Raw genomic sequence first — 72089 nt, forward strand, 5'->3', positions numbered from 1 at the left:
TTTAGCTTAGTTGTTATTCCGTGAGATATGTTATGTCGAGCATATTGAACTAAATTAATCATCTTGTTTGGTTATTTAGTTATTGCTCCGTAAGTTTTCTTATGTTGAGTAAAACAAATGACAAATAAATTGATTACTTTTGTGATTAGTTTGGTTTTGTATTCCATTTAGATTAATTATGGGTTCTCTTGTAATTAATCTAGTTGAGTATTTTTGTGTCTCCATAAGTTCTCTTATGTTGAGCATAATCAATTGAATGGATGACTTTTTGTGTTTAATTTGATTGTGTATTCCGATTAAATTAATCATGGGTTTACTTTTGATTAATTTGATTGAGTTTTTGGATATAGAAAATCATTCTCATGGTTTTTGGTGTCCAATAAAATCCTTCTTTTTTTCGAAATTAAGGTTGCTCTTGTTGTTCTTTCGGGAATGACATCAAATGGGGGAGAGTTCTTTTGAACTTGTGCTTAATGGTCATATCTTGAGGGGTGTGCAGTTGTGGAATTTTAGAGGGGTTATCTTGTATCTTTAAACTCCTTGATGAATGCATTTAGCTTCGGCTTTATGATTGCATCTAAATTAGTTGGTATGTATTTTTTCCTTTTGTCATGAAATGTCTCTCTCAGAAATTTCATTATGATCCCGTTCTTGTACCTTTACCAATTTTATTGACAAAAAGGGGGAGAATTAATATGTAGTTCACACTACAAATACATATGGTTTTCGGATCATTGTGTAAGGGGGAGTGGTTTCTATGTGAGATGGAGTATTGACTAAGGAGGAGTGATACATATCATAGTATTATTGTTGAAGTTATGATACAATTGAACTTTGACGCTGTGTAATAATACTATAACACTGTATAACAATGATCGAGAACTATGTTTTCTCATTGTTATATCTACGGATCTTCAACAGCGGTGATGCTAAACTTACAACCTTTGGGATCATTGGAGTACTTGGAAGTGACGAAGATTTCGAGAAAGCTACAGATTAGACGTGTGGAATAGGAGCTACTAAAGTTTATTTATATTTTTTGTATTCCATATGTATTGATAGTTTTGTCACTAAAATTGACAAAAAGGGGAGATTGTTAGAGCATTGCTCGGTCGAACTCGCATGCGTTGTTATCTCAAGCATGTTTGTCAATGTTAGTGATCAAAACTATAAGTTTTGATTTATAGTCTATTATAGCTAAGTCTCGGACTAGGATAGAAAGTGTAGTTGAGCTTAAGGACTTCATGGCGATTCATCATACAAGTAGAAGAACTACTCAAGGAACTGGTGGAACTTCTGACAAAAAGGTATGTGAAGACTTGAACTTATCTATCACTCAAAATATATCTACTCTATCTCCTACTCTTTAATACAAGAAGTCGTATGCTATATATATGACTTTGATTATACACATTTGGTATTTCGAGCCGAGTATACCTCGCCTATCTATATCTCGAAATATGAGTTGGTAATATTTTCGCTTTAAACAAGTTTATCTTTACCATGTGACGAAAGTCATGATATGTTTCAATCATCTTGAAAATTGCTTTGAAGAGAAATGGTGTAACAACTATATAACTCTAAGAATGTTTCAAAGTTTTCGAACTTTGTTGATCAAGAGAAACCGGAAGAATAGCTTGTTACCAACTCCGCGAACTGCCGAACTTCTCATCCCGAGAAATTCTGCTGGAGTTGACAAACTTGTTGCGTGAATACCAGTCCGCGAACCGGCGGAAAGTCTTTGCCGAGATTTTCTGTTGGAGTTTGTAAACTCTGGTCGGTTTCTTAAGTCCGCGAACCTAGTGTGCAAACTTAAGAAGGTTATATATTTGAAGATGATTTTTGAACTTAAACTTATAAAAACTAAGGAATGCAATTTTCAAACAGTGGCTATAAAGTTCATGTACCGATTCAAGTGAATCAAATCATCTTTGCTTCAATTGTGTCTTGTGTAGTACATAAGATTTCCTTGCAATTGAACAACTCTCTAACTAGTTCATTTGAAGTCATCGGAACTAGTTATGGTGAAGAAGAATATAGTTGGTATGAAATACTCATATGGCTAACCTTTTGGTTAACTATTGTTGAACCAACAACATGTACGTTTGGGTACGGTGAACAAACTTAGAAGCGTGCATTTCATTTGTGTATAACAAGCTAAGTTTTCGATCTAACGGTTGAGAAATATTATTTTGAATCTAACGGTGTATATTGTTTGCTTTGTGACCAAGGCGAAACCCTGATTTGAAAGACTATATAAAGGAGACATCTAGTATTGTGCAAAACTAATCGCCAAACTTCACGTGTGATACTAGTTTGCGTGCTAGAGTCGATTCTCCTTTAACCTTTGGTTTTCTTCTTCTAAAACCAGGTTAACGACTTAAAGACTTCATTGGGATTGTGAAGCCAGACCGATACTACTTTTATCGTAGTTGTGTGATCTGATCTTGCATCTTCTATCGTACGAGTACAATCAGATTGATTGGCTTGATATTAATATCTCCGATAGGAAAGATATAAAAAGTAGTCACAAACATCTTCGTCTCATTGTTTGTGATTCCGCAACATCTCTTTTCGCTACCATACGATTAAGATTGTTGTAAGGTGATTGATAACTCTAGGCTGTTCTTCGGGAATATAAGACCGGATTATCAATTGGTTCCTGTTCACCTTGATTATTATCAAAAGACAGAACAAAACCTTTTAGAGTTTATTTGTGGGAGACAGATTGATCCTTTGATAGACTTGTCTGTGTGAGACAGATTTGTTTATTGTTAAGTCTTCGACTTTGGGTCGTAGAAACTCTTATTTGTGGGTGAGATCAGCTAAGGGAATCAAGTGCGCAGTATCCTGCTGGGATCAGAGGTGTATGAAGTACAATTGTACCTTGGATCAGTGGGAGACTGATTGGGGTTCAACTACAGTCCAGTCCGAAGTTAGATTGGAGTAGGCTAGTGTTTGTAGTGGCTTAATATAGTGTGTGTTCAATACGGATTAGGTCCCGGGGTTTTTCTGCATTTGCGGTTTCCTTGTTAACAAAATTTCTGGTGTATGTGTTATTTCTATTTCCGCATTATATTGTTTTATCTTTATTATTGAAATAATACAGGTTGTGCGTTTAGATCATCAATTAGAATAATCCAACCTTTGGTTGTTGATTGTCATTGATTGATCCTTGGATATTGGTCTTTGGTTCCATCCAAGTTATTCCTTGTATTTGATTAGTACTCGCAGTTTCTGTTTGAGGAAATCAAATCAAGAGAGAGAGATATAAAATCGTTGATGTACTTTTAATTGATTGAGTCTTGTTGATTCTCTTAAAAGTATATTCGAGTTTTTGCGTACAGATTTCTAAGAGAAATATTGGGTGGTGGTGTTAGACCCCCGTTTTTTCAATTGGTATCAGAGCAGGAAAACACGTTCGAGACCTTAAAAGTCTGTGTTTATAGCGATCTGACTCTATGGACAAGAGTACTATCTCTGATAAACGCTTTACCAGAAATAAAATTTATATCTCGTCTAACTCTACTAAAGAGAAGGGTTCTACAATATCGAATATAGATGAACCTTATGTACTAACGAGACAGACTAACACTGACATGTGTACTTCCGATTACCCTTCAAATGTAAGCCTCTCCATTAATGAACGGGATTCGGCTGAAGAGAGTGAATTTATTCTAAATCTTGTTAGAATCCAAGCTGATAGATTTAATCGGTTGAAGCACCATGTCAATGTTCTACTTGGTGTAATAAGAGATTGCAAATCCAAAGGTAATAAGTGCACGCACTGGAACAATTTCTTTGGATCGTATTTCAAACAGTAAAGGAATAACAAATTTGTTTGGTAACAACTCTCTTGATTCTTTCAGATGAAGATATCTCAAGTCATATGCAAAGGCTCTTTCATTTAACCAATAAACTCCTTTGCCTGGTTAGATCAATATATCCAACAACTACCGAATTAGAAGAGTTTATATTTTCAATCAATCAATATAGATTCCAACGAGAAACTATAAGGTGATGCCGATCTTACGCAACTAATCAATCGAATAAATCTGATTCTAGTTGGATCCCAGCCGATCAAGGTTTGTGCACACCCAAAGATATATAAACCAAATAAGAAATCTTTTTTGTCTTCAAATCTTCTTTAATATTCAATAAACACCTGCACAACACCACTTGAATCTCTTGTGATCAATCACGCACAGAACGAAGTCTGTTAACAATGGATTATCACAAGATGTATTTAGATCTAGAAACAGTTCTAAAGATCCCGTCGGCACTTCGATCTAGTTTGAGTGAATCTTATATCATAAGAGAAGATTCTCAAGAATAAAAAAACTAGGTGCAATCAAAGTTCAACAACCGTTAGTCAATCAAATCAATCGAAAACTAAAATAAACTGCAATTATTTAGTTTCCCACCAACGGTACTCGTAGAGCTTCTTGATCCCGCAAAAGTATTTAAACAAGCGGTCATAAAAGATTTCGCCTAGTTAGGGTACTTTCCTCTCCGGGTAGACGACTCCACCAGAAACAACAAAAAGATGAAATTTGCCTGGCTATTAGGATAGTTGGATAGAAATGCAAATTTGGGTATTTATAGACCAAGGATGTTTGGAAACCAAGGAATTTCCAAAACTGAATATTCTCAAGATATGCAATAAATGTCCAAAATCGGTTTTCGTAACTCCTGGAAATGCTTTGTCCAATATTTTCCGAAATCTCTCAATAGAAAATCTCCAATTAGTAAATGCACATTACGAATTTTTATTTTCTAGAGATATGCATTTAATTGCTGGTAACTAAAGCATATAAAACTAACAACCTTAATTAAAAAATTCTTAATTTATTTCAGACCGGGATATCCTTGAGTTATTAAGGAATATCTTTGAACAATAAAAGATAAGAGTTATTGTTCGTGTTCAAAGTATGTTGACATCTTTTCTTTGTAAATCCTCTTTCATATTTACAATATTGAAATCGATTATACCACACTTCCAAACAAGTTTAGAATTGGTTCATCTGTATTCCAATACAACTATGTGATTGATCAAATATCAATTCACTAATCATGGGTTCACGGTTTTACCAAACACAAGGATCAGTTTTACCTCAATATGGTTTGCTTGTGATCGAAGACACAAGTTACCAGAACCGGTTACATCAGTTACCAGGATCGGTTACATCAATTACCAGGACCGGTTACCATATACTCATGGTATTACTTGTGGTCGGTTACACAAGTCACTAGGATCGGTTACACCGATTACCAGGACCGGTTACGCCAATTACAAGGATCGATTACACATTAGTTTTGTGATAGGTCACACCTATTACTAGGATCGGTCACACCAATTAAAAATATCGATCATACCATATCAGGTGATTACTTAGGATCAGTTTCACTAATAAAAATCATCAAACCATAAGTTAGGCATTTTGATTAGTTATACCAAGATACATAAAAAGATATGATCGGTTCTACTAACTCACACATATTGGTAATCCAAAGATATGCAATGAATAACAATACCAATAAGCCTAGCGATTTCCCTTTCGATTCATAGAACATGTTCATGAATGTACTTCCTTTAAACAAATGTAAACATTGTTTCCTAGGACGAAATCTTCACCTTTACCCATACACATAATCACAATAGCATTCATATGATTATGTGGATTTCATACATACGAAGTTCAAAAGATAAACGTTATACTTTCGTATCCTAATTCCTTAAAATTATGATCATATGATCATGTCTTACTACTAGAGTATAATCATTCACAGCTTCGCAGTTATGTTTTCAATATAACACGACTTGAAAGATACATTAGGAATGAAATAGTTCAAGTTAATATTACTAACCTCAAGAGGAATGATGATGTCGTCGTTGTAGCTTGTTACTTCTTCACATTCTTCAGGTATTCGAGTAATACTTGTATGTCTCATAATCTTAGACCTTCTAGTCTAACCTATACAAAGTTGTCTCTAGTACATAGTCAAGCGACTCTTAGATGAGTTTTGATTCACTATAATAAGACAACCAAACTTGACATACCAACGCTTGGTGGGTTCAACCAAGCTATGCTCTAACAGAGTTTCTGGATACAAATTCATGTTTCATGTGATTTGTTAATGTCCTTTGGAATCCTTCTTTTCTTGTAAAAGTAAGGTCGCTCTTGTTGTTCTTTCTGGAATGACATTTTATGGGGGATAGTTCTTAATTCAACTTGTGCTTAATTTCCAAATATTTGTGGGGAGTGCGGCTGTGGAATATTGTATGATTTATCTTGTATCTTTATGAACTCCTTGATGAATACACTAAGTTTCGACTATGTGAAATCATAGAAACAAAGTTGATATGTTCTCATTTAGTCGTGAAGTATCTCTTTGAGAATTTCATTGATCCCTCTAGGTTTAGTACCTTTGCTAATTTATATTGACAAAAAGGGGGAGAATTATTTTGTAGTTCACACTACATATACATATAGTTTACGGATCATTATGTAAGGGGGGGTGGTTTTCATTGTGAGATGAACTATTGACTAAGGGGGAGTGATACATATCACCTTAGTATTATTGTCAAAGTTGTGATACGATTGAACTTTGGTGTTGTGTAATAATACTATGACACTGTATAATAATAAGAAAACAGATCTTGTATGATTATTGTTATGGCTACAGATCTTCAACAACTACGGTGCTGAGTTAAACACGTTCAGCATCACTGGAGTACTTGGAGTGACGAATAATTCAAGGAATGTTGAAGAACCAAGGAAATCAAGCATTTGGATGAGAAGATGCAAAGTTTATTTATTTTGTAATCCATATGTACTGATAGTTTTGTCGCTAAAATTGACAAAGGGGGAGATCGTTAGAGCACTGCTCGGTCGAACTCGCAAGCGTTGTTATCTCAAGCTGGTTTGTCAAGTTTAGTTGTCAAAACTATAAGTCTTGATTTCTAGTCTACTTATATCTATGTCTCAGATTAGGATAGAATGTGTAGCTGAGCTTTAGCCTTCACGACGTTCATCGATTGAAGACGAAGAACTACTAAGGGGAGCTTGTGGAAATTCATCAACAAAAGGTATGTGGAGACTTGAAATCATCTATCACTCAAAAGTATATTCTATTATATCTCCTATTGATCGTAAAGCTATATAGACTTTACATTATACACACATTTGATATTTCGAGCTGAATTTAACTCGCTTATATCTTTCTCGAAATATGTGTTGGAAAGCTTTTTGCTTTAACTATGTTCATCATTATTCTTGACAGAAGTCAAAAGATGATCATGTGAAAATCACCTGGTAACATCTTATATGAATTGTGTGCGACGGTTTTTATTTTTTTCTTAAAACCAAAGAAATTTTATTAACCAGATAGCAAAGATTACAAATGTTACAGCATTGCTCGGTCTAACTCGCATGCGTTTCCATCTAAAGCATGTTTGTCAATGTTAGTTATCAAAACTATAAGTCTTGATTTCTAGTCTATAGCTAAGTATCGGACTAGGATATAAAGTGTAGTTGAGCTCAAGGACTTCATGGAGATTCATCATACAAGTAGAAGAACTACTCAAGGAACCGGTGGAACTTATCGACAAAAAGGTATGTAAATACTTGAACTTATCTATCACTCAAAATTATATCTACTTTATCTCCTACTCTTTGAGACAAGAAGTCGTATACTATATATATAGACTTTGATTATACACATTTGGTATTTCGAGCCGAGTATACCTCGCCTATCTATATCTCGAAATATGAGTTGGTAAGCTTTTCGCTTTAACCAAGTTTATCTTTACCATGTGACGAAAGTCATGATATGTTTCAATCATCTTGAAAATTACTTTAACAAGAAATGGTGTAACAACTATATAACGTCCTTTAAGAATATTTCAATGATTGAAATGTGAGTTTAGATTACATAACCAATGGTGGACATAAGCATTGTTATGGAAACACATTTATGTATAAGTCATATTCCTTGAACCAAAGTTTGTGAACTTTTTTTTTCAAGAGAACCGTAAGAATGGCGTGAGCCAAGTCCGAGAACTCAGTCTGCGAACTCCCGAAGTTCTCAAACCCGAGAATTTCTGCTGGAATTGACAAACTACTTGCATGAAGATAAGTCCGCGAACTCAAGCTGCGAACCCAGTCCGCGAACCGGAAAAGTTCTCATACCCGAGAATTTCTGCTAGAGTTTGTAAACTCTGCCCGGTAACTTAAGTCCGCGAACCTAGTCTGCGAACTTGAGAAGGTTATATCTCTGAAGATGATTTCTGAACTTAAACTTAAAAATACTAAGGAATGCAGTTTGCAAACCGTGGTAATAAAAGTTCATGAACCGATTCAAGTGAATCAAATCATCTTTGCTTCAATTGTGTCTTGTGTAGTACATGAGATTTCCTTGCAATTGAACAACTCTCTAACTAGTTCATTTGAAGTCATTTGAACTAGTTATGGTGAAGAAGAACGTGGTTGATATGAAATGCTCATATGGCTAACCTTTTGGTTAACTATTGTTAAACCAACAAGTGCATACGTTTGGGTACGGTTAACAAACCTAGAAGCGTGCATTGTCAAGTGTGTGTAACAAGCTGAGTTTTCGATCTAACGGCTGAGAAATATTATCTTGAATCTAAATCAGGTTTTCATCTAACAGTGGATATTGATTGCTTTGTTACTAAGGTAACTTAATTGCAAACCCTGATTTGAAAGACTATATAAGGGGAACTCTGGTATCTGTGAAAAACTAATCCCCACACTTCAAGTGTGATACTAGTTTGCATACTAGAGTCGGTTCTCTTTTAACCTTTGGTTTTCTTCTTCTAAAACCAGGTTAACGACTTAAAGACTTCATTGGGATTGTGAAGCCATACCGGTACTACTTTTATCGTAGTTGTGTGATCTGATCTTGCATCTTCTATCGTACGATTATAATCAGATTGATTGTCTTTAGATTGATATCTCCGATAGGCAAGATATAAAAAGTAATCACAAACATCTTCGTCTCATTGTTTGTGATTCCGCAACATCTTGTTTCGCTACCAAATGATTAAGATTGTTGTGAAGTGATTGATAACTCTAGGTTGTTCTTCGGGAATATAAGACCGGATTATCAATTGGTTCCTGTTCACCTTGATTATTATCAAAAGACTGAACAACACCTTTTAGGGTTTATCTGTGGGAGACAGATTGATCCTTTGATAGACTTGTCTGTGTGAGACAGATTTTTTTATTGTTAAGTCTTCGACTTTGGGTCGTAGCAACTCTTAGTTGTGGGTGAGATCATCTAAGGGAATCAAGTGCGCAGTATCCTGCTGGGATCAGAGGCGTAGGGAGTACAACTGTACCTTGGATCATTGGGAGGCTGATTAGGGTTCAACTACAGTCCAGTCCGAAGTTAGCTTGGAGTAGGCTAGTGTCTGTAGCGGATTAATACAGTGTGTGTTCAATCTGGACTAGGTCCCGTTTTTTTTTCGCAGTTTGCGGTTTTCCTTGTTAACAAAATTTCGGGTGTCTGTGTTATTTTTTTTTCCGCAATATATTGTTTTATCTTTATAATTGAAATAATACAGGTTGTGCGTTTAGATCATCAATTAGAATAATCCAACCTTTGCTTATTGATTGTCATTGATTGATACTTGGAAATTGGTCTTTGGTACCATCCAAGTTATTCCTTGTGTTCGATTAAAAACTCGTTGATTTCTATTAGCTCGAGTAAATCAAGAGAGAGATATTAACTCCTTGAGATACTTTTACCTAGATTGAGCTGACTGTCTAGTTGATTCTCTAGAAATTGTTTCGGAGTTAGTCCATACAGATTGCTAAGCAAAATATTGGGTGGTGTTGTTAGACCCCCGCTTTTTCAATTGGTATCAGAGAAGGTAAACACGTTTTAGACCTTACAAGTCTGTGTTTGTAGCGATCTGACTCTATGGACAGAGGTGCTATTTCTATTAATGTACCACCAGTCTTCGATGGCTCTAATTACTTATGGTGGAAAATTGTTATGCGAGCTTCATTGAAGTTTGTTGGCGTGCCTCACTTGATGTTTGTACTTGTAACATCTTGATAGTTCATGACCCTTCTGAGAACAAAACGAGCATGTCAATCTTGGATAATATTCAGGCATCTGTGGTGTGACTGCAGCTAGACACAAGGTAGATCCTGAAACATTACAAACATAATTTCCAAAGGATGGGTCAATTGATTCTTCCAGCTTGATGGGATTCTCTTCTTCACCGAAACCATCAAGGTTGATATATGTATTGCTACAATTATCAAAATCAATGTTTTCACATAGAAGACCGACACTTGATTTCCTATCTTCATCAGAATCATAGATCTCAGACATCTCATCAAGTGTTACAGCAAGACATTTGTTCCCAGTGTATTTTATACGATTTGGGCACTCGTTTGCAAAATGACCAAAACCCTTACACTTAAAACACTGTGGCATATCTTTATCCTCAGCCTCGTCAGCATCCCTGTTTTTAGGAGGAATGCGATTGTGAGGTTTATCTAACGACCTAGGTTTTTCTCTTGAAAACCGTTTACTTCTCTTCAATAAAAGATCCCTAAATTGTCTTGTGATCAAGGAGACTGATTTGTCAAGATCTTCATACGAAAAATCACCCTCAGACTGATCATCCTCATAGACATAAACACTTTTACTTTTGTCAAGTAATTTAGTGTTCTTTTGTGCCTTGAAGGCAACATCCTTTCCGATTTTGGATGTATGCTCATGATCAAAGATCTTTAACTTTCGAACCAAGGTATTTCTGGAAAGATTATCAAGGTTATTTCCCTCAACGATGGCATGCTTCTTAGACTCGTATCTAGATGGCAGCGATCTGAGAATTTTCATCACAATGTCCTTTTCAGGAATAGTCTTACCCAATGCAAAAGATGCATTAACAATTTCAGACACTCTATGATTAAACTCAACAAATGTATCTTCATCTACCATACGAAGGTTCTCCAAATCGGAATTAAGGTTTTGAAGCCTAGCTTCCTTTTCACTAGAGTTACCTTCAAATACGGTTTCTAAGATATCCCAAGCATCTTTAGACCTAGTGCAATTAGACACATGGTGCTGAAGATTTGGGGTAATGGCATGTATGATGGCATTCAAACCGTCGTAGTTTTTCTTTGCAGCAAGTATCTCGGCAGGACTATATTCACCAATATTCTTGGGAACGTTTACATCTCCAACTGCCACAACGGGAACATCATAGCCATTAACAACATATACCCATGATAGAAAATCAAATCGATTAGGAAGGAAGCTTAAACTTGCTCAGAAGATCGTTGAGGTATGTAGGATTTTATCTTCGTCTAAGAAGTTAGTTTCCAAGGACAAAACAAGACCATTAGAGAAGAAAGTATGGTCAAATCGTTTTGATAGACAGAGGTCCGCGGATTCCTCTCAAGAGGAAAATGGTGGACAAATTGTTGTTCACCGCAGCACAAATTAATTGTGTTGTTTGGTAAATCTTGTCTCATGTGCCTGATCAAAAGAGACAAGGTTGTGTACGCTCAGGATTTAGGAAAGGTTCTTTTTCTTAGGTTTGTTCTTTTTTGTCTATCAAATAAAATAAAGGGTTATTATCGATAATTCTACTCTTTATAGGGTTTAGAGTTGGACGTCCACGAACCTGCTTAAAAGGTTGCGAACCCTACATTCCTTTTTCCTCTCTGATATCCTTTATATCTTAAGATTGCTCGTTGATATTGTGAATTCCACTCGCAAAAATCATTTGTTTATAACTGTTCTCCAAGCATCATGTCCTTGGATGGAAAAGATGTCAACATGATTGTTAGGCCATCAATCAAGGAAGAAGAGAAATCTCCAATAACTCCTTCCTTGAAAAGAAAAAGGAGGAATGCAAGAAAGCCAAGAGCCGTTCCTTCTAACTCTCAGAAGTTTTCTGATGTTCTTGATGAGTTGAAGGAAGCAAGAAAGGAGATTCATGAAATAAAGGCTTGCGTAATAAGATCTTTGGAAATTCAGAAGGCCCCGGTTCGACATCATCAGCCAAGACGGTTTGTTGGTATTGACTCCTTCCTCCACGAACCTTATGTTCCAATGGCTGTTGACGACAAGGAGTTCGGGAATGATAAGGAATTTCTTAAAGACATTGTTGCCTAGTAAATCTTTTTTTTGGCTTAGTTGGAAGAATAACTAGTGCTTTGAATAGCAATGATTGTGACTGCACATAGGTATTATTTTTTCATCTTCTTGTTTCTTTTTTAAGTTTATTTGCTTAAATTCTAAAAAACTTTTTGGAGGATGATGTTTTGCAGTATTAATCTTTATGATTTGCTATATTGTAATTTGTTATGGGATATTGGGGTTTACGACCGTGAACTATGTTTCTCTCATACATGGTCAAAAGTAAAGTCGTTCGTGATCAGTATTCACGTATTGGTAAAAGAATGAATGGACTTTTGACAAATAAAAAAGTTAAGCCTATATTGTCAAATATTTGATGGAAGATAGGTTAAAATATTTTGTTTTTCAAGGATTATGTCTATTAAATATCGTTATGCAAATAGTGATGGAATAGAATGAATCCTTGTGTATTCCGCAGTATTGATCATCCCTGATCCATATCTTATGTATTACTGTGAGGCTCCGTAATATATCTTATGTTGAGCACTATACAACCAAGTTGATTTTTTAGCTTAGTTGTTATTCCGTGAGATATGTTATGTCGAGCATATTGAACTAAATTAATCATCTTGTTTGGTTATTTAGTTATTGCTCCGTAAGTTTTCTTATGTTGAGTAAAACAAATGACAAATAAATTGATTACTTTTGTGATTAGTTTGGTTTTGTATTCCATTTAGATTAATTATGGGTTCTCTTGTAATTAATCTAGTTGAGTATTTTTGTGTCTCCATAAGTTCTCTTATGTTGAGCATAATCAATTGAATGGATGACTTTTTGTGTTTAATTTGATTGTGTATTCCGATTAAATTAATCATGGGTTTACTTTTGATTAATTTGATTGAGTTTTTGGATATAGAAAATCATTCTCATGGTTTTTGGTGTCCAATAAAATCCTTCTTTTTTTCGAAATTAAGGTTGCTCTTGTTGTTCTTTCGGGAATGACATCAAATGGGGGAGAGTTCTTTTGAACTTGTGCTTAATGGTCATATCTTGAGGGGTGTGCAGTTGTGGAATTTTAGAGGGGTTATCTTGTATCTTTAAACTCCTTGATGAATGCATTTAGCTTCGGCTTTATGATTGCATCTAAATTAGTTGGTATGTATTTTTTCCTTTTGTCATGAAATGTCTCTCTCAGAAATTTCATTATGATCCCGTTCTTGTACCTTTACCAATTTTATTGACAAAAAGGGGGAGAATTAATATGTAGTTCACACTACAAATACATATGGTTTTCGGATCATTGTGTAAGGGGGAGTGGTTTCTATGTGAGATGGAGTATTGACTAAGGAGGAGTGATACATATCATAGTATTATTGTTGAAGTTATGATACAATTGAACTTTGACGCTGTGTAATAATACTATAACACTGTATAACAATGATCGAGAACTATGTTTTCTCATTGTTATATCTACGGATCTTCAACAGCGGTGATGCTAAACTTACAACCTTTGGGATCATTGGAGTACTTGGAAGTGACGAAGATTTCGAGAAATGCTACAGATTAGACGTGTGGAATAGGAGCTACTAAAGTTTATTTATATTTTTTGTATTCCATATGTATTGATAGTTTTGTCACTAAAATTGACAAAAGGGGAGATTGTTAGAGCATTGCTCGGTCGAACTCGCATGCGTTGTTATCTCAAGCATGTTTGTCAATGTTAGTGATCAAAACTATAAGTTTTGATTTATAGTCTATTATAGCTAAGTCTCGGACTAGGATAGAAAGTGTAGTTGAGCTTAAGGACTTCATGGCGATTCATCATACAAGTAGAAGAACTACTCAAGGAACTGGTGGAACTTCTGACAAAAAGGTATGTGAAGACTTGAACTTATCTATCACTCAAAAGTATATCTACTCTATCTCCTACTCTTTAATACAAGAAGTCGTATGCTATATATATAGACTTTGATTATACACATTTGGTATTTCGAGCCGAGTATACCTCGCCTATCTATATCTCGAAATATGAGTTGGTAATATTTTCGCTTTAAACAAGTTTATCTTTACCATGTGACGAAAGTCATGATATGTTTCAATCATCTTGAAAATTGCTTTGAAGAGAAATGGTGTAACAACTATATAACTCTAAGAATGTTTCAAAGTTTTCGAACTTTGTTGATCAAGAGAAACCGGAAGAATAGCTTGTTACCAACTCCGCGAACTGCCGAACTTCTCATCCCGAGAAATTCTGCTGGAGTTGACAAACTTGTTGCGTGAATACCAGTCCGCGAACCGGCGGAAAGTCTTTGCCGAGATTTTCTGTTGGAGTTTGTAAACTCTGGTCGGTTTCTTAAGTCCGCGAACCTAGTGTGCAAACTTAAGAAGGTTATATATTTGAAGATGATTTTTGAACTTAAACTTATAAAAACTAAGGAATGCAATTTTCAAACAGTGGCTATAAAGTTCATGTACCGATTCAAGTGAATCAAATCATCTTTGCTTCAATTGTGTCTTGTGTAGTACATAAGATTTCCTTGCAATTGAACAACTCTCTAACTAGTTCATTTGAAGTCATCGGAACTAGTTATGGTGAAGAAGAATATAGTTGGTATGAAATACTCATATGGCTAACCTTTTGGTTAACTATTGTTGAACCAACAATGTACACGTTTGGGTACGGTGAACAAACTTAGAAGCGTGCATTTCATTTGTGTATAACAAGCTAAGTTTTCGATCTAACGGTTGAGAAATATTATTTTGAATCTAACGGTGTATATTGTTTGCTTTGTGACCAAGGCGAAACCCTGATTTGAAAGACTATATAAAGGAGACATCTAGTATTGTGCAAAACTAATCGCCAAACTTCACGTGTGATACTAGTTTGCGTGCTAGAGTCGATTCTCCTTTAACCTTTGGTTTTCTTCTTCTAAAACCAGGTTAACGACTTAAAGACTTCATTGGGATTGTGAAGCCAGACCGATACTACTTTTATCGTAGTTGTGTGATCTGATCTTGCATCTTCTATCGTACGAGTACAATCAGATTGATTGGCTTGATATTAATATCTCCGATAGGAAAGATATAAAAAGTAGTCACAAACATCTTCGTCTCATTGTTTGTGATTCCGCAACATCTCTTTTCGCTACCATACGATTAAGATTGTTGTAAGGTGATTGATAACTCTAGGCTGTTCTTCGGGAATATAAGACCGGATTATCAATTGGTTCCTGTTCACCTTGATTATTATCAAAAGACAGAACAAAACCTTTTAGAGTTTATTTGTGGGAGACAGATTGATCCTTTGATAGACTTGTCTGTGTGAGACAGATTTGTTTATTGTTAAGTCTTCGACTTTGGGTCGTAGAAACTCTTATTTGTGGGTGAGATCAGCTAAGGGAATCAAGTGCGCAGTATCCTGCTGGGATCAGAGGTGTATGAAGTACAATTGTACCTTGGATCAGTGGGAGACTGATTGGGGTTCAACTACAGTCCAGTCCGAAGTTAGATTGGAGTAGGCTAGTGTTTGTAGTGGCTTAATATAGTGTGTGTTCAATACGGATTAGGTCCCGGGGTTTTTCTGCATTTGCGGTTTCCTTGTTAACAAAATTTCTGGTGTGTGTATGTGTTATTTCTATTTCCGCATTATATTGTTTTATCTTTATTATTGAAATAATACAGGTTGTGCGTTTAGATCATCAATTAGAATAATCCAACCTTTGGTTGTTGATTGTCATTGATTGATCCTTGGATATTGGTCTTTGGTTCCATCCAAGTTATTCCTTGTATTTGATTAGTACTCGCAGTTTCTGTTTGAGGAAATCAAATCAAGAGAGAGAGATATAAAATCGTTGATGTACTTTTAATTGATTGAGTCTTGTTGATTCTCTTAAAAGTATATTCGAGTTTTTGCGTACAGATTTCTAAGAGAAATATTGGGTGGTGGTGTTAGACCCCCGTTTTTTCAATTGGTATCAGAGCAGGAAAACACGTTCGAGACCTTAAAAGTCTGTGTTTATAGCGATCTGACTCTATGGACAAGAGTACTATCTCTGATAAACGCTTTACCAGAAATAAAATTTATATCTCGTCTAACTCTACTAAAGAGAAGGGTTCTACAATATCGAATATAGATGAACCTTATGTACTAACGAGACAGACTAACACTGACATGTGTACTTCCGATTACCCTTCAAATGTAAGCCTCTCCATTAATGAACGGGATTCGGCTGAAGAGAGTGAATTTATTCTAAATCTTGTTAGAATCCAAGCTGATAGATTTAATCGGTTGAAGCACCATGTCAATGTTCTACTTGGTGTAATAAGAGATTGCAAATCCAAAGGTAATAAGTGCACGCACTGGAACAATTTCTTTGGATCGTATTTCAAACAGTAAAGGAATAACAAATTTGTTTGGTAACAACTCTCTTGATTCTTTCAGATGAAGATATCTCAAGTCATATGCAAAGGCTCTTTCATTTAACCAATAAACTCCTTTGCCTGGTTAGATCAATATATCCAACAACTACCGAATTAGAAGAGTTTATATTTTCAATCAATCAATATAGATTCCAACGAGAAACTATAAGGTGATGCCGATCTTACGCAACTAATCAATCGAATAAATCTGATTCTAGTTGGATCCCAGCCGATCAAGGTTTGTGCACACCCAAAGATATATAAACCAAATAAGAAATCTTTTTTGTCTTCAAATCTTCTTTAATATTCAATAAACACCTGCACAACACCACTTGAATCTCTTGTGATCAATCACGCACAGAACGAAGTCTGTTAACAATGGATTATCACAAGATGTATTTAGATCTAGAAACAGTTCTAAAGATCCCGTCGGCACTTCGATCTAGTTTGAGTGAATCTTATATCATAAGAGAAGATTCTCAAGAATAAAAAAACTAGGTGCAATCAAAGTTCAACAACCGTTAGTCAATCAAATCAATCGAAAACTAAAATAAACTGCAATTATTTAGTTTCCCACCAACGGTACTCGTAGAGCTTCTTGATCCCGCAAAAGTATTTAAACAAGCGGTCATAAAAGATTTCGCCTAGTTAGGGTACTTTCCTCTCCGGGTAGACGACTCCACCAGAAACAACAAAAAGATGAAATTTGCCTGGCTATTAGGATAGTTGGATAGAAATGCAAATTTGGGTATTTATAGACCAAGGATGTTTGGAAACCAAGGAATTTCCAAAACTGAATATTCTCAAGATATGCAATAAATGTCCAAAATCGGTTTTCGTAACTCCTGGAAATGCTTTGTCCAATATTTTCCGAAATCTCTCAATAGAAAATCTCCAATTAGTAAATGCACATTACGAATTTTTATTTTCTAGAGATATGCATTTAATTGCTGGTAACTAAAGCATATAAAACTAACAACCTTAATTAAAAAATTCTTAATTTATTTCAGACCGGGATATCCTTGAGTTATTAAGGAATATCTTTGAACAATAAAAGATAAGAGTTATTGTTCGTGTTCAAAGTATGTTGACATCTTTTCTTTGTAAATCCTCTTTCATATTTACAATATTGAAATCGATTATACCACACTTCCAAACAAGTTTAGAATTGGTTCATCTGTATTCCAATACAACTATGTGATTGATCAAATATCAATTCACTAATCATGGGTTCACGGTTTTACCAAACACAAGGATCAGTTTTACCTCAATATGGTTTGCTTGTGATCGAAGACACAAGTTACCAGAACCGGTTACATCAGTTACCAGGATCGGTTACATCAATTACCAGGACCGGTTACCATATACTCATGGTATTACTTGTGGTCGGTTACACAAGTCACTAGGATCGGTTACACCGATTACCAGGACCGGTTACGCCAATTACAAGGATCGATTACACATTAGTTTTGTGATAGGTCACACCTATTACTAGGATCTGTGCAAAACTAATCCCCACACCTCACGTGTGATACTAGTTTGCATACTAGAGTCGATTCTCCTTTAACCCTTTGGTTTTCTTCTTCTAAAACCAGGTTAACGACTTAAAGACTTCATTGGGATTGTGAAGCCAGACCGATACTACTTTTATCATAGTTGTGTAATCTGATCTTGCATCTTCTATCGTACGAGTACAATCAGATTGATTGGCTTGAGATTGATATCTCCGATAGGCAAGATATAAAAAGTAATCATAAACATCTTCGTCTCATTGTTTGTGATTTCGCAACATCTTGTTTTGCTGCCATATGATTAAGATTGTTGTAAGGTGATTGATAACTCTAGGCTGTTCTTCGGGAATATAAGACCGGATTATCAATTGGTTCCTGTTCACCTTGATTATTATCAAAAGACGGAACAAAACCTTTTCTGGTTTATCTGTGGGAGACAGATTGATCCTTTTATAGACTTGTCTGTGTGAGACAGATTTGTTTATTGTTAAGTCTTCGACTTTGGGTCGTAGCAACTCTTAGTTGTGGGTGAGATCATCTAAGGGAATCAAGTGCGCAGTATCTTGCTGGGATCAGAGGCGTAGGGAGTACAACTGTACCTTGGATCAGTGGCAGACTGATTGGGGTTCAACTATAGTCCAGTCCGAAGTTAGCTTGGAGTAGGCTAGTGTCTGTAGCGGCTTAATTACAGTGTGTGTTTAATCTGTACTAGGTCCCGGGGTTTTTCTGCATTTGCGGTTTGCTCGTTAACAAAATTTCTAGTGTTTGTGTTATTTCTATTTCTGCATTATATTTTTTTATCTTTATAATTGAAATAATACAGGTTGTGCGTTTAGATCATAAATTAGAATAATCCAACCTTTGGTTGTTGATTGTCATTGATTGATCCTTGGATATTGGTCTTTGGTACCCTCCAAGTTATTCCTTGTGTTTGATTAAAGACTCACTGATTTCTATTAGCTCGATTAAATCAAAACAAGAGAGACTCCTTGAGATACTTTTACCTGGATTCAGTATGACTGTCTAGTTGATTCTCTAGAAATTGTTTCGGAGTTAGTCCATACAGATTTCTAAGCGAAATATTGGGTGGTGTTGTTAGACCCTCGCTTTTTCAACAAAAATGGAAGCCAGATATGGACAACAAGTCCTAGGCCCAACAACAGAAAATTAAAAACAAAAGGACAACAAGTCCAAGCCCAAAAATAAAAGCAATGTTTACAAGTCAACAAAGCTATCAATCAAACTTGTAATAAGTAGTAGCTGGCCATTCCATTCTGTGCATATTAGGGGGTCTTGTAGAGAAAATCATTGTATGTCCCTTAGGTAGATGAACACCTTTTTTTGCAAAAAAAATCGGCAGAAAAATTCACTTCTCTATAGACACGGTTGAAGTAAATATGTTTAAGTCTAGTACTAACAAAATTTCATTTGTTCCATACAAACCAAGGATGTTTGTTTTTCATATAGGCAGAAATGGCAGCAGTGGAGTCAGTATTAATAGTAATTTTCTCCTTCATGTTCTTCACAGTCCATTCCATAGCACAAAGTGCCCCCATAACTTCTGCAATGAAGTTTGTGGATATTCCCAAGCCTCCACCTTCAGCTGTAATGAATTCACCCATGGTATTTCTGACAATAAACCTATACCCAGCATTACCAGGGTTACCTCTAGATGCCCCATCACAACAGAATAAAAGATCATTTGTTTCAGGAAGAAAGAAGGAGCATTCTATATCCTTTGCAGATTTCACCCTCCTACAGCCTACATTAAAGAATTTAAGAATCTGCAAATCATAAGCTGTATTGAACATAAAACCTTTTAGTCTAATCTCACAGTCATGCACCATTCTTGTGATCTTGGATTTGGCCTTGTCACTGTCAGGCAGGATATTATCAAAAAAATACTATGTTCCTGGTGAACCATATATCTACCATTATGTTAAATGATGTTATGTACCACAATTCCTGGATAACTGAACTCTTATGTTTGCAAAGATTTATAACATCATCAAAAGACTTTGGATTTATAAAAGCAAAGATGTTGCCTATCCAAGTCCATAAAATTTGACCATAATTGCCATTCCACAAAATATGGTTCATGTTGTCATGTTCTTTATGATAAAGATAACATCTGGATGCAAGTAACATACCTCTCTTAGTGGTGTTTTCATCAGTATTCCCAGCTCCTCTTGTTATTTTCCATATGTTGCTTGAAATGGAGGGATGAACACAAGAATTCCAAATTTTCTTATACCATTTTAGTTTTGGTTGCTTCTTTCTGATCACATTGATAGCACTAGAAGTAGATAATTCACCATCTTGAGTAGTAGTCCAAACCAGTTTGTCTTTTGAAGAAGTAATAGTGGGGAGATCTTCGGTGGAAATGAAATTAAGCATCTCTTCTGGTATATTCCATGTATCATCCACAATCAGTTGTTTAACCTTCATGGTATTGTTCTGTTGTATATATTCATTTTCAGGGAAGTTTTTAATAATACTTGTATGATAAATCCATGAATCATACCAAACAGAAATATCTTCACCATTCCCAACTAGCCATCTTGTGTTTTCTTCAAACTCCTGAATAATCCATTTTATACCTGGCCAAACTGATGATTGCTTATAATATGAAATCCACATACCATTTTTATCTTTATACTTGGCTAAGAAGAATTTTGCCTATTCTTCATTTGAGTTCAGAATTCTCCACAGTAATTTCATCAATAATGCTTTGTTAATATCTTCAAATCTTCTAATTCCTAGACCCTCCTTCCTCCAATGGAACATAGACTTTGTCCCAAGCTATAGTGATGTATTTTTGTTCTTCAACATTTCCACTCCATAGAAAATTTCTTAAAATTCTTCCACAAGCCTCAATCAGTTTTCTAGGCCATCTTTATATAGACATATTATACAGAGGTATACTGCTGAGTACAAATTTTATAAGAGTTAATCTAGATTGAAAATTTAAGAGTTTTCCTATCTAAGTAGCCAGTCTCTTTTGCAGCATTTCAACAAAGGACCAAAGATGTTCAGTTTTGACTTTTCCTTTATCAGCAATACACACAAATATTTATCAGGAAAATCAGATAATTTCATGTTCATACATTTTGCAATCTGATTTTTTCTTGTGTCAGAAGTTCCATCAACAAAAAATTTTCTCTTAGCAGCACTAACAAGTTGTCCAGAAGCACTTTGGTATTCAATGAGTAAGTGTTCTAGGTTTACCAGAGTTTGCTTGCATCCATTGCAGAATATAAAAATATCATCAGCAAAGAATAAATGTGAAGGGAAGATACCTTTTCTGATGACCATAGGTTGAATTTTCCTCTCTTGAATTAGTTGAGTCAACTTCCTACTTAATACATCAGCAGCCAAGACATAAAGAATTGGAGAGAGAGGATCTCCTTGTTTCACTCCTCTTCCAACACTAAAGTACCCAACAGGACTCCCATTCACCATAATAGAAATTTTTGTTGTTTTTAGAAGCACCAAAATCCAATTTGTAATTCTCTCCCATATTTTTTTAGCACTGCTATTAAGTAATCCCAGCTTACAGTGCCATAAGTTTGAGATATATTCAACTTTAAGGCCACATTTCCACCTTTTATATTAGTATTCATTTCATTAACAAGTTCTGATGCTAATAAGACTTGTTCATGTATGTTTCTTCCTTTGATGAAAGCACATTGTTGTGGATAAATAATTTTTTGTATTAAGTTGCTCATTCTTATAGTTGGAATCTTTGTAAATATCTTGAAACAAAAGTTACTTAGACCAATAGGTCTGAACTGTGAAGCTTTTTTTGCACCTTGAATCTTTGGCAGAAGGATAAGAAAATTTGAATTTAGACCAGAAGGAATTAATTGATTGCTCCAACAGAATTGTATAACATTTGTCAGATCTTCTTTTATAATATTCCAAGCCTCTCTGTAGAAAATACCAGCGTAACCATCTGGTCCAGGAGCACCATCTTGATTAAGACAAAAAACTGCCTCTTTAATTTCTTCTTGAGAAGGAATCTTCTCTAGTATTTTATTATCTTCTGAGTTGACAATATCAGGAATTGCTGATAAAAAAAAATTCAGATATATTTACTAGTTGTGCTGCAAATTTCTCCTTGAAATGATTGAGAAGTATATTTTTAATAGACTGCTTATTTGTCACAATGGCACCAGAAGTATCTTCAAGTTTTGCAATATTATTCTTTGCCTGTCTGAGTTTAATTTGAGTATGGAAGAATTCAGTATTTGCATTACCAAATTTGATCCAATTCACTCTTTCTTTTTGACTCAATATAGTGTGATAGTTTTGAGCTGCCATATCTATGATACCTCTAGTTGTATGATGCGTGTCGTAACCACAACAAATTAATTAATATTTTTCTCACTAATTAACAAGTAATATAGCGATAGTAAGGATCGTTCCCACGAGGAGCAAGAGGTTTTAGTTGTCTTATAATGTCACAAAAGGGGGGGGGGGGTTAGATTTTATAAAGTAAAAGAATAAACAAAGCAATTAAAAAGATAAAGTTGAAATCAATAAGAGAGATTAGATCAGGGAATCCTTCTTCGTTGCAAAATAATGATTCAAGTTATGTTCTTTTCCACTTTTTATTAGTCACAGATTATCACCAACCGTAGGTAAAGCAGCTAGCTCATTGCTAAACCCCAAAATCTCTAGTATCACCAGATACAGAAGTTCTCGACTACCGGATTCTATTCACCAAACCACCCAGTAGTAGCTCACTCAAGATGTAATTTAGTTAAACGCATTAAGATTTATGAATTTATTAGGTTGATATTAGTAGTTAGACTCTTAGCTCAAGGTCTACTTGCTAACGTTGTTTCCATACACAATTGCTCCACGGAATCCCTTCGCAAGATCTCGTGTTTGCTACTTGTATAAAGAGTCAAGAAACGATTACTTATCCCCTAACTTTCACTAGCTTTAGATCAATTAACAAATCAATTTAGTATGCATCCTAAACGACCTATCAATCAACCATGAATGTATAAACATTCCTATTAGTAAAAACAATCGATAATCATGTGAAAACTTCAAAGTAGATTTAAAACAAAACTCAAAACATATCAAGAACTAGGAATTCATCCTCAAACAATAAAATTAGCTACTCATGCTAAGAAGTTCACACAAAAAATAAAGAAAAGAGAAATGTTGTGTGTGTAAAAGGTGTGTAAAAGGTTATAGAGAACTCCTTTATTTATAGACTTCAATGCTCTCCAATTCTTGTAGGAAAAGAATCTTCATTCCATAATAACACCACTTTCCGAATTTGAGCCTAATTCCAATTTTAAGTCCAATTCTCCAAATCTTCCAAGTTTCCATCCAACTTCCAAATCTAAGTATTCACACCCATGAGAACAATCCACACAAAAATCTGTAAATTTGGGTTTCCTGAAAAGTCCTCGAGATCACCGGAAATTCGACCTGAAATGTCGCCGCCGGACACGTGAGTTATGTTTTCGTCGACGTTCTGTTAAACTAAACGGTCAAGAAGGTCAAGCTGTCAGTCAACTGGGTCAAGGTAGGATAGTCAACTACTGAATCATCTGCTCTGACTCGGTCTTAATCGGATGAATTACTGAGTCACATGGATGGATCGATCATAGAACTCGTCTGGAACGGTCATCGCCGGCACTGAGTTAACTCGCCTGAGCAGAAAAATGGACAGAGTTTCTTCTGTTTTTACGACAATTCTCAGGCCGATTTCAGGCCTATTATTTTTAGTCTTCTCCTGGTAAGAATCCTAACATACATCTATTCCAGCAACTCATTCATCAATTTCATACACAACCCATTAGAGCAACAGCTCAACTCCATACTTCATCTTTATAGCAGCAGCAGAACAATCAAACCCATTTCTGAATTTCATCTCAACTCCACCAGAAACCCATCTTCTTCTTCTTCGAATTTCTCCATTCAAAACCCATCTGCTCTTCTCGATCTACTGAATCTCGACCGCAACATTCATGGCTGTAAATTCAATACAATTTTATCACCACCACCGTCTTATTCTTCTCCATCGCCTAGATATACAGCAACTACCACGAATTTCTATCTCAGATTCAAACCAAAAACCCATTTAATTCTCGGCAGATACCATCAACAGCTTCGTCTTTAACCCATCACCAAATTCAGCCCTCCAATTCACAGGAAAACCCTAAATTATCAAAACCCACAACTGCAATTTCTGCCTTCTTCTTCATAACGACCAACAGAAGCTACTCCATCATAATCTATGTTGCATTCTTCTTTCCGAACAACGCTAATTCAACAACTTCAATTCTTCTTAATTCATGTCATCGATTCGATTTCCTCTCTCAGTTCGACTATTTCCATCTAACCCATATCAGTTCTTGTCTTCTCCTTAATTCCCATTAAAAGCAACTCTCGATTTGGTTCATCCACAGAACCCTCAATTTCATCCTCTCTGTGTTGTTCAATAGCGACAATACTCTTCACTCTCTGATATATACAACAGTTCCTTCATCATTTCTTCTCGATCTTTACAATCGTAGACCGATCAAAATATTAGCTCTCATCAGTTTCTCGATCTGGTATTAACAGCAGCAGCTGCTTCCTGCAATTCTCTTTCTCAGTTTCTGGTGGGACTGAAAGAATGAATGAGAAAATCGATTTTAGGGTTATAAAAACGGGACAGCTATTTGCACCCACTGCTGGAATATAGTCACCCCACGGTAGCCCCTTAACGTAGAGTTGCCCCTTAACCTTGCCAGGCTCCCAATAGTGTTTGATGTGAATGACCTTCTTACCCTTTCCATGCTCAAATTGGGTGATTTCTTCTTCTTTTCCTCCGTATGACTCCAAAATACCTAAAACACTCAAAACAAACGTAAAATACAAAATTCACAAGAAAAAATAGCAAAGAAAGCATAACTACTACATAGTAAATTAGGTGTTTTAGACACCTATCACTGTAACATAGTTATTTAATAATTCCACATTTGTTGGATCAGCATCAGATAGGATGTTAGTTTCAGTTACCTTATCTTCCGTTTCTTTCAGTTCGGTATATACATTCCCAAAAATCTCCCAATTCCATTTTTTTAAAATTATCTTCAAATTCTTCAATTTGTTCATAAAAATGAAAATTGGATTCCCAATAATCTGTACATTCCAAGATTCAGTGACTATTCCTAGAAAATCAGGGTGTGACAACCACATCTTCTGAAATCTAAATGGTGCATTATTAGGCTTAAGAAAATCTGCAGTAGTTCCAATAAGACAGATGTGATCTGAAATCCCTCTTGAAGTAACATGATATTTCCATCCATTGTATTTACTAAGCCATTGCTGATTGAAAAGAGCTCTATCAAGATTACAAAGAATTCTTTTTTTACCACATCTACCATCTAACCAAGAAAATTGTGACCCACTTTTGGGATCCTGAAGTAGACCACATTGATCTATACATTCATTAAAATCATTAAGAGCTGAAGTAAGAGGACTCCTTCCACCCTTTTTTTGATGTATAGAAGTAATTGTGTTAAAGTCCCCTAAAACCAACCATGGTTTATTTAGATTACTTATAGTGAGCAAATCAGACCATAATTCTCTTCTATTCAAAGTAAGCACATCTGCATGAATTCCAGTGACCAAAACCCCTCCAATTTCTATTGTGATACATTTTCTGGTAAATAAAATAACTAAAGGGGGAGAAAGTGAACAATTCCAAAAAAAGCCATAAATTTGCTTTCCTATGATCACACATATTGTGAATTATTTTATGATGCATTCCAGGAAGTTTTATTCTATTTTTTTTGTTGAAATAAATTTGTGTGAGACAGTCATTTGATGTAGACTCAGAATGTTTCGTAATGATCATTCGATCACTTGAAAATTTCTTATGAGTTAATAGTTTGTGTGAGACAGCTATTGCCGTTTTCTAAGAATGTTTCAATGATTGAAGTGCGAGTTAAGAGCTAAAATCCATGTTTGGATATATTACGGTTTATGTACTAAGTGTACGAACTGTTTTGATGGAATTCAGGATGGGAAGTTAAGTTTGCATACCCGTTCGCAAACTTATTCAACTATTAAGTCAGTGTACTTAAGTTTGCATACCCGTTGGCAAACTGATTTAACTGTTGAAGTCCGGGAACCAAGTTTGCATACCTGTTCGCAAACAGTTCCACCGGAGTTCGGTCCAGAGCTAAAGTTTGCATACCCGTTTGCAAACTATCGGCTTGTGACCAATGTCCGCAACTTAAGGTTGCGTACCGGTTTGCAAAGTTAAGTGGTTCAAGTTCTAAAATCGGTCAAATATGATTTCATACTCATGAACAAATACATTTATATATTAAGGAATGCAATCTTTACAAACCATGGATAAAATGTTCATGAACTGATTCTTTTGAATCAATTCGACCTTTCTTCAATTGTGTCTTGTATATTTCTACGAGAATATAAACAATTGACAACTCTATAAGTGACATTATTAGATTTATTTGATTATCAATTGATCTAGAAGTGTTAATATGAACATGGTGAAGACAAAAGTGTTCATATGGATAACTTCGGTTAGTTGTTATTGAACCAACTCATTATACACGTTCAGGTACGGTTACCGATATCTACATGAAAGTATATTTCATTTGTGTGTAACAAGCTAAGACCATCTAACGTTGGAAATATATTACCTTGAATCTTGAATAAGGTTTCATCCAACGATGAATATTGATTGCTTTGTTCCAAAGCTATCAAACCCTGATTTGAAGACTATATAAGGGAGAACTCTAGCAACTGGGAAGCCTAATCCTCACACTTCATGTGTGATACTAGTTGCGAATAGAGTCGATTCTACTTTAACCTAGGTTTTTCCTAAAAACATTATAGGTTAACGACTTAAATACTTCGTTGGTATTCTGAAGCCAAACCCAACTATTTTCTCCGTAGTTGCGTGTTCTGATCTTACTTGTTTTATCGTATTGAGTACTATCTTCTCTAAGATTTGCTCGAGATTTATCTCTGATACGTAAGATACAAAAAGTAGTCACAAAGCTCTTCTCCCATTCTTTGTGATTCCATAATAACTTTTTCTACTACCATATAGTTAAGTTATTGTGAGGTGGTTGATATTTCTAGGATGTTCTTCGGGAATATAAGATCGGGTTATTAATTGGTTCTTGTTCACCTTGATTTGTCAAAAGACGAAACAAAAACTTCGTAGGTATTTTCGTGGGAGAAAAATTTATCTATCAGGATAGACTTTTCTATGTGATACAGATTTTTTTATCAAGTCTTCGACTTTGGGTCGTAGCAACTCTTAGTTGTGGGTGAGATCAGCTAAGGGAATCAAGTGCGTAGAGTCCTGCTGGGATTCAGAGGCATAAGGAACGTGACTGTACCTTAATCATTATGAGATTGGTTAGGGCTCAACTACATTCCAGACCGAAGTTAACTTGTAGTGGGCTAGAGTCTGTAGCGGCTTAATATAGTGTGGTGTTTGAAACTTGACTAGGTCCCGGGGTTTTTCTGCATTTGCGGTTTCCTCGTAAACAAAACTTCCGGTGTATGTGTTATTTCTTTTCCGCATTATATTTGTTTATATAATTGAAATATCACAGGTTGTGCATAGTTCAATCAATTGGCAAATCCAACCTTTGGTTGTTGATTGAAATTGATTGACATTTGAACATTAGTCTTTGGTACTGCTCAAGTTATTTCTCATAATAATCAGGCTCACGGATTCTATATGTTTGATTTGCTGATTACATTGAGAAACAAAGATATGATTCTTGGATATCTTTTCCTTGATTGGGTTTAACTGTCTAGTTGATTCTTTTGGAATTATATTGGAGTTAGTCCACACAGATTGCCTAACGAAATATTGGTTGTGGTTGTTAGACCCCGCTTTTTCAGTTGGCTATGCTGATACATGCACTGAGATATTAATCATTCGTCAGATTCTTTAGCCAAACATAATATTAACCACAATAGTGAGGAAAAATTGGTTACTAAGTTTGCTCAATAGATACTTACTTATGTACAAGGGGATATATTTTACTAAGTTTATTTCAATTAATAATTGAAGGAAGATCCATGGGCAATCTTATTTGGAAACAAGATTTGTACCATTTTTTGTTTGCAGTCCAAAACGACAATGAATTTGAAGTTAATATTTTAATGATACGTACCTCTTATTAGATTTTAGATTCCTACCAAAGTAAAGACAATTCAAGATACATACCTCACCATCTAATGATTTTAATTTCAACCATTATTTTTTGACGGCTGATTTTTAAATTGGTAGATGACGATGTTATACGTCTCAAATTATGCACATTTTTATAAGATTGTCGAGTTTCATCACATTAAAACAACGTATCATCAAACATTAGCCTCAAATTAACTGTTGTTTGGACTCTAAAGAAAATTAATACAAATTTTATAAGATAATGTCCATATAAAATTGTCCATAAATCGTTCCTATGATTATTTTTTGTACTAAAAAATAAATAAAAGAAATAAAACTCTCGAGTAATCAAAATAAAAGGCGGGAAATTCAAACTCTTTTTCTCCGATTTAAATTTTTCGGTTTTTTCAGTACTCACTATTCTCGTCCATTTTTGTTGTCCTTCCTCATACATGTTTTTTCGGTTTTGTCAGTACTCTTTATTCTCCTCCATTTTTGTTGTCCTCCTTCCTCATACATGTTAGCCATAGAAGTAGATAACTTCAAATTTGCTTGTACTTTCTGAAACAAGAAACAAAACTTCCCAATCCGATGATTAAATAATCTTCTTGTCATATTGTTTTTTCGTAAATAATTTCCAGTTTTTTTTTAGAAGAAAATCAAAAGATTGTGTCATTAAAGATGGGATGGTGTTTCTCCTGCGTTGAATCTTTGGGTATTAAAGACAAGAATCAAATTGATGACGATGATTTGAATCAGGGTTCCGCATCAGGTAAACTTTTGGGTCTTTTCTTTCTAAGTTCTAACCCTATATGATAATTAAAGGAAAAAATACATTTTTTATCCACGTCACCTCCTTAAAAATCGCATACTGTCCGAAAATTCCTTGAGAATTCATTTGTTTCTTTCTGACTCAAACTCATTTTCTTCAACATTCTCCGTCTCTATAATCAAAGTTGACCTTTTGTAAAAATAAAGGATGAACTCGTCATCTTCATTATCATCAACAGATCCAAATGGGGAACAGATCCAGCATATAGTTGTGATGAGACACGGTGATCGAATAGATAATGTAGAGCCATTATGGATATCAACTGCAAAAAGGCCATTTGATCCACCACTAGCCGAGCCAGGAAAGGTTAGAGCTTTTTGTACCGGAAGGAAGCTCAGGAATAATTTGGATTTTCCAATTCATAGAGTTTTTGTATCGCCATTTCGTCGGTGTATTCAAACTGCGTCAGAGGTTATTTCTGGTCTTTGTGCTATAAATGACGATCCATTGGAAATGACTTCTGATAACATTGAAATTGATCCATCTAAGGTCAAGGTATGTAATTCATTTATACCCTCCTTAATTGGTTTCATTTGTATTTCTGATCAAAATGAACGTGGTGTGTAGTTATTATGCTAATGGTTAGCACTTTTAGACCTTCATTATGTGTTTGTGTAACTCAAGATGTAACTCAAGAATGCCATATGGTTAGTGTTTGAATTGTGTTAGCATTTTAAACCCTGAAGAAAGAGCATAATTTAGAGTTCATGTTGATGTTGCCAGCATGAATTCGGTCATGATTTCCTTTCCAGTAGTCAGGTCTATATCAACTTTATAAGTGAGGAAAACTTGTTATTGGCCGGAATATGCAATCCATTCTTTGGACCATCAATGACCTAAGTGATAGCTGGGTGATCTGACGAGTTGGAAGTTGAACTTAATGCTTGTTATCTTGTTCCCAAGCTTACACATTGAAAGTTATCTAATTTCAGCGGATTTTCTTGGCCTTGTTTGCTTATAGTTTGAATAGTTTTTTTGTTTCTTTTGCAGGTCTCTATTGAGTTTGGTTTGTGTGAGATCCTAAACAGGGAAGCCATAGGAATTGACAAGGCTCCTGATAATGGAAATTGGGGTTTCAATGTGTCAGAACTTGAGTCTCTGTTACCAGCTGGGACAGTGGATAACTCGGTGGTCCGTGTGTATAAAGAGGTAAACTGGCTTGGGCCGCTTGGCTAAACTCTATTCTATAAGTATCCTGATTCAGACCCATAACAATTCATAGAAAACAACTAAAGCCTCATTTTCTGTTCTGACAGCAAACTAGATACATTATAATATCGTATAACGAATGCTATGCATATATACTTACATTACCAAAGAATACCGATTCCCGAGCACTTTCAGTACTAATGGTAAATGATTTTATTCTGGTCTCAACTTTACGGACTCCGTTATCAGTCTGTATCCACACTTAAGATACTGAAGAAGAATTGGATACAATGTCAGAAATGAAACATTACACTCTTGTATCTCTTGGGCACCAGCTGATTGAAACCTATTTGAAATGATTCATTAAACCTCCTCATTTGAAATATATAGCAGTATAAATGAAAGCTTTGCTGACATCATGAAGAAATTACAGATGCCACGATGGGAGGAGTCAATCACTGAGGCACGCACTAGATATTTACAAGTTGTTCGAGCACTTGCAGACAAATTTCCTTCAGAGAACTTGTTGTTTGTAACACATGGTGAGCTTCATCCCCTAATCTGTTATGTTATTGGCTTCTTGCATTTTTTTTTTCTGCCTTTTGTCATTAACTTCATGCTTGTTTTAATATATCATTTCATCACTAAGCCACTCACTCATGATTATAGGCATTTAACTGCTATAAATCGACAACTATATCTTAATCTAGAGAAATAGTATTGTTAAACTGAATTTAGTTTTAGTAGGAACAGAGAACATTGACATTCACCATTCCAATTGATTTGATTTTTGCATGCAGATAATAATAATAGACTCTAGTGGCTCACCCTTTCAGAAATTTGAGTTATAAGCGTTTTTACATATACGACTGTAATGCAGGTGAAGCAATTGGAGCTGTAATTTCTTCGATCATGAAAGACACAACAGTGTACGGAGTAGAATACTGTGCATATACGAAGCCGAAAAGGAAAGTATCTTTCAAATCTGATGGGACATTTGCTGCTGGAGACTTTGAGATAGTTGCACTGCTCGACCAGTTTGGTGTCAGCTTCTGCCTCACAAGTCAGTTGAGTTTATGATCAAATCTAAGCTGAATATGTATACATATGTCAACAGTAACTCATTGGCCTACCCTACTTTCCCATATTTAGCAAAAGCCAAAGGGAATTTAAGCTAATTCAAGTTGTCAACTAGTCCCCAATGTTCCCTTATTTTCTCTGCAAGTAAATGATTCTATTGTGCTGTGTGGAAGCTATGGTTTGAATCTCTTAGTTCAATTTGTTTGTACTTTGTTACCCTCTTCTTGTGTGATTACTTTGTCAATATACGATACAGAAAGTTCCTTCGTCCGGTTTTTGAGCTCAATCTCAGATGGACAATTCGCCTTCACCAGATTGAAATACTACGGGTAAGGGAGTGGATGAGTCCAATACGAGGGTTTGTTGAAAATGACCTTCCACACTACATCTTCTGATCATCCGAGGTATACGGAGGTATACTTACGCTTTGAAGTCCGCAGCCATAAAACCCTTCAAGGTTAGGTATTAGGTAACTCCATCGCTACAGGATATAGATAGTCATTAATGACTCGGAAAATAAGAAGAAAAAAGTTTACCATAAAGTTCACTAAGCATTCAGCATAGCTTAGATTCAAAATAATAAGAAAAAAGTCTCGGCAGAATCACATTTCAATGAGTCGGAAGCCCTCAGAATTACAATTCATTTGATGTGATAAAAATAGGATGACATAGTGACCAGAATTAATGACAAACCAAGCAGTTACACATTGCAAAACACAGAAAAATAAACATGGCCCCTGATATATGCGGCTCAAACGACATACACGGAGCTTCATTATATCAAATTTATGGTCACTTTAACATTTACAAGTTTCTTCACAGATGTGAACATAGAAAACTCTGTTAGCCCCCTGCACAGACATAAAAGGAGGCATATTTGAAATTCCAAGATATATCCACAAGACAGCTTCCAATAATCCGACAAGGAGATGTAACTGCATCAAGGTGACAATAGCAGATCCATCATACTTTACTGTGAGGCTTAGAATAACAGCAGACATGCCTCCGGAAGTTAGTTTGTGTTAACTGAACCTTGAGCACAGCAATTTCCGGTTCTTCCTCGTGACTGCAACCCAGCTGGAGTTGACGTATAATTGAATCACGAATACCTGTTTGTTGATTTTAAAAGCAAGGAACAACTGCATAAAGAATCCAACCAACTACGAGATTTCACATTAATAGAAGGCAGATATACCTGTTTGTGGACTTCACTGTTCAATCTTATCTTGCTTCAAGCAAATTCCATTTTTCCTCATTATTTCTATACTCTCAGCAATGGTTGATCCAGCAGTCCCAACAAAACCGAGTGACGCACAGCTGCAAACGGACTCCTCCAGATATAGAAGTATACTAGGTAAAGACCCAAAAGCACAATTCTTCTTCATCTTGCTTGCTCTTACGTTGTTTGGGGAAGACCCGGATTTCAAACCATGACCTGCAACTGCAACCTTCTTTGCAGTTTGTACAACCAACTCATCCCATTCTTGCAAACTAAACAGTTTATAAGCATCTGAATCTCTAGCTAGCTCTTCTAAATAACTTCCTGTCCAGTTCGCTTCAGGAAGATCTGTCATAATAAAAATATGAATTGGGTGACTACCTTCATTCCTTAGGGTTTCCAACTTCTGTTGTAAGCCCAAAAAAGTAGCCTTCCAGTGATTCTTGAACTGCCCATCTAGTAATCTAAGTTGCGCACACACAAATGGAGATTTAATCTTCTCGACCACAAACTTCTTCCCAGCATTCCTAATTTCTGGAACAAATGGGAGAAATTCAATCTTCTTAATCAAAGACTGTATCCTATTATCTAGTGGGGCTTCATGGATATCAATATAAAGCTCCGAACCCTTGTGCTGAGAAGTAAAAAGGCTTCCAAAGGCTAATACAGTTGCTAAACCAGCTTCCGTATTAGGTCCAAGGGTTTTTAGTACATCTCTACGTTTCCGAACATATGAAATTTTCTTCTTTTTTTTAAGTTCATCATCAGGTTGCAAAGAATCCAAAACTCCATCTCCATTCTTTTGTTGGTAAGTCCAAACACTACTTCTACAATCATCTTTTACAGCATATAAACACTTGCCTACATTACCATCCACACCTGAGATTAAAGACCCACATTGTTTTAACGAAGACGACTCCAACTCGGATGTTTTGATACAAGCTAGGTTTTTGTTTAGACTACACCATAAACCAGTAAAAACCCTAAAATCTATAGTTCTAATCATTGATGCCAGAGAGGAAAGATCTACAATGTCTGCCATTGACACATACCTGAAAGCAAAATGAATTTCCATAAAAAAAAACCTAAACTGAAAATTAATATTCAAATCAAAATTGAAGAAAAGGGTTTTACCTGTGATCCTGAATGAGCTGAATTATGTGATCCCAGACACGAATACGTAAATCATTTGGTTCCAAAACCCTAAATTTAGGGCAACTACCAAGAGCAACAGCATGGTGATCAAGAATGGGAGGAACAATTAAGGTTCTGTTTAATATTCCTGCTATTAGAATAGCATTTTTAAGCTCTGAGAGTTGATTACTAAAACCACTATGAGGGGCAAACCAGAGATACTTCTCACCTAGGCTGTGACCAATCTGACACTGAGGAGGGAATTGGGAAACTGAAGAAGAAGAAGAAGAAAAACTGGAGGAAGAGAAAATGTAATTGGGTATGTCTGTGTAGAAAACGAAGAAAAATAAGATGAATAAAAGTATAAGAATTGTAATCAACGGTTGGATTCTTACGTTAGGGTTTTTCTTTCTCCATTTGGTTCTGCCCAGACTTGAAACATTCATCGCTCCCTCCCTCTACCTCTCTCCAGATCTCTTCAGTTTTTCTGCAGAATAAACAGTTACCATTTTAACAACTAGATAGGAGGACCGCCCCTAGTTAGTAAGTTCGCGAATGATTCGCGAATCATTCGCGATTTTTTCCGTATCACGAATTTTACCGTTTTATTCGCGTACGTTTGCAACTCCGAACCCAAAACGCGTATTATGTGGCATTCCGAATTATTCGCGAATCGTTCACGAACTTTACGTATCCCGAATGATATGTCCGTTTAATTCGCCAGAAACTATTTAGCTTTTACGTTTTCAAAGGCCTATTTTTGGGGCTTTACTGCCTCCCAAACATACACGGCCCAATATTAGACGTTGTTGTAATTTTTATGAAACAAAAATGACAGAAGAGATTTGAAGGTGAAGGTGAGAGAGATCTAAAACTCGCTAACCAAGCGTCTAAACCACTATACCACGTCCTCTTTGATGACTAATGTTGTATATATTATTAATATCATCATACTAAGTTTATTTTTTCTTTAAATAACTCACACATATGCATAAAAATTAGTTTATGACCTTATAAATACTACTTATTTATTATATATAGATACCGAATTTTCAGAGCCGAACTCACATTTATAAATCGAATTATATACATACGTATGTCGTTCCGAATTACTGACGAATCACGTTCCGTTGACCGAATTTTGGACCGAATTTGGATTTTACAAAACCGTATAATACTAGTACGTTTGTTATTCCGTACGTTTACCGAATCCCGAATTACTAACTAAAGATCGCCTACACGGTGTAACGCCGAACGAAAAGACATGGCTTCAAATGAGTTCTTGTTTATTTTATTTTTAAAACTAGATCTAAATTTTACAAATATTTAAAGGAACTTATCATTAATGCTAGAAGTTCAAGGTTACATTGGAATACAAAGTAACAAGAAAATGTCATACAAGTACTTTGGGCAGAAAAATCGCGTCACCGGAAGAATTTAAGGATTCAAATACATGTGAGAAGTATTCATGGTAAACACAAGATATTCAGGAAGTACTTTACCCATTATCGAGATATCTAGTTGTTCGGCGAGATGATAACATGTGAAAAGGATTGACGAAGGATTGACGGGTCAGATTAGATGGGAAGTTGAACATTAAATTAGCCAACAGAGGAGGCAAATCAATCGCCAAAGATTCTGCAAAACAAATGACGAAGCATGAAGTAGCAGAGTGGATTTGAAGTTAGTTATTAACATGATGAGGTTCGGAAGAGCGTCGAAGTAAAAAGGAACCAGTGACGAATAAAAGGCGTTTGGTGATAAAGATTAATTGTTGAGCATTAAAAGGGTTCGTCGACGAAGTCGGAAGTGTAATGAGTTGTCATCCACCATCTAACTTGTATAAAAGGAGGAGAAAAGAAAGAGATCATGGGGGATTTTTGGGGTTCTTAGAGTAAACTCTACTAAAATTTTCATACGTCCATATAGCTTTAGATACGCTATCTTGTATTGCTAAATCATCATCAACGGAAAAGGGGTTTTGCTGTAAAGTTTACTGGTTCATGGTCTTTATCTTGTCTTATTTTATGTTAATTGAACTTAAGATTCATCTTTGGGTGTAGTTGTGGGATTTCCTTCGACTACATTTTGACGCAAACAGTTTGGAGGAGCAAATGATTTATCCTACATGAGTGGTTTGTTCTTTAAAGTAGCTTTAACTTTTAAGTTTCTCTTGTTTACTCGCTGCTCTTGTTTTGGCTTTCCATTTTCTTTTCTCTAAAGTTCTGGATCTAAGTTTTCAGATATAGTATCACTTTTTGGTTTCCAGAGTTGTGTTTTCATTTAAAAGTATAGATCTGACATCATAGGTGTGTAATTTTCTATTTATGGAAAACTGGCGCAATTTTTTTCTTCATATTTCATCAAATTTTTCTTTGTCAAGAGTATATTCATTATTATCAAGCATTTATTTCTGGAGTTTTTCTTGAATCTGTCAACACAATCATATATTGATCCTAAGTTGGTAGAATATTACTACACTCAGTCTGTGTCCAACACAGTGAATTATACGATTTTGAGTTGAGGATATAATCACTAGTACTTTGTCAGCACTGTCAGACTAAGATCTGTTGAAGATAAAGATAATGTCAAAAGAAGACAGTGGAAATGGAGTCAAGACCAGATCCCTACAAACCTGGTACCAGAAAAGTCGTACCCACGGAAACCACAGTAGAGGGAGGAGGAACGAATGTTGATCAGCAAAGGCGTCCCACTCGAAGTATTCCCCATGACGAAGAACCAACGATAGTCTATATCGGCACCAAGCTGAAGGCGAAAGAAGATGAGAGGCTGAAACAATTGCTACCAAAGTATTGTGATGTGTTTTTAGAAGATGGAGATATGTCAGGCATAGACCCCTGTAGCATGTCATAGACTGACATTGGTCCAACGACGAAGCCATTTAAGCAGCGAATCAGGAAGGTAGCGACGACATATCACAAAGCAATAGAAGTTGAACTCAAATATGTGAGTCGGGGATTATTCGACCTGCAATGGATCGCTAACATGGTGATAGTTCCGAAGAAAAATAAAGGAATTCGAATCTGCATTGATCTTAGTGACTTAAATATCATTGACATCTCTCCTTGTACATAATTTTAAAATATTAGCTTTCCCCTAAACAAATTAGCTTTCCCAAACAAAATACTTTTAAAAACTAAAAACATTAATACATTAATTCAAATAGTTCTAATTGGTTAACTGCTCACTGAAGCGCTCCACTAACTGTCAATTCGATTCCACTCGTATTTCAAGGGAATTCCCCTGTCCCTCACTGGATATGGTAAATGACGGATTCTAACAAAACTAAAAGGCAATGACGCTCATCACGGATTTATTTTGACAATCTCTTAAATACAGAGTGCATAAGAAATTATGTTATGCAACAATATGGCCTCCCTAAACTAAAAGAATGCTAACTTAACACCTGGGCATAAAACAAAATACAAGCCCAAAAATAAATGTAAATACTTAAACATTCTTGAGTCTGGATGGTACTGGCCTAAATCTACCCTGGGCTACCGCCTGAAATAGCCCACACATAGGTTTGTCCCTGGTGAAAAGAAGGAAGATGATTTCCTATGAATTTGGAGCGAGAGAGAAGTAAATAGTGAATGCTTTTTTTGTCATCGGATTCACCAAGTGTTAGTTTAGACATTAGTTCGAGTTGTTCCACATTCATCGGACTCTTTATATGTATGTGTAGCCACAGGTTTTACAACTTCATGAGTCTCTTCTAGTGTTGTTTGCTCTGTATTGTACGCGGGTCAAACTGGGACAGCGTACGGATAGTATGGATAGTAAAAAGGAGGACACATTACTGGATAACTAGACTTCATGATAGGCATACATCACATCAAACTCATAATCATATATCGAATCATTAAAACCAAAAAAGAACCGAAACAACAAAAACCTTAGAAAAGAAAAAAATACTCACTTTCATCTCCGGTTCTAATTCATCGCGATTAAACTCTACAAAACATATGAAATAGCAAGAAACAATAAGATTTCTTCTCGTTTCGACCAATTTCTTCTTCTCTTCGACGAAACCCTCGAATTTCTTCTCACTGAGAATTGAGGATTTTTCTTCTCTGAATCTGATTTCAGAATTTTTCTCTCTCTAATTCCCGCTCAGTGGAGGGGTAGTTGTAGAGACGGAGAGGCACATATTAGGTTCTTGGCCACTACCTAAAAAGTAACAAATTTAAACCATCCATTTTCTAACATGTTGCAGAACCGTCAAATTTTTTCGTCCGAACGTGTTTAAGATTTGTCTTATAAGGGAGCGTAAACGTGTTATTACGTGCTAAATAACAGAATCTTTGGACGGAATATATGATTCTTATTCAAAAAGGTCCAAGGTATACAAAAGAAGATTTTGCTAATTTAATTTCTGTAGGAAATGTAATGGAAATTAACAAGTTCGAAGCGCTTAGCTAACTGTGGTTTTCCATTCGATTCGCTGCCACTCGGATTAAGGGAATTCTCCCTTCCCGCATTGGAGATCACAGCTTCTAACAAAATTAAAAGGCCATACAAAATATGACAGCTTCTAACAAAATTAAAAGGCAATGACGCACATCACAGATTTATTTTGACAATTTCCTAAATACAGAGTGCATGAGAACTTATGTTATGCAACAATAGGGCCTTCCTATAATAAAAGAATGCTAACTTAACACCTGGGCATAAAACAAAATACAAGCCCAAAAATCAATGTTCATTTAAACACTTTAACATTCTTGAGTCTGAATAATACTGCGCGTAAAACTACCCTGGGCTACCGCCTGGAATAGCTCTCACATAGGTCTGTCCCTGGTGAAAAGCCGACGGCCTGGAAGATGACTCCCCAGGAATTTGGAGCGAGAGAGAAGTAGATAGTGACTGTTCTTTTTTGTCATCGGATTCACCAATTGTCAGTTTCGACATTAGTCCGAGTTGTTCCACGTTCATCGGACTCTTTATATGTGTAGCCATAGGTTTTACAACTTCATGAGTCTCTTCTGTTGTTGTTTGCTCTGTATTGTACCCGGGCCAAACTGGGACAGCGTATGGATAGTATGGATAGTAAAAAGGAGGACACATTACTGGATAAGTAGACTGCATGATAGGCATCGCCACTGGATGTTGAATAACAAGAGGTTGTTTTTCAGTAGGGTTGGTTGAATCCATCGATTCACATTCTTCACCTATAGTTGGGGTTGGAGACAAGGTGATGTTTTGAGTTTCAGCTTGGGGATGGTCTGGTAAAGCTGATCCAACTTGAGGAGCATCCGTTGACTGCTAAAAGAAAAGACTGAAAATCTTAGAATATAATATTAACACGAAAGAGTCGGGGTACGTAAATAAACCAAACAATGAAAGAAAACAGACACGAGTGGCAATATCATAAACAAACGACTGCATTCAAAGAAGATATACAGTGATTTGCAATACAAAATGAACATGCTATAGAGAAATCAACAAGAATTTTCACATCAGGCCTAAATGTGGTTTAACTCCAATGAGATAACCGAATTAGGAAGACTAATGAGGTAATACAAAATCATCATGTTCAAATTATACTTATCTCATAAGGATGGCATCGTTAAACGAGAGGCATGAATGTCAATGCTATTGACGTGGAGTAGGAAGGTCTAGAAATAGTTCCTAATCAGAGATATTTGGCAGAGAGACGTCTTCATAAAATATGAGGCAAAACTGCAATTTTTATTTTTTAACGGTTTACACAATAGGAATGCACAATACCGAGAAAGCAACTAACCTCATCAGGTACCATATCAAATAGGCTGGATCGTCTTTTCCTTCTGGACATGTTGCATTGGCGGATAAAATATTTCTGGGCGTGGCTAGCAACCTGAGTAGGGGTTCTTGTAATAACATAATTTCGTGATATCCCACGCCAATCACCCTTCCCAAGCTTTTGTAGTCCAAGTAGAAACATCTTGTGTTCCTCTTCTGTCCATGCCACACCTAAAAACAAAGGTTATAAGGTAAGCAATTGGATTACGGAAAGCTATACACAAACACAAGATTATTCACAGGATCATAATGGCAGAGATAATGATGATATAGCAAAATCAGTGGGCCTGAGGAGGTTATTAGACTAACACAACATACAAGGAGCCACCAGGTAACCTTAGATGTTCCTTGCTTCAGTTCATATATGCCTTGGCAGTATTATTAATTCACAGAATCCAAAGGATAACTGTGATTATTGCAAATGCAGAAAGGCATGAGAAATCAAGAACATCATAACTCATAACCAAATGAACCAATTTACAATTACATTTTTTAAGAAAAATTCGTGTAAAATTTTTACAGCCATTCTGGAAAATTTAACCAATATTATGCTCTTTGTGCGCAAAGAAACTAAGGGTTCCAAATCTCTTTGATGCAATGGATTGCATATTCCGATATAAATCAAATCATGTTCAAACAATATATAACAGAACCTAAAAGAACTGTTAAACGCATGAATTAAGGAAACCCAAATCTAGAAGAAAATAAAAGACTAACCCTTTTTTCTTTCACGAGAAGAACCTTTAACATAATCTTCAGAAGCATATCCATCATTAATATGACCATTATTATTATTCTGATCATCACCACCAGGTGAAGAAGAAGAATCCTGGTTCCCAAGATTACTTAAATTCTGAAAACTACCATTATGTGATAAAGTAGACAAATTACACATACTAACACTTTTCCTCATGGATGATGAGGAACAAGCACCTGCATCTAATCTAACCCCAAACAGTTTAAAGACTTTATTAGTAGCAGGGCAAGTTCTTGAATTATGCCCATTATTACTACATCCAAAACACTTTCTCGTCATTTCTACCTCGTATTCGAGGTAGAAATCCGAGGAAGAAAGAAACCAAAAATTGATCGAGGATTTCGATATTTATTTAGATAAAAAAAGATCCGACTACGTCGAGGATATATTTAATTAGATAAGGGTTTTACGTTTTGTTTGCCGAAGATTTAGAAGGTTTAAATTTGGAATGGTATTTAGGGTTATCTAAATTCATACGTTCCATCTTTCAATAACTTCCTGATTTTATCTCGACAGCTTCCAGGAATGAGAAGCACCGTTAATATGTTTTCTATTCCTTGTTTTATTGCCTATCCTAATAGGATGCAACCGACACTTTGTGGCTAGAGTTTTGCTACGACTATTTGTGGGACAGGTTTCTTGTCTTCCACCCGTTTTAGAAAATATCATTTTCACGAGTCATGATCCCGGTGACGATCTATTTTGGGTCATCACGACACAACTAAATCTTTGGATGAGTAGGCCAAGACAAGAATAACATAACATTGCTACTAGTGCTGGTGGTGTACCAATCCAATAGTGAGGGATGGTATCATTTTCAAGAGTGATGAAGGAGAAAAAATTGACGAACAAGTCTTTCAACATTGCATTTTGCAGAGGTGTCAGATTACGGTACGAAAATCCATATATGATACGATTTTTTGCTTGGTCTAGATTTTTTTGTTTGGTCTTATATATAAGTTTTAATACCTGATACCATATTAGCAGCCTCGAAGTCTTTTTGTAAACTAGTTCAAAACCAGAGTAACTCAAACACTGCTAATGCTTTTGGGGTACCCGTTCATTGGCAAGGGATGTTTAAGGGGTACCAATTTCCAAGCATTTTTTCTTTTTTCTTTTTTTCTTGTGAATTAGGTATTTTATTAAAAACTAAGCCTCAAATGAGTCGACATTACAATAGTAGAGCCATCTACGATAGCTAACAAAATAAAGATATTACAAGAAAAATAAATGACAAAACCACTGAAAGGTGTTGGACACGCATATGTTGCCTCAGTAAAAACCTTGAAAAAGAAAACCCATAATAAAAGGGATAAAACCTTGACTCAGGAAAAGAGCACAACGGGATGAGTCCTAAAGAAGATTCTAAAACTAAAATTATAAAGATAACCAAAATATTTGTAAATCTTCATTAACATAGTAAGCATTCATTCTCCATCGGTATCCAATGAGTAGTCTTCTAATACTGGCAGTATGTATGGTTTCACAAACGATAGGTGAAGAATGAACTTCTTTGCTTGCGATAGCACTATCAAAAACGTTTCCTGAACTCTTCTACCACGAACAAGTCTGATAAAAATGTCACGACGGCCTGTACAGAAAAAAGATCTCCTCTTAATGATTGAGATGACCGTATAGCCTTTTCCACAACCGAAGATTTTGTTGATGAAAGTTGCGTCTTCCATAAAATGCAGCTATTTAGAACATAGTAATGCTTTCCCACTTTATCAGATATAGGGTTTAACAAAAATACGCCTCCAAATGTACTTATGTTGCATCTATAACCAACATGATTGCCACTTATTAACTGCCATCAGTAGTAGTTGAGGCATGATCTAGTTTGAAATTGGTTGCGTGGCCAACGTGATCATGAGGTAATTTCATCAGACGGTCTCGAACCATGCCATACACGTGGTTTACAATATCTCCTTGATTGAGTCTAAAGTCAGATAATTCTCACTTGAATTTTGTGGATATGAAATTGATAATGGATACCTGTTTGGTACAGATTCCAGACAGAAACTTTATCTGAAACTGAAAAAGATGAAAAACAGAACCATTATGGAAGGGCTCTTAGAAGGATAATAACCACGTGGCTTTTCAAAACATGACAAACAACACAATAATTCAACCTCATAACTGTGGCACATTTTACAAGATAACCTAAAAACCTGTCAGCCGTGAACCTCAAAACAGCAAAATCACAAAAGGTAATGCCAAATTCAAAGAACGGGCAAGCCATTTACAGGATAGATATAGCCTTATGTACAAGAACCTGTGGTCAGATTATGTTCAATATCCATTTCATTAAAGCATTTCCCTGTAAGATTCTATAACATATATCTGTGGTACCCCACTATAATATAAAACCATATACAGGTTAGCTTACATCATGTAGAGAACTACTGGTGAGGGGCAGCGTCTAGATGATGAAAGCAAGATTATCTTGAAGAGGGTTATTGTTTCACCCTCATAGTTCAGAAGCATATGAAAGATTGAAACGTGTGCAAAGATAGTCTCCACTACGAATTGGAGGAAACCTACAAAACAGAGAAAAGATTGAGAGAGATTTGATTTACTTAATAAAAAGATTGAGACGTTTCACCGACATTCAGTCTACCTTGGGGGAGACTTCTCGCTGCAGCAACTTTTCAAGCACTCGACCAAGCAATCATCATTGGGTTCGAAAAAGAAAGCTACCTGAAATATTGCACAAGATCAAATGATCAGTAAGACCCAAGTTCACAGACAGAAATAAACAATAAGAATGCTACTGTGACAGATTTCATATGCTAGGGATAGGACCCGGGAAATCTTATCGGTGGTGTTCCCTCCCACACTCACGCGGATAATACTTTGCATCAAGGATTTAGCTTCCGGGTTTTGGAATTCGCAAAGAACTGCATTACGTGCCAGACATCATTTTAGAGCCCAATGAGTACATGCACGTACCAACTGGAGTGACCTACTAATCAACGACATCCTATTCCATATGTGTGCACCGTGTATATCAATTCTAGGCATTGTCCTATGCTATCAGAAGTTCATAAACAGCTGAGACCCTAAAGTTCAATCTTCTGCTTAAAAAAAAATCGAATTAAACTTTGAGCACATGCCAAATTGGTGATCCCTATATCTTTGACATTTGCTCTACACTAGACTGACCATGACTCCAACAGCTTTTACGAGCACATGCAGATGAGTTTCAAAAGTAGCTCAAGAAAAAAATGAACAAGGTGCAGGAAATACAGTACAGAATAGCGCTCTTCTGTGATTAAGGTAACCCTGTGTAGCGTTGACCTACAAATGAAGGAAAATTCAAACACATAAGAAATGACATCTAACCGAATAAACCTTTTGGTGTTTATCCAAGAAGTACAAAGAAACTTTATCCCAAATCCTCAGCACAAAATCTAAAACTCAGGATGCGAAAATTCCAATTTACCGGAACAGACAATTAGTCCACCTCTCCATCATATCACCAATGTTAACTATGAATGCTCTGCACATTTCACAAGAATTTCATATGAATACTTCCATTTCGATTTCACGGTTATGCGGTTTTAGCTGCTGTTTTTCATTCTTGTGTGTTATGAGAGTTTCTAAAGGGAGGTCGACATTTTAGCAGAAAATGTGAAACAAAGATGTAAAAAAGAATACTTCACAGGTTTCATGTTTACATGTCAAGATAGTTCTCATACCAGGGAGTTACTCCACGTAGACATAAGATAATCAAATGATCATCCAACATAGCTACTAAATTTTAATGAATTTATTTTAGTTTCAGACAAAAAAATAAGCTAGATAAAAAACTGATTCAATTTGGTCGAGCAGGAACTAGATCTTCTAAGCGATAAGATAAATTGTTAGACAACATATTATGAACATGTCTACTCCTGAGCGTTAGAAAAGTGAATACCTCGCCATTGAGGTTACCCATTGGGGAGAGATACAAATTTGGTTTCTCCTATATTGAGGTACCAAATTCTAATCACAATAGGTTAAGGGGGACATCTTTCAGATATAGCACTGCTTTGTCATTCTTGACGTAGCAGAACTACAACCAATCACTTGGTATGTTGTGACATCACTTTTTAGAATTTATGGAAGCAATATAAATATACATTTAACAAAATATCATGAAGTCTAGAAGGGAATGTCACAAGATACCAATTGATGCTACGTCAAGAACGACATAGCAGCATTCAATCTTAAGAAAATCCATTCAAAAGTACCAGCGTGTCCATTTTGCAATGATGATACCGTTCATTGTCGAACCTGTTACAAATACGTTAATCGATAACTAATTAATTTAAAAGGAGAACCCGAGTGCATTTTGAATTAAATGTATGAGATTGTCAATGGAGTTTCAATTGACACTAACGCAAATCTGTTATCTTTTTCTTTTCAACGTAATTAATTTATCAAAATATGTGTAACAGTAACCTGGTTGAGCATGGTTTGATGACGGAATGGTAACACTTTACCCTAAATGGACAAACTTGGTATCCTTGACCTAATTATTATACTCAGTACTCCGATACAAAATAACCCTATGAATCTGTAAAGCTAGAATGCCATATGCCGCACACAATGATTTATAAGTAGGTACTCACTTATCGACGTGGGGGATATCCTCCCAGATCCGTGTTTGCTTATCTTTTTCTTTGCAGATCTGTTTAACATCAAGTATAAGAAATAACACCATCAAAGTTGAGGGATAATGCCAAAACTTTTGTTTATGATAGCAATGTTTATCTGTATCAAACGTGCCTGAAGCCCACGGACCCCATCAGTTACCAAGAGAGTAACCATTCCATAATCTGAATGAGCAGAAGCACCATATATTTCTTTGTTCGAAGCTATTTGTTCACCTGAAAACAATTAAAGCGTTTCTTGGACAACTGCCAGCATAAAAAATAAGGATTTGAGAACTGCAGTGGTGCGATCAAAACCAAAGATCAAAGATCAAAAAAAAGATCAAATTTTGGGTTTAGTCCGTGTTGTCACGTAACGGTCCCGATTAAAATTTGGTCGCGCGTAATTTAAATCTCCGCCCCAAAAAAATTTCATCGGGCGTATCTCAAATGTCCGCCCAATCAATCACCAGGCGTACTTTAAATTTACGCCTGTCAACAGGCGTACTTTAAGTTTACGCCTCATTTTTTTTTTTTTTTTTTAATTTGAATTTTCATCGGGCGTAATTTAAATCTCCGCCCGTTAACGCGCGTACTTTAAATTTACGCCCAGCAACAAGCGTACTTTAAATTTACGCCCGACTATATTAGGATTTGGTATTTGGTCGCGACCAAATATGGTCTGGAATTTGATCTTTGGCTGGGATTTGATCTTTACTCCGTCCCAAATTTTTGGTTATACTCGCCCACTGTGGATGCTCTTAGACACTTTCTTTGCCTACTTGAGACTCAGAGTAAAGACAGATAGTAAACGTATTTGTATCAATCGGCCATCTAAAAATAACTCATCAAATGGAAAAAGAAACAATATGAAAATGTGTGCCCTAGTTTAAACTTCTGGAATCATAGTTGTCCAACAAACCTGGATAGTGCAACAGACGGACAAAACCCATTGGATTATGAAGTGCCCCAACATCCTCAAAGAAATTTTCATCCAAGTTCAGAGCCGACGCAATCAAGGTTATTAACCTTTTCACAGTGGATCTGAGTTATGGAAACCAAAAGTCAATGTTGCCACGCCAAAATCAAAATAGCATTTCAAACAATGAAGTAAGAACTATCCACATGAGCAACAACTTGTCTAATTGTAACCATAACTAGGATGCATACAAATGTTTAACGTAAGCTGTTAGAATTTTACAGCTTAACCGAAGATGTAACAGTAACAAAATTATATAGCACGATTTCTAAATTTCATATGCACATAGAACTGAAGCTATTTTTAACAGCAAGACAATAATATACAACAGTAAATAAAAATAACCTAACTAAGCCAAATGCTGAAAGATAGACAAAATGAAATACGAACTACAAAGTAAATCAGCATGTTGGTTGTGAACTAGTAACTGTCTATAGCTAGCTTTATCCACTGTCAAAATAGAAAATACCCAAACCCCAAGCTTAATAATTACTTAGAAAGACTTCTCTCTAGGAAGTACAGATCAATAATAATCAAAATCCCAAGCAAAAATCAGACTTACATAAGTTTTCCATAGTACGACTCCATTGTGGATCTCCACGAAGGCAACACTTCTGAGATTTCATAGCCGAAACAGCAAATAAACTTAACACTCTTCCAGAGGATAGATCAAAAAAAAAATGTATGAGCCAGAACTAAGTAACACTCACATAATCTCTTATTAACAGCTAAAAATTAGCATGGGTTGATGAAACAATAAAGAAAAGGGTGATGCTGATCCACACAAGAAAAATCGACATATTAAATCATACCTTCTGATGGCCATTGATTCTGAACATGGTCTACACCATTTAGAGGACCAATATAAATGCTCTCCTTTAAATCACCTATTTTTACAGTAGGAAACATGATCAATTTAACAACACCAGCAAATTCCTAAGATTCTCTGTCAAAATTAGACTAATAAGTATTGCATGCAACTCCAAAAAGTAATGTTTTGTGTATTTCAGTTGTTGTTTTTTTTTAAATTTGATCGGTATTTCAGTTGTGTTATAATCACAAATAACTTTCTACTTAGACTGCACAATCTTTGAACTAAGTTTTTCAGAAGTCTCAAGTAAAAATAAACCACCTGTTTTGAGGGTAGGATCTAGGGTTTCAGAATACATAGGCGTGTAACCAGTTAGTCCTTTACGTTCCAATTTCATCTTCTCTTCAACTGGTAATGAGAAAAACTTTTTACTTTCATCGAAAACTCGCTTTATCAATTCATCTTCAACTCCATGATTTATCAAGTAAAAGAAACCAGATTCAACACAAGCCTGAGTATATCATGAAAGCATTCCTTTAATGTTTGATAGAGTTAAACGTACACGTAAAAAAACAGCAAAATCGAAATATGGGGTTTTGATTTAACAGACCTGACGAATCGACTTGGATGTTGAAATTCCATCCGACGAAGATAAGTCGATTAAAGGGAGTTTAAGAGTTTCCCCCATTTTCTCGGTGTGTGTTATTTTTTTCGCTCCGTAAAAAGAACTTTATCAGAAAAAAAATAAACACTAAGAGGGGTTAGTCGTGAGAGAGTTTGAGAGATTTTAATGTATTTAGGTTTTCTCTTGTTAGTCATGAGGGAGTTTGAAGGAGTCTCTCCAAATCCCCGTTAGTCGTGGAGGAGTTTAGAGGAGTCTCCTAAACTCCCTGGAAAACACCTGTTAGTCGTTGGGGAGTTTAAAAAAAGCTCTTGAACTCCCTGTTAGTCAAAAAACCCTACAATACTAGGGAGTTGGTTGCTTTGGGGAGTTCGAAGGAGTTTCTAGTGTATTTTGGTCTCACAACAAATCTCTCAAAAGAGTAGAGATTTGGGAGGAGTTTGAGAATGTATAGCTTGAAAAGGGTTTCAGTGATTTTCTAATTTTGTTGTACTGTTACAGTAATCGAGCTAAGCGAGTATTTTCCTCTGCACCAATTACTAAGCGATATAGTTTAATATCTCTTAAGACAGCTGACGGGATCAACATTTTGATTCAAGGCCCTATCTCGTTCTCAGGAAAATGGGTTTTCTCCAGAGGTTGTTACAACTACTACTGTGTCTTTATTCTTCTTAGTTATGCCTTTTTGATTTGTCTTGTCTCATGTTGAAATGGAGTAATTTTAGTTTGTGCATATAAATTGCTCTGTAAATGACTAAATGCGTAAGCTTCGTAAACAAAAAAATCCATATGAGTTATGCTTTTTACGTCACAAGTGATGTTGTGGATTACAACCTGCATTATTTTAGTCCTTTTTCGGTTATTAGTTTATTGCGAACAAATGCATTGGCAAGTCAATTTTGGTCCTTGTTGAGGAATATAGTATCTAACTATGGGTCATTGAAAGTTTGCATTGAGAACAGTATGTGCACATTGAGTATCAAATTACGATACCTGTTCTGGTATTAGAGGAATTTAGTATTATCTATTGATGGATACCTACACTATGAGCAGGTTTGCAGTCGTTTCATTGTGGGGTTTCCATTTGGCTGGGAGGATGTTGTTGATCAATGCTTGGACCAACATCTGCTGGTGATGGTGCTCCAGCTAGTATGTCTTCCTTTCCCGAGTCAAAAGAAGTGTCGACTTCTCTTTCCAACAAGAAGACGTTCACTAACATGAAAAGTGAAGAACCGGAAGATCTTAGTTGCAGTTATGATACTGGTATGGATGAAGTTGTAAAAGATGCTCCAGTATCTACAAATTCTGATGTGAAAAATGCTGATCCAAATGAGGCCACTGTTGCTGTTCCAGTGGGCATCCTGAGAGTACAAAGTTGGCTAAAGCCAAAGGTGGAGTTAAAAAAGGTAAAGTAGGTCGGAAGAAGAAGGGAACAAATTCATGTTCTATTTCTGGGTCTGCTGGCTGTGGAGTTGTACAAGTCCATCTCAAAGAGGATATAGGTCATGTTTCTGAAGGAAAACTGGAAAGATCTGTGTCAGAAACGCCCATTGCAGCCAGTCATAGTGTGCAAGAAAGATCTGGAAGTTGCAATTCTAGCACAACCAGGACCACGGCTATCTCACTCTCCTTCGCTGCAGTTTCCTGCCATTCCAGTCCTTGAATTTCTCATTCTTGTTGCGACACCGACACACACAATCAGCTCCAGCCCCCATATCTCAGCACACAACACTGCTGCATTCCATTGTTCTCTGTTAAGCTTCATTCATCACCGCCAACATCGAACTCATTTCAGTCCCTTGTTTCGCACCACCACCACCATCACCAGTACCATTTATTTCAAGCAACAACATCTCAATTCTTTCCCTGCTGTAACTATAACCACCTGCAAGTCAGGTTCAATACCAGACTCGTCTCTGCTTTAATCAGTTAGCATCCATTCCCTTCCGGCAACACTCATACCCATTTCATACAACTGTAGATCAATTCCATTCTAGACCTTGTTCACCATTGCCATGATCAGCTGCACATTCACCATCTCATTCTCTATAGTTGATTCCGCCTTACCTGACTGTCACCACCAATACCCACAGCCATCTCTGGCAGCAATATCAAACTGCAGCACCATCTACACTGACTCTCACAATACTCCTGCTCTTGACTGCAATCCCAGTTCAACATCAAGCTTAATACCGCCACCAACTGATCAAACATTCAACACACATTCCATTTCCATCTCATCCTACCAGTTCAGACTTGCAATCTCCCATGGCCTCACTGCAACTTCACTTCCGTACCCGCTTCAGTTCGTCGCCATACTGCATCTCCATTATCTCAGGTCATCACCAAACTCATCAATCGAACCCTTTTGTTATCTCAGTACATTCCCTCTTCAGACACAACCACAGACTCAAGCTTTCAATAGCTGTGCTGAGAACAGAACAACCTACTTCTCTGCAATGCACAGACTCAACACATCTGCAATCTCCATAACCAGCTGCTGCAAAAACACCAACTTCTCTTCCCTGCAACCTCAGACAACTCCCATCTCAGTCCATTCCTTTTTTAGCCAACTGCAAACGCACAACTGCAAGGCACAGGTTCAGCTTGTTACAATCCACCAACTTCAGACCAATACCACAGGTTTAGCTCCATAATTTCTGCAGCATTCCTTCCCTCGACATCAGCATTTCAAATTCTTCTTAACGGCACCAACACTGCCTGAATTCAACCAACAGTACCTTCAGCTTATTATTTTCTTTGTTGCTTCTTGTATCTTCTTTTCCCTGCAAATGAAATTAGAGCACTGGGAAAACCCATCTATGTTTTATGCACCCATTCCAACCTAGTAATGAAATAGAAGTAGAGAAAATGACGGCAGCTGCTTGTGAAGATGATCATAAAAATCCGGCACTGAAATTGAGCTCAGCTCCCTTTTATTGTTTCTTAAAAGAGAATGAGTTAGGAGTGAACTCTCTCAAACTCCCCCAAACTCTCTCAAACTCCCTACACTCCCCCAAACTCCTTGAACTCAAAAACACCAAACTCTCTCAAACTCCCTACACTCTCTCAAACTCTCTTAAAATTCCTGAGATTTAAAATTCACTCAACTCCCTCAAAATCAGTTGAGGACTAACCCCCTCTAATACTCGGCTCCGCATATCATGAAACGGGAGAAATAGGGCTGTAAAACGGCACTTATCGTTACGGATAGTGGCTCAGCCGCTTCCGTTATGTTAAGAATTATCGGATATCCGATATTCGATAATTTCCGACGGAAATCTGAATTTCAATTTCAATTCCCTTACATTGAATCTATCGGATATCGGATAATATTCTGACAATCGTATGTTACAGAATGCAAAAATACAAGTCCAAATCAATCTCAAAATAATATTTCAGTTCAAACTATGTCACATAAAATAAAGACATACATATATATGTTCTAAAACAGTTCTTGCAAAAGAAAAGAGTCAAAAGATAAAGAAACAGTTCAACAGACGTTTTTCAATTGAAATTCCATAGCTTGCCGCAGACTGCAGTGCAACTGCAACTGCATTCCTCCTTATACCTTAGTCCTTCCTTACTCCTGTGTCCTTATGCATCTGCATTTTCAAAGAAAATCGAATGTGTTAGTTGGCAATGGCAGTGCAATAAATATAAAAGGAAATGAAAAGAAAGGATCAAAGGAAACTTAACAAGCAGCAGTAATACAACTATCACTGTCACTGAGACTGAGATCTGGCAGCCAATCACCCAAGCAAGCAATGATTTAACAAGCTTTGGAGCTAATGAACTCATGTGAGATGTGACAACCCTACCACCAACACTGAAAATTGATTTTTATGCTACACTTGTTATTGGAACAACCAATACATCTCTTGCAATCTTTTAAAGAGTTGGGAACTTAGGAGCATGATTCTTCCACCAACTTAAGATTTTAAACCTCAATTCTTCAATGGATATGCCTCTAGGAAGAACTGGTTTCTCTAAGTATCTCTCCAACTCTAACTTATGAACCTCAAACACATTGTTTTCCATCATAAACTCATCATAACCAAATTCATTTGTTGTTGTTGTAGCTGCGGAAATCTCAAATCCAGCTGAACTCATTTCATTATCAAAATAATCTGGAGTTGCAGTGTTGGTTTCATAAGAAAATAAAAGAGCATTGAGTGCACTATAAAATTTGTTATAGTGAGTTTGATAGTTGGGCACACCATGTACTCTCTTCAAAACAAACTCCACCCATCTAGCCTTATACTTAGAATCTAAAATAACTCCAGTGCCCATCAACGGGTTACTTTCTTTCGAATATATATCAAATTTTGACCTCATTTTCAATCCCATGTTTCTGATATACTCATGCTCACTTGATTCTCATCCCTTAATGCATTTATTAACTTCTTGCACCCCATTATAATATAAATTTGTTGTTGGATACTTAATCCCAGTAAATTTGGTTGAAATCACATCAAATAACTCCAAACATTCACATATATGTATTCCTTGTTTCCACTCCTGAGAATTTGGTAGTATTTTGAAGTCATTATTCAAATCATCTAGCCTAATAAAAGCTTGTCTCAAAGCAATTGCATCCTTAAGCATCTTAAAGGTGGAGTTCCATCTGGTGTCCACATCTAAACCAGCAGACCTTTCAGGAAGCTTAACTTGGGAATAACACATTCAAATATCTATTTTCTAGCCTGATTTTACTTGACATATTTCAAACACTCTCTAATTGCATCTATAAATGAGGCATCTACTCTCATTCCACATAATACAATCAAACGCAATACATGATTGATACACCTCATTCAGAAGAAATCCCCATTAAGAATTAGACAATCTTAGTTATCAAGCCATGACTTCAGACTTGCCATCATAACACAATTGGATCTAGCATTGTCAGCAGCTACATCAAAAAGTTTATTATATATGTTCCAATCTAGAGCTACTGATTTCACTAGATATGCTAGAAATTCTCTAGTATGTGGTGATAACACTAAAATGTATGATATTGTTTTCTTAATCAGTTTCCAGTCATCATCTATGTAATGCATTGTCACGCAACAATAACCATCTTTTGTATGCTTACATGTCCACATATTTGTTGTTAAACTACATTTAGATGTTATTGTGTCAAATTGTTCTTGTAATTGCAGTTTGAACTCAACTGTTAGTTTCATGATATCATCCCTAATTGTATTCCTAGTGTAAAGCTTAGCAGGAGGATTCAGAGACTTAACAAACTCTCTAAAATATGGATGCTCAACTATAGTGATTGGATAACCATGCTTAAAAATCATCTTGGCAACAAGTATCCTAGTAGCATCTGCATCATATTTCCAATTAGCTAACTTAGTGTTGATGGGTGAAAACGATTTGTTGTTTTTTTAGAAAAGTGAAGAGACGATCGTGCAGGCGGAGACTCCTCGACCGAGCAAATTGCTTAAACGTTTTTCAACAGATGCACTGCATGGGAGTGCTTTGAGTTCGAGATATCAATCTGTAGGACTCCGGCCTAAACCAAGAAAATGGATGTTCCGGATTCAATTTGGTCACAAAGAGGAATGAGGATCGATCTGTAGGAGGGAAGCTGAGAAGTGTGTGTGAGTTCAATGATGATCAAGGATTGTGGATGTGTTGACGATTTTTGCAAGTTGGTGAACTGTTGAGTTTAGACGAGATAAGTTCTGATCGATTGAGTGACAATTTCTTGTTGGTCGAAAATTGTTGTTGTTCAATGGTGGATTAAGAAACTTGTTTATATTGCAAGAATAGCAGACACATTGATCTCAATAAGTGTGACAGTTGTTGGAGTGAAAGAGTGGGAAAGTGGGAAATCGTTGTTAAACCAGTTCCATGTCGTGTGAAGACTTGGTTGATTGTTCATCCACTACTTTGATAACTTCCTCAACTGCTTGCACGACTTACTCACATTTCTCATCGTGGGTGTACACACTTGCCGTAGGCCGCCAGACCAAAACCCTAGTGAATATCCCCCATGTGACATGATCGATGTCTCATGAATATGGAATCTGCAAGGCAGACGTGTATTTAATTGGTCAGTTGTTGACTTGACTATACGATGAGTCTTAGTCTTGATGATTCGAGCATAATGAATGAATGTGGTATGCTCTGAGACTCATGGATTGAGCATAAGGTGTCTGTTGAGACAAAATAATGAAAAGATATTGAGTCTTGATGAATTGTTATATATCATTATACTAGTCGAAGTAATAATGATATTTTGATGATTTGGATCGAGTGTCCGATGAGATTGCTCGATAAAGGATTTATTTTGATATGTCGAGTATTCGACAGGAAATCAAGGATATTGTTGAATTATGCAGAATGCTCATTTTTGATCTAATATACCATGAATGATCGAATGACAAAGTTGGAATCAGAAATATTGGATGGTCGTCCGTTCGAACCATGTTGCTCAGTCGAGCAAAAATGTTGGTAGCAGAACCAAACATTAAATATGAATTAGAATATTGATTGCTGGATCAATAGAATTCTCGAATGTTGATAGTTGATAGTTGAATCAACATGAGGAATATTGCTCGGTCGAGCAATTGATAGTTGAATCAATGAGTCCTGGACCCCTGTTGATTGTGTATTTTGCTAACTTAAGCAATTTAGTGTTGATAGATGAGCAAAATAAATATTTATAGTTTAAGCAAATATTGCTCGTTTGAGCAATATTGCTCGATTTATGAATTATTGGTAGCGGGAACAAATAAAATATTAATTAAAAATACTGGTAGCTGGACCGAATAATGTATAATTAATCAATATGTTGATTTCTGGATCAACATAAGATTATTAGTGTTTGAACTTGCTCAAAATTATGATTTGCAGAGCATTTGGTTTGAAACCCTTATTTTGATCGATTGTTGATCAATTGATGATTTACTGAAAATCGACCAACGAGTGAGTGAGGGACCGGCTACATGGATGATGGGCCGACCATGTAGCGCCCAGGTGCTCGAATGAGCATGCACCAAAGTACATTGTATAAGAGTTGGTGAAAGGATGATTAAATGTTAGTTTAATATTATTAAAAATAGTGCTCGTCTGGGCATTAGGTGGTAAAACCTAATTATGGAGGGACCGACCAAGGGGTATGAAACCGTCCCTGGTGGTCTTGGGACCAACTGATGGTCGATCGATTAAATTTCAAGTTGTTTGGAAACAGTTTGAACCCAATATGAATTATGGAAGATTAATTAGGTCAAAAATCATGATAAGGTGTGGGACCGGCTTATGTAATCCAAGGAGCCGACCTTCGTCGGTCAAGGTAGCATGCCCGTGTCAGCATATTGTTCGTGACTTAATCTTGAGAATTTTGGTATTTTCTGGTGCATATTCGAGCAATATTTTTGATTTTCAGAAGAGTTTGATCTTGACTGAAACTCTCGAATTTGCTTGAATGAGCAAGTAGAACTTTGCTCGTGCGACCAATATTTTAAGAATATTAAAATAATGATATTTAAATATTTTCCTTGAGAAACCCGGATGGCCGTGTGACCATTTGATTTTTTGCTTTTTGGTAGTTTGAGCAATATTTGAGAAATATGGAAAAATCAGGTTTTTGATCAAACGAGGGAGTTTCATGAGATGAGAGAAGAAATAATAATAATAATATAAGGATTTAGGGAGGTGTGGGACCGTCCACGTCTAAGGCATGACCGGCCGACCCATGTCCCTGGTCCCGTGCTCTTCCCTATTTTATATTATTATTTTCACCATGTGAGGAAATATGGAGAAACTAAGAGTTTTGCTCAAACGAGGAAGTTTGCTCAAACAAGGAGTTTTCAAGAGACATGGAAAATAATAAAATAGGTCAAAATAAAACAAATGAGAGGCGGGACCGGACGGCCGGTGGGCCCAGTCCCGTGCGGCTCTTTCTATTTTGTTTTATATTATTTTCTTTCCCTATTTTGCATAGGTTTCCTCGTTCGTCCATATTTTTGAATGCTCTTTTATGCATTTGGCTGCTCACTTATGCATATTTGGGTGCTCGTTCGTGCATTATTGTTAAGTATACTCGCACCATTTTCTCAGGGCTTACTCTGTGCTGGCCTAAATGCCCGAAAAGTGAATATTTATTACTGATTCATATAATTCAACTGAGAATAAGCCATGAGACGAAGTAATGAGATGGATCGAATATCTATTACTAATTCATGGTATCCATCTGAGAATAATCCATGAAACAGAGTAATGAGATAAAATAGATTATTTTCTAGGAATTCAATTGATGAATTTTGCGCTAAAGTTAATCTATGAATTGCTATATACTAGCATGTAATATTTCTAGGAGAGTTTATTCGAGAATCGAGGTATGAGTTGGTAGAGCCATCATACTCGTTTTGAATATTAATTATCCAATCATTATCGATTTCTATACAAAAGTATTGATGAAATATGTGAAGTGTCGAAAGCTCAGTTGGGAGGTTTTACGAATCACATATTCATGAATGCTCTGAGAGGGTGTACGCTCGATCAGAGATTGTGAAATGAGCTTTCACGAATCCTAAAATATGAGTTTCACATACGTGTCTGAAGCCGTGTCAGAAATATGCAAGATCATGATTTTACGATTTTAACCTTTGCCGAAAATTCACCATCAACATTAAGTCCCCTGCTTAGTGAGGTACAATCATGTCCACAATAAGCATTGGATGGTGATTTTCATGATTACAAACGAAATAAGCAACTGAACTTAGTCGTAAGAGATGTTACCAAAATCCTCGATTTGCTCTAATGTCGCGCGCGAGCAATAGCTTGAATAGGAACTCCGGTAATATGATAGAGTGTCGTCCAGTGAGCGTGGAGAAATGAGGCACCCTTGATTTGGGTGGCCAAACATCCAATTTTGCTCGGTTTAGCGTTTACGGGTCGGGTCCAAAATGGAAAAAGAGTTTAATTAGGTTTTGGAAATAAAAATTGTTATAAAAGGGAAGAAACCCTTTTTTTATTGATTGACCAAGCACCTCTCTTGTCCATCCTCTCTTGCTCAAACAGCAGAAGTGAAAGATTTTGCCGGAGCTCCAGTAGCCGCCGACCGTCGTCGGTCACCGTCCAGCCAAGTTCCGACCGACGCCGACCAGGTACTACAAAAAAAAAATCGTGATTTGTAATGAATTGTTTTCATTAAATATATATATATATATATACATACATATACATGCATGCACGTTTTTTCATAAAAAGTTTACTTTAGGAACTGACATCCGTCCGCCCGTTAGTTTAAGGAACGAACAATAACCCCTAATATAAGATATATATATATACATATATATATATATATGTATTTTGAATATACATGATCCAATTATAGTGAAGAAATTTTTGTCTATGAGCTATCATGAAAACGAAATTTTATTTTGAATATGTGGACTTTCACAAAAATAGAAAATACCCTAGTTTCGTAGACGGATGCTCGTTCGAGCGAGAAAATATATTTTTTTTTTTAATTTACGTGAGTTATTCACGTCAATTTTTTTACGTGAGTTTCACGTTGTTGTATTTTTTGGTTAGAATCAAATTTTGATTATTTTTTTTGAACAATCGTTGAAAGTGGACAATTATTTGCGATGAAATAATATCTTTATGTGCATTTTCACAATTTGATAATGGATGTTCACACAATAAAAAATCAGTGGATGTTCACACGGTGAAAAATTAAGTGAAGTGTTCACGATTTTATGAAAAATTAGTGGATGTTCACACGATAGAGAATTACGTGAGTCTTTTACGGTATTATAAAATCAAGTTTTGATTTTTGAATAATGAAATTTTGCTCGTATTTGCAGGTTTGAAGAAACGAGCAAGTTCTAGAAGTTTTCGCGCTATAATTACTACAGTTAGTGAAATTGTAAACATGTAAATTTGGATTGTTGCCGTTTTTTTAGACACTGATGTGAGCATCCTTATTGTCCCATTGTTGTGTGATTCCATTGTTTTGCTAAAATTTGCATCTTGTATGAATGATATACTGAAGCAGAACTGTTGTATGTATGTCACAACTACTTTGCAGAGATGTCAGTTGATTCCAGCACAAAACATGATGACACTTCCATTGATGGAGAAGAAAAAGAAGAAACCTCTCAAATTAAGAACACTCCAAACACGGATGATGACTTCTTGGTAATCTAGTACAGACCCGAAAAATATCTCTCGGGTTCTTCATTTCGCCTTCTTGTGAATCCCATTACACAGAGAAAGTTGGTGTCTCCTCAAGCGATAGTTCGATTATGTATGCAAGGTGGGCATCATTCTGCTTCACTTATAGAATTTAAGCTTTCCCGAATACCTTTAGCGGAATTTTCTGAATGGGCGAGACATATGCTGGGTCATGATCACGTTCGAGCTATGTTGAATCGTGCGCAAGTAACTGAGGCCATTTGAGCAGCTGGAGACCTGCTTGTTTATCATGATGTACGAGGTATAGTAGCCTTGCTCGCTCGCTGGTGTGTCCAAACTCACACTTTTATATGCAGACAGGGAGAATTCACCATCACTTTGGAGGACGTGGCGGTCTTGTTGCATCTTCCTGTTACAGGTAATCTTCCTGAAGAGCTATCAACAAAAGAAAGTGCGATGTCTGAAACTCTGACAGCCAAGATGCATGAATTAAATAAAACCTCCAGCAAATGTGGTTATGCCCAATGGTTGAGATATTGGTGGCCAAGAGATAAATTTCCTGACAGGCCTGCTGACGGTACATTAACCATTGTTGCTATTTTATCTTTGTGGTTGTCCAGGGATGTGATAAGTGCTTAAAATGCATCTTTCGAATATCAATTTTTTATACTTTTCTTGGTTATTCTCTTGTATTATTTGTATATTATGCTTCGTTTCTATTTTATAGGTATTTTGGAGTCACTGGACAAGAAACAAGGCAGAAAGAGGGTAAATTCGTTGCTCGGGAAGCCGAGGGATTGGCGGATTCAAAGCACCAACCTTCTACTGCTCGGGGCAGTCACTGAACTTAAAGCCGGGGTCAGTGTCTTTGCGCCGGGGACCAGCATCATTTTTCCTATGTATTCACAAACACCAGACAGAGGGTCAGACTTGTTCTTCTCAATTCACGACCAAGTTTTCCCTTCTCACTGAACCAAGCCTGCCGTTGTTCAAGCAATGGTTTGTATGGGTGATATCCATTCGGTCAGAGGATATTTTAGAAGCAAAAACATCACGGAGCAGTAAGTTTTCAGAAATATTCCAGTTGAGTTTAATCCCGAAAATACAAAGAAGAAACCCAAGTTGCTTTCGTTGATCTTGGGAGTGAATGGAGAGGATTAAGGGCAGTCATTGAGTTATGTGAGAAGATTTAAGCAATGGGTTCGCCTTAGTTTGGCTTGGACAGCGGTTAACAAGAAGAAGACTTGCTGCCATTAGAAATTGATGTTGTTGCCATGGATTTTGTTGAAGATTGTAGTCGTGTTTTACTGGGAGAAGTATGGGTTTGTGTGATTGAATTATTGCTTTACAGGGAAGGAGATTGAATGACATTCGAATTCAGACGGAGAGATATATCCATCACCAGCTCAAGACACACACTAGGTGCTTGTGAAAAGGCCTGAGCCACCAGCTTTACACATTCAAATTCAGTTGCAACCAGGTGTTGCTCCAGGATTGCAGTCAGCCAGATCATGGTTCTGGTGCGTCTTTGAGACATGGGTTGGCCTTCAGAGCCAGGTTATAAGGGGTTCTGGAACGAATCTGTAGAATTCAAGCCGTGAAGTTAGCAAAGCAAGTGATGTTGCTGCCGTTGATAACAAGACATGACAGCTGCACCAAGACTATGTTGGAAATATATGTTTTAAAACAAAATTAATTTGCATTTATTGTTTTTGTTAGTATTGTTTTTAATAGTCTTAATGATCTTCATAAAAGAAATTTATTTTTATTATCAATCCTTTGACCGTTTTTATTTAGTGAAAGTTAATGGTTTTAATTATGTGATAATAAAATGCATTAACTATTGAAATTCTTGAGTACAAAAACATATTTTTGGTTGGAAATAAAGATAGAGTTTTTTCTTTAATGTCTTTAGAGTTTTGAAAGAAAAAGAAAAATGAATTCTTTGAGAGAAAGAAAACTATTGTAAACAACAATCGTTTTCTACAAGTTTGATTTTGAGCAAGAAGAGAAGTGTACCATACTCTCAAAGCACAAGAGTGGTTGTGAAAGAGATTTACTCGGCTGTTTTATCCTGGGGACGACGCGACATGGAAGAACTGCTTGCACAATCTTGGGCAGAGCCGCGAAACGTCTTAAAGAGAGCGACCTGGTCGTCACTCAGCCATAACATTATTTGTTTGGTTTTTCTTTGTGATTGTTTTGCAGGCGGATTACGACAATTGTTCCAACAGACTCTCATGCCGGCTAGCCATGTTCAGGTGGGAATTTATCGGAGTGTTTGGACAGGTTCTCGAGACACGGACAACACGGTTCAGGATTAAGAAGTTCGGGCTTGTTTTGTAACCGAGAAAACAGGGAAATGGATGAAGTTCAGGCCGACAAGATAGGGAAGAGCCGAGTTTGCAGGTAAAGAAAGAATAACTTGAGCTATAAAAAGGAAGACTTAAGTCTCCAGATCGTATCATCGCATACCCCATTACTGCCGCAACCCTAGTTTCAGCGAGCTTTGCTCGCTGAACAACCTCCATTCCACCACCATCTGCATCCCATTCACCTGCACTTCATCTGCATACATCGCCATCCATCCTTTTTCCATCATCACCTGCATCTCTATCCAACTGCATAACCACCATGTCACTGCATGCACCCACTTGCATCCCACCAGCACCACCTTTGCATCTCCACCAGTTCGACACCCACCATCAGATCACCATCTCCAGCGCACAGGCAACGAGTTTGAGTAGTACAGGACCATTAACAACGTCATCAGCAACACTCTCCACTTCACCTCCACCAGCTGCTGTCTCATCTTCCTCCAATAGTCCATATCGCCATCACTTCCCTCTCGAGCAAAGCGCCAGTTGAAGTCCAGTACAAGAGCCACCATCACTTCATAGTTCAAGCCATACATCCCTGCAGCAGCTTGCAGCAAGATCATTCCACCATCAGTTCAGCACAACATCATCGCCTGCCAAATCACATCCAAAATATCCACTCCACCTTAGCTGCTGTTTGGTTTGGTTTGATAACTTGGTTTTGAATTAATATTCTCTGTGATTTCATCTTTATCTGTTATGCACTCTATTATTATGTGTAGCTAAGCATATTTGATTAAGGATAACTTCGACGTCCGGGCATGAACTCGTATTGATATTTAAAAGCGCCTGTTTTCTTGCAATTTGTCTTTTTATTGTTCATTATCTACTGTGCCAATATTGCTTATGTGAATTGTTTATGAATTGTTTAAGTTGCAAATTAGATGGTGATTTCATAATTCTCATACTAATTCGAGAACTCTTCGACCCGTAATTGTCTAGATGTTCCGAGTACAAGTAGTAATATGTGGGTATTGACGATGGGATTTTGTTAAGTACCCATATGTAGAAATTGACACTAGTATGTAATTCATGCTTTTGATTTTATCACTAGGAACAATCTTATCTCATAAAACTTAAGGCATTTGTTTAAGTCACACCTAGAGAGCGTACTTCTAGGAAACTTGACAAGTAGAATCCGGTAGTCGAGCGCTTCCATATCCGGTGAACTTAGGAGATAATAACGGAATAGTTGAGCGTACTACTATTCTTGGGTTGTTAGTAACAAGGCACCTTGTAGAAACTAGCTATATCAATTAGATTCACGTTTCGTGGATTAAAAAGAATCCTTGATCATTTTCATCCTCATATTTGCATTTTTTCAGAAATTGAATTGATAACTTTAGCTCAACTCTCCCTTAGGAACGAACCTGCTTGTCATTGTACTACTAGTTAGTGTAAGAGAAGTAAGGAATTTATTTTTGCGAGTTCGACACCTCGTCAGGATGTGCTTGAAGGCAGTGGATATTTGTTGAAACCATTTGTGATTCCTTTTTTATTAAGATGGCTAAAGGTGGGAGGCTTTTTGTTGGTAGTCGGTTATTGGGCTCGTTGTTCTCCAATTTAGACTCCTTGGTTATAGACTCCAGCGTTTCTAATGGCTTCATGAAAATTGAATCTTATGTTAATTCAATGTTTCTCCAAGCATTATTGTGGGAGCGTTTCAAGAATTATGCACCCATCCCTCGTAGTGTCTTGCAAGGACCGAATGTTGATGTGCGTCGTGCTCTCTTGGAGAAAGACAATGCCATAATCATGCGTTGGTATACAAAACAACCTCGATCTAAGATGCGCCTCATTGATATATTAAACGACAAGACCGAATTCAGTTTTCATCCATGGGTATCCGTTCCTCCTCTTGTTTCTCAGTTGATCACTTTCAATGCTGGAGAAGATGTCATCTTGAAATCTGGTACAAACCTCAGTGATGGTGAAAGATCTTTTATGCTGAGTTGCACTCCTGGCCATTTAGTATCCATAATGGGAGGTAGCTTTCTTGTGGAAGAATACAATATTGACAGAGAAGCACGACAGATGGGCCTTGATCAGTGTGTTCTGGATGTTCGAAGGAGTAAACCATCGGTTGTGCAGCTTAGCGCTTGTTTAGATTGCAAACACGTGGATGGACGTGAGTATTTGTTTCCCTGTTCTGACCAAGTCATATGCAACTCCGGATTATTTAGACTTCTGGAACGGGAAACTCGAGCGTTTCGATGATTTTATAATGGTTGTCCAGTCTTCGGCACAAGAACCTCCTACCATTTAAATGACTTCTGATCGTCCAAGATTGAAGTCAATCCCTAATGATAAACGAAAAATACTTCTTGGGTGTTCACAAGTGATCGATGTCGTAGGCGTCAAAAATAATTACACTTTCTTACTACTCAAAATATATAATGAAGCAAGGGCAAGAAAGGATCGTTCCCACAGAGAGGTCTTGGTTGTCAAAATGTTTCGGTTTCCTAAATTGAACAAAGGGGGTTTTCTGATTTTTATGTAAAGGAAATTAAACTAAAAGCAAGTAAATAAATAAAGCACACAAATCAAAATGTAAAGATATTGGTTAAGGTTTTCGTCTTCAATCACAAACATGTTTTCGACACAATAACTAGAATTGATATTTTAACCTCAACTTTTATCAAAGGCCATAGGATACCTTGATCGCAAGTATACCCCGCAAATCTTCTATTTTCATCAACAAACACATTAAAAGATGCGAGTATGAGTTTTATCTAAGAGAAAAACCTAACGTGTAAAAGCGCTAATCAAGTTTAATTCCCTAGATGCATTAAGTTCTATGAAATCAGGCCAATCAAAGCAATCGAACATGTAAAAGCACTAATCCGATTTAACAAAGGTTATGACTCACTTGTGACTACTAGGATGTATCACTACAAGCAATAATCACAATTATGCTACTTGTAATCAGGAATCTATCACTTTTGCGTATAATAAATCCTAATAGAGCAATAGAGATGAAAACACACTCAATTGATTCTGGACTCAACCAAACAAGTATTCAAATCATGTAACAATATCATCAGTAAATCATAAACGATAAGTATGGAGACAAAACTAATTTATTGAACACAACACATGTTTGGAAATCCAACTTATTCCTTAACCAAAATAAAATTAACTCATGTTCATGACATAGCAGTTCATAACAAGAAGGAAGAGAGAATCTATCATGTTTCTAAACCCTAGAACAAAAACTAGAAGAAGAGGAAGAAATTATATCTCTGGTTTTGAGAAAACTATTCTCTTTTATATGTTTCTGAATTCTGCCGATTAAAAACCAAACATCCAAATCCAGGCCGTCCAATTTGTCTGGCCCAGCTCAGGCCTCAACAAAGTTCACAAGCCCATAACTTGCCAAACTTGTCAGTCACCTGGAACTGACAAGCCAACGGCATAGCTCAGCTCCTTCTTCCCTGCAATATCATTCATGCATTCATCTAGTTGCAGTTTCAATCACTGCTCTCTCCCTGATTCAACAAGAACATCATCTCTTCTTCCCTGTATCAATAACAACAGCAAAAGCATTCATTGAGCCACAAAGTAGCCATTCCACCTACAATTTCTCATCCGCAGATTCATGTTCTTTTACCATCTCCACTGCCTACACAGTCGCTTCGGTATCAGCTCATCTTGAGTCCTTGACTGCATCAACTGAAGTTTGCCAGAATTTCAACAGCTCCGTAATCTCACCTGCAATCTCCCATTTATCTTCTCAACCAATTCCATCTCTGTAGTAGCCGCAACTCTGGCCATGAACTGGTTTGCAAACCCATTCATTCTAGCACCAGCAACCACCAACACCTTCTTAACCCGTTGTATGCTCCATAAATATACCACCAGCTTCTTCCAGTCTTAATTTCGAACAAACCCCATTCATCTGCAATGCCCCTTCTTACCAGGACTCAACCCCATTCATAACCAGCATACAACTTCATTTCCTTCATCTGCAAGTGCAGCGGCCATCTCAACCTGCACTTGTACTGCACAATCCTTCCAGCTGCACCATTTCATAGCCTCAGTCCATTGCTGGTGCAAGACTGAGCATAACCTCGAATACCTCCAGCTTTCTTGCTCTACTCTCATTCGCAGCTGCATTACTTCATAGCTACTAGTTTTCTCAATGTCCACAGCACAACCTGCTCCATCATCTCCAGCTTCAGTTCAGCTGCAATATCCATTGGAAGCAACCTACCTGCACTCTCATTTCACTCACAATTTAATCAACAGCAGCGGCGCGGATTAATCTTCCCTTGAACCATTCTCTGCATTATGTCTCAAGGCCAACACCAATTCTATGCTTAATACAGTTACAAGACCAGCAACACAAGTCCCCTATGCTCATTCACCTTCTAGCCATCTCCTCTGTGTTCTTCTCAGTGAAACCATTCCAATATCACCTCTTCTTGACCAAATTCAGTACTTCACCCATCTGAAATCCAGTTACTGACAGATACCCATTCATTCATCATCTTTGATACCAATAGCTGCAGCTTCAATTTCGAGTCATCTCCCTGCCAAGCACAAATACATGGCAACAGCTGAATCAAATCCATATCATCCAACAGTTTCAGACCTCCTTTCTCCTTCATTACTGTCTTCACCAGAAACTCAATAAATTCATCAGCAGCCATCATCATTCTTTCTCTCTAATAACGATTCCAACACAGACCCATGCTCTAATTCTTTACAAACTCTTCAATCAACCCATGTTGCTATCTCAGCACCACCATCTAAACTAAACCACTTCAGAATCCCATGAATTTGTATCCTCAAGAGAAATTGAGAGCAACCCCTGTCTTCTAATGCCTTCCATGGCTCTAGAATCACCAAACCCATCTCCTAATTTGACATTTACAGTTCACTCATCATTTGAATCTCAGTTCTCAATCACCCTGGACTCGAACCCTAGCTTCTTCTCGATCTCTGTCACCAACTGAGCAACTACAACTCAATTTCTTCCCTGTTTCTCTTCGAATTCGATCTGCAGATGTAATACCCAATTTCGTTATAAATTTCTCAGCCGCCATTCACTCCTCTCTCACTTTCAGGTGATGTAGATGTAGGAAATACGGCTAAAGATAAGAGAAATGATTTCTCTGACTTTTAGGGTCTGTGTAGGAATAACAAACGGATATAGCCACTCAGGTGCAGTCGATAAGGGCCAACCAGAATTCCGGCACCCCATAAGTTGATATAGGCCACCAAAATGGCAGTCCCTAATTTCTTAGATCGACTCTGCGCAGTACTCACCCTTGAAATGACGCTTTTTCTCTTCCTCGAATTCTTCCACCAACAACAGCCGTCTCTTACTTCGCGGATCCACTTCTTCTCTTCAACTTCTCTTCATCACTAAAGTTGTCGTGCTTTTCAGACAGAATATTTGCATCATTAAAGCCGCCATACTTTTCAGACAGAAATGAAGAAATAAAAGCAAATAATGAGAAATAATTTCGCCTCCAACACTTTTGCCCTTTTAAGCGACGTTTCTTCTTCTTTTGTTCCAAATGACTCCAAAGTACCTAAACAGTCAAAAGCAAACATAAGATACATAATTTACAAGAAAAACTAAGCAAAGAAAGCATAAACAATGGATAAAGATTAAGGTGTTTTAGACACCTATCAAATTCCCCCACACTTAGACTTTGCTAGTCCTCGAGTAAATCAAACAAAACTAATTCTAAAACATACATACAACTCCGTGTCGTCGAGCCTACGATCACTTTTAGCATAAATAACAAGCCTTTGAACCCCTAGGTGTCCCTAGTGGACGAGTTATAGTCTCGTGAAGGTTTATAAGAGGTTTGCCTACAAAACCTATTTTTCAAACTCCATCTACCTGTGACAAATCCATGAATGAATCCAAAATGGTTGCAAAAGAAGGTACCTTGTTATGAATCCAAATTAATATATATAAATTAAGCTCTGTTAAGAAAGTCGAATAAGCCATAATCTCCGAAACTAACAAACCACAATCACAAGTGAATAGATAAAGAAGATGGAAATAGATATAAATGGTTGCGATGTTTACTAAAGTGATCGATGTTTCCCATATCTGTCTGAAGGTCGCTGCCAATGATGAACCTATGGATCCTATTGGATTGAGCTACTGGTCTGAATTCTAATATCAACACACTGGAATATACAAGGGGACCAGCAGTCAATAAACTTAAATCTAGATCGACTCACTGGCATATACAAGGGAACCAGGAGTCGATTTTATTGCACCATAACAATTTTTTTTTTTTGCTTGACATCATGATTGGATCTTGTGGATCCAAGCGCATGTTTCTTGTCAGCAGACTACATGATAGTTCCCTTGGATCATGCACTCCACGCTTGCTTAGGCGACGGAGACAGGGAGAACACACACATATTGCTTTATCCAAGTGTCAAATTTATTCTGTTTGGTCAATTGGTCGGTCTTTTTTTTTTCTCTTTTTGTAGTAACTCAATCACACTATTTCATCCTAACAGCAATAACAAGTCGATGTTAGTGACCCACCAAATCACATAGATATAACATAAAGGTTGCAAAAGTAAAAACAGAAAGTGATATGGTGATATTCCGAGCTATGGTAACAACTTTCATATTATTTCTAACACTTGAATAATTTTGTCCCTTGTAGTTAATGGGTTCCTCAACTCCTGCAGCCAAGATGGATCCATCCATTTAGATTGATAGTGTCATCCTATAGACACATGTTTCTAGGTTTCGGAGTGTAAAAAGCATTTTTTTTTTTGTTTCATTTATCTTTTATTTATTTTTTTGTTTAACTAAAGGTATCAAACTATACAAACATATAAATGCTCCCCCACACTTAAACTTTACATTGTCCTCAATGTAAATTTAGTCATTCAAAGTAAAGTTCAAGGTGAGAAATTTCGCAAATGATATGCAAAAAACAAAGATAAAATGCTTAAAAATAAAAAAGATAAAGATAAAGATACAAAACTGGTGGGTTTCCTCCCACTTAGCGCTTGGTTTAAAGCCATCAGCCCGACTATCTCCTTGCAAGACGAATTCCCCATACACCAACAATATGAAAAGTCGGGGATCCTCCCATAGAACCTGTTTTGCAAACACTAGCTTCACACAAATATTAGTACGAGAAAACATAAGTGAATCTTCGCCCCATAGAAGTTTCCCCCACACTTATTCTTTTCTACACTCGGAAGTGTATAAAGAACATATAAATCAGGAACTTCTATGGTTTCTTCTTTGCAAACATTCATAGTATGAGAATCAAATGTTTCTAATGGCGGATATCGAGAAACAAAGTCATTTAACAATATTCTCGAAGCACATACATTCAAGCCAATAAGAGGTAAAGGAGAAGAATCAATATGCAAAGAGTTAGAAAAACCTCGCACAATCTCTTGTAACACGGAATCCTCTTCATCCTTGAAAAATTCAAGTGAACTATTCACCTCTTGTATATCATGGTCCTCTATCAAACCTTGCAACCATTCTTCGTCCGTTTCTGCTTTAACCAAAATCTCGGCATCAACATCTTCATTACAATCATTTGCAAGCTCAATTGGGTCTTCCACAATATTGGTCATATCGGTTTCATTCTCAACACACTCCTCTTTGTTGCAAGGTACATACTCCACTGCGGATTCAAGTCTCACCATAAGGAACTTTTTTAGAACACTCATTGCATCATCCTCAAGCTCTACCTTTTGAATAGGTTCTTGATCGTTATAAAGATCAATGCTCGAGTAAGCTACACTAGTGTCATCACATTCCTTTTCATCTTCACCTTGATCGCAAAAAGACTCCATTGTACACTCCTCGGGGATGTCACCATAAATTGGTTCAAGCGATGTATTTGCATAGTCATCGTCACTATCATAGTTAACATAAGATTGGCTACCACTTCCCAAAGATTGGTCTTTCGCAGAATTTTGCATGTCCTCTTTGTATTCTTCAATGCCTTGTCTTAAATTTGAAACACCTTTTTGAAGCTCTTGGAGTGATCCAACCAAATTTTGAAAATAGTGTTCCATTTGTTGGTAAAGCTCGTTCGACAAGGAAAAAGTAGAATCACTTACTTCAGTATTGCTAGGCCAATTATCTTCCCTTTGAATGGGTGAATGATCATAACTATGATCAGAAATTGGGCCAACATACTATCAGCATATTCGATCGATGAAACTGGCTCCATGCTTGGTTGTCTACAAACTGACTCCATGCTGACCATAAATTGTTGCATCTCATCTACCAAACTCGAAGAAATATGAATAGAAGTACAACTAATCTCCCCTCCTTGTAGTTGCTCACATGCATACCTACCATAAGAAGGTTGATATGTATGAGAATAACTCAAAGGGTACGTAGAATATTGACTATAACCAAATGATTGGTTTTGATTGTATTCTCTGCAAGGGTGATAGTTGTCATAATTTGTTGAGGTTGATAACTGTACACATTGTTCCAATATGCTTCGTCCATAGAAAATGTTACCTGAAGCAAGAGTTCTCAAAACTATGTCAAAAACCAGAAAATAAGAAAAAGAAAAAGAAAACAAAAAACAAAAAAAAATTAAGAAACCAAAAACAAGTGACAACCGCTGCCTCCCCGGCAGCGGAGCCAAAATTTGATCGTTGTCGTAGGCGTCAAAAATAATTACACTTTCTTACTACTCAAAATATATAATGAAGCAAGGGCAAGAAAGGATCGTTCCCACAGAGAGGTCTTGGTTGTAAAAATGTTTCGGTTCCTAAATAGAATAAGGGAGGTTTTCTGATTTTTATGTAAAGGAAATTAAACTAAAAGCAAGTAAATAAATAAAGCACACAAATCAAAATGTAAAGATATTGGTTAAGGTTTTCGTCTTCAATCACAAACATGTTTTCGACACAATAACTAGAATTGATATTTTAATCTCAACTTTTATCAAAGGCCCTAGGATACCTTGATCGCAAGTATATCCCGCAAATCTCCTATTGTCATCAACAAACACATTAAAAGATGCGAGTATGAGTTCTATCTAAGAGAACAACCTAACGTGTAAAAGAACTAATCAAGTTTAATTCCCTAGATGCATTAAGTTCTATGAAATCAGGCCAATCAAAGCAATCGAACGTGTAAAAGAACTAATCCGATTTAACAAAGGTTATGACTCACTTGTGACTACTAGGATGTATCACTACAAGCAATAATCACAATTATGCTACTTGTAATCAGGAATCTATCACTTTTGCGTATAATAAATCCTAATAGAGCAATAGAGATGAAAACACACTCAATTGATTCTGGACTCAACCAAACAAGTATTCAAATCATGTAACAATATCATCAGTAAATCATAAACGATAAGTATGGAGACAAAACTAATTTATTGAACACAACATATGTTTGGAAATCCAACTTATTCCTTAACCAAAATAAAATTAACTCATGTTCATGGCATAGCAGCTCATAACAAGAAGGAAGAGAAAACCTATCATGTTTCTAAACCCTAGAACAAAAACTAGAAGAAGAGGAAGAGATCATATCTCTGGTTTTGAGAAAACTATTCTCTTTTATATGTTTCTGAATTCTGCCGAATTAAAAATCAAACTTCCAAATCCAGGCCGTCCAATTTGTCTGGCCCAGCTCAGGCCTCAACAAAGTTCACAAGCCCATAACTTGCCAAACTTGTCAGTCACCTGGAACTGACAAGCCAATTCCAGCCTTCAACAACTCCAGGAACACGGCATAGCTCAGCTCCTTCTTCCCTGCAATATCATTCATGCATTCACCTAGTTGCAGTTTCAATCACTGCTCTTTCCCTGATTCAACAAGAACATCATCTCTTCTTCCCTATATCAATAACAACAACAAAAGCATTTATTGAGCCACAAAGTAGCCATTCCACCTACAATTTCTCATCCGCAGATTCATGTTCTTGTACTATCTCCACTGCCTACACAGTCGCTTCGGTATCAGCTCATCTCGAGTCCTTGACTGCATCAACTGAAGTTTGCCAGAATTTCAACAGCTCTGTAATCTCACCTGCAATCTCCCATTTATCTTCTCAACCAATTCCATCTCTGTAGTAGCTGCAACTCTGGCCATGAACTGGTTTGCAAACCCATTCATTATAGCACCAGCAACCACCAAAACCTTCTTAACCCGCTGTATGCTCCATAAATATACCACCAGCTTCTTCCAGTCTTAATTTCGAACAAACCCCATTCATCTGCAATGACCTTTCTTACCAGGACTCAACCCCATTCATAACCAGCACACGACTTCATTTCCTTCATCTGCAAGTGCAGATGCCATGTCAACCTGCACTTGTACTGCACAATCCTTCCAGCTGCACCATTCCATAGCCTCGGTCCATTGCTGGCGCAAGACTGAGCATAACCTCTAATACCTCCAGCTTTCTTGCTCTACTCTCATTCGCAGCTGCAATACCTCAGCTTCAGCTGCATTACTTCATAGCTACCAGTTTTCTCAATGTACACAACACAACCTGCTCCATCATATCCAGCTTCAGTTCAGCTGCAATACCCATTGGAAGCAACCTACCTGCACTCTCAGTTCACTCACAATTTAATCAACAGCAGCGGCGCGGATTAATCCTCCCTTGAACCATTCTCTGCATTGTCTCAAGGCCAACACCAATTCTATGCATTAATACAGTTACAAGACCAGCAACACAAGTCCCCTATGCTCATTCACCTTCTAGCCATCTCCTCTGTGTTCTTCTCAGTGAAACCATTCCAATATCACCTCTTCTTGACCAAATTCAGTACTTCACCCATCTGAAATCCAGTTACTGACAGATACCCATTCATTCATCATCTTTGATACCAATAGCTGCAGCTTCAATTTCGAGTCATCTCTCTGCCAAGCACAAATACATGGAAACAGCTGAATCAAATCCATATCATCCAACAATTTCAGACCTCCTTTCTCCTTCATTACTGTCTTCACCAGCAACTCAATAAATTCATCAACATCCATCATCATTCTTTCTCTCTAATAACGATTCCAACACAGACCCATGCTCTAATTCTTTACAAACTCTTCAATCAACCCATGTTGCTATCTCAGCACCACCATCTCAACCAAACCACTTCAGAATCCCATGAACTCGTATCCTCAAGAGAAATTGAGAGCAACCCCTGTCTTCTAATGCCTTCCATGGCTCTAGAATCACCAAACCCATCTCCTAATTTGACATTTACAGTTCACTCATCATTTGAATCTCAGTTCTCAATCACCCTGGACTCGAACCCTAGCTTCTTCTCGATCTCTGTCACCAACTGAGCAACTACAACTCAATTTCTTCCCTGTTTCTATTCGAATTCGATCTGCAGATGTAATACCCAATTTCGTGATGAATTTCTCGGCTGCCATTCACTCCTCTCTCACTTTCAGGTGATGTAGATGTAGGAAATACGGCTAATGATAAGAGAAATGATTTCTCTGACTTTGGGTCTGTGTAGGAATAATAAACGGATATAGCCACTCAGGTGCAGTCGATAAGGGCCAGCCAGAATTTCGGCACCCTATAAGTTGATATAGGCCACCAAAATGGCAGTCCCTAATTCCTTAGATCGACTCTGCGCAGTACTCGCCCTTGAAATGACGCTTTTTCTCTTCCTCGAATTCTTCCACCAACAGCAGCCGTCTCTTACTTCTCGGATCCACTTCTTCTCTTCAACTTCTCTTCATCACTAAAGTTGTCGTGCTTTTCAGACAGAATATTTGCATCACTAAAGCCGACATACTTTTCAGACAGAGATGAAGAAATAATTTCGCCTCCAACACTTTTGCCCTTTTAAGCGACGTTTCTCCTTCTTTTGTTCCAAATGACTCCAAAGTACCTAAACACTCAAAAGCAAACATAAGATACATAATTTACAAGAAAACTAAGCAAAGAAAGCATAAACAATAGATAAATATTAAGGTGTTTTAGACACCTATCAACAAGTAAGCATTTCTCTTGTCTTTTTTGTAGAAGTATGACAATTGCTTCTTTAGTCATTCCATTAATTTTGTTATAGGATGGACGTGCAGTGAGGCCTCAAATCGATGTAGACTTCATGGAGATTGAACCAAGTCCCCAGGGTGGTGAAACTAAGAATTATAGGATATTGCCAAATATTGTGAAATCCCAGCTGTCTCTTTGGTGAGTGATAGGTGTTTAAAAAAACACCTCCCTAAGTATCAATTGGTTATGCTTTCTTAGCTAGTTTTTTTGCGAAATTGTACTATTAGCTTTCTTTTATATTTTATGAGAATTTTGGAGCTTATTCCCGAAAA

At 36.7% G+C, this 72089-nt stretch overlaps 5 protein-coding genes across 13 annotated transcripts; 1 reads left to right on the top strand and 4 right to left on the bottom strand.

Annotated features, from left to right (window-relative positions):
• Positions 1-21541: 21541 nt before the first annotated feature.
• LOC113305892 lies at positions 21542-22382 on the bottom strand. Its single transcript, XM_026554884.1, has 2 exons — positions 22235-22382; positions 21542-22128 (listed from the first exon to the last, which is right to left on the bottom strand). Exons 1-2 carry the CDS (start codon positions 22380-22382, stop codon positions 21542-21544), a joined length of 735 nt encoding a protein of 244 aa, XP_026410669.1.
• A 6775-nt stretch (positions 22383-29157) lies between these two features.
• On the top strand, positions 29158-31498 carry LOC113306933. Its single transcript, XM_026555846.1, has 4 exons — positions 29158-29566; positions 30062-30220; positions 30654-30762; positions 31101-31498. The coding sequence occupies exons 1-4, from the start codon at positions 29219-29221 to the stop codon at positions 31298-31300; spliced, it is 816 nt and encodes a 271-aa protein (XP_026411631.1). The 5' UTR covers positions 29158-29218; the 3' UTR covers positions 31301-31498.
• Positions 31499-31877: 379 nt separating this feature from the next.
• On the bottom strand, positions 31878-34151 carry LOC113302486 (O-fucosyltransferase 30-like). Of its 2 annotated transcripts, XM_026551397.1 has the most exons (3): positions 33654-34149; positions 32496-33571; positions 31878-32409 (listed from the first exon to the last, which is right to left on the bottom strand). In XM_026551397.1, exons 1-2 carry the CDS (start codon positions 34097-34099, stop codon positions 32509-32511), a joined length of 1509 nt encoding a protein of 502 aa, XP_026407182.1. In that variant the 5' UTR covers positions 34100-34149; the 3' UTR covers positions 31878-32409; positions 32496-32508. The 2 variants fall into 2 exon arrangements, with proteins under 2 accessions (XP_026407182.1, XP_026407183.1); XM_026551398.1 differs by having other exon boundaries at positions 31878-33571; positions 33654-34151.
• A 4051-nt stretch (positions 34152-38202) lies between these two features.
• On the bottom strand, positions 38203-40712 carry LOC113302487 (transcription factor MYBS3-like). Of its 2 annotated transcripts, none has more exons than XM_026551399.1 (3): positions 40176-40712; positions 39421-39629; positions 38203-38939 (listed from the first exon to the last, which is right to left on the bottom strand). In XM_026551399.1, the coding sequence occupies exons 1-3, from the start codon at positions 40492-40494 to the stop codon at positions 38427-38429; spliced, it is 1041 nt and encodes a 346-aa protein (XP_026407184.1). In that variant the 5' UTR covers positions 40495-40712; the 3' UTR covers positions 38203-38426. The 2 variants fall into 2 exon arrangements, with proteins under 2 accessions (XP_026407184.1, XP_026407186.1); XM_026551401.1 differs by having other exon boundaries at positions 38203-38936; positions 40176-40494.
• Positions 40713-41371: 659 nt separating this feature from the next.
• LOC113302488 (2-oxoglutarate-Fe(II) type oxidoreductase hxnY-like) lies at positions 41372-47375 on the bottom strand. 7 transcript variants are annotated; one of them, XR_003336908.1, is made up of 13 exons: positions 47253-47375; positions 46964-47153; positions 46644-46718; positions 46394-46445; positions 45775-45896; positions 44989-45089; positions 44832-44890; positions 44479-44493; positions 43661-43717; positions 43470-43515; positions 42836-42915; positions 42605-42755; positions 41372-42249 (listed from the first exon to the last, which is right to left on the bottom strand). XR_003336908.1 is itself a non-coding variant. In XM_026551402.1 (12 exons), the coding sequence occupies exons 1-12, from the start codon at positions 47328-47330 to the stop codon at positions 42686-42688; spliced, it is 945 nt and encodes a 314-aa protein (XP_026407187.1). In that variant the 5' UTR covers positions 47331-47375; the 3' UTR covers positions 42328-42685. The 7 variants fall into 7 exon arrangements, 3 of the variants coding, with proteins under 3 accessions (XP_026407187.1, XP_026407189.1, XP_026407188.1); XM_026551402.1 differs by lacking the exon at positions 41372-42249 and having other exon boundaries at positions 42328-42755; XR_003336909.1 differs by lacking the exon at positions 41372-42249 and having other exon boundaries at positions 42698-42755; positions 43465-43515.
• Between the last annotated feature and the right edge of the window lie 24714 nt (positions 47376-72089).

The sequence above is a fragment of the Papaver somniferum genome, chromosome 8, assembly GCF_003573695.1.
Source record: "Papaver somniferum cultivar HN1 chromosome 8, ASM357369v1, whole genome shotgun sequence".
NCBI lineage: Eukaryota > Viridiplantae > Streptophyta > Magnoliopsida > Ranunculales > Papaveraceae > Papaver > Papaver somniferum.

Bases quoted from the DNA above. Each gene is read 5' to 3' on its own strand.
- LOC113305892 (XM_026554884.1), bottom strand. From the start codon at position 22,382: ATGGCAGCTCAAAACTATCACACTATATTGAGTCAAAAAGAAAGAGTG. The intron at 22,129-22,234 runs GTGCCATTGTGA...TTTTTTTATCAG, and splicing joins AAAACTTGAAGATACTTCTG to CAATTCCTGATATTGTCAAC.
- LOC113306933 (XM_026555846.1), top strand. From the start codon at position 29,219: ATGAACTCGTCATCTTCATTATCATCAACAGATCCAAATGGGGAACAG. The intron at 30,221-30,653 runs GTAAACTGGCTT...AAGAAATTACAG, and splicing joins TGGTCCGTGTGTATAAAGAG to ATGCCACGATGGGAGGAGTC. The intron at 30,763-31,100 runs GTGAGCTTCATC...ACTGTAATGCAG, and splicing joins CTTGTTGTTTGTAACACATG to GTGAAGCAATTGGAGCTGTA.
- LOC113302486 (XM_026551398.1), bottom strand. From the start codon at position 34,099: ATGAATGTTTCAAGTCTGGGCAGAACCAAATGGAGAAAGAAAAACCCT. The intron at 33,572-33,653 runs GTAAAACCCTTT...TTTTGCTTTCAG, and splicing joins CAGCTCATTCAGGATCACAG to GTATGTGTCAATGGCAGACA.
- LOC113302487 (XM_026551399.1), bottom strand. From the start codon at position 40,494: ATGACGAGAAAGTGTTTTGGATGTAGTAATAATGGGCATAATTCAAGA. The intron at 39,630-40,175 runs GTTAGTCTTTTA...CTTTGTTTTTAG, and splicing joins TTCTCGTGAAAGAAAAAAGG to GTGTGGCATGGACAGAAGAG. The intron at 38,940-39,420 runs GTTAGTTGCTTT...CTTTTCTTTTAG, and splicing joins TTGATATGGTACCTGATGAG to CAGTCAACGGATGCTCCTCA.
- LOC113302488 (XM_026551402.1), bottom strand. From the start codon at position 47,330: ATGGGGGAAACTCTTAAACTCCCTTTAATCGACTTATCTTCGTCGGAT. The intron at 46,446-46,643 runs GTATGATTTAAT...ATGAAATCTCAG, and splicing joins GAATCAATGGCCATCAGAAG to AAGTGTTGCCTTCGTGGAGA. The intron at 44,891-44,988 runs GCACGTTTGATA...GATGTTAAACAG, and splicing joins ATGGGGTCCGTGGGCTTCAG to ATCTGCAAAGAAAAAGATAA.